This window comes from Protopterus annectens, chromosome 8.part0 (assembly GCF_019279795.1).
Source record: "Protopterus annectens isolate FY-2018-M chromosome 8.part0, PAN1.0, whole genome shotgun sequence".
Classification (NCBI taxonomy): domain Eukaryota; kingdom Metazoa; phylum Chordata; order Ceratodontiformes; family Protopteridae; genus Protopterus; species Protopterus annectens.
The window spans coordinates 1,656,157,836-1,656,229,924 of record NC_056741.1 but is presented as its reverse complement, the minus strand read 5'-3'; positions in this window follow the sequence as shown (position 1 = coordinate 1,656,229,924).

Genomic DNA, 72,089 nt, shown 5'->3' with positions numbered 1-72,089 from the left:
ATGGATCCCAATAGCTGCAGGACCATCCTGGCTGGAGCTTTGGACCTGGGAAGTAAGGCTCAAACTTGAGTCTGTATGGTTTGTATTCTGTCTGTAGGTAGATAGACCCGCATTCGGTTTGAGTCTATCTCTACCCCTATGAATCTTATTCATTGAGATGGCAGCAACACAGACTTTGGCCAATTGAAGGTGATTCCAAGGGAACTGCCCAGTGATATAGTGGCTTGAAGGCTCTGCAGTAGTAGATGCTTGGAGGAGGCAGTTAGGAGCCAGTCGTCTAGATACGGAAACACCTGGAATCCTAGACTTCTCAGGTGAGCAGTCACGACTGCCAAACACTTGGTGAACACCCTGGGGGCTGTGGTGAGACCAAAGGGCAGCGCAGAACTGAAAATGACTGCCTCCTAGGCTGAAGCGCAGATGTCTCCTGGACGCTTGATGTACCATGATATGGTAATAAGCATCCTTGAGATCTATGGAGCACATCCAAACACCCTTCTCCAGCAATGGGAGAATGGTTTGTAGGGTGACCATTCAGAACTTGGACTTTCTGACTGAACGGTTTAGGATGCTGAGGTCCAAAATGGGCCTCAAGTCTCCGGTCTTTTTTGGCACCAAAAAGAATCTTGAGTAAGTCCCTAATCCGATCTGGTCTGCGGGGACCGGTTGGATGACTCCTTTTTGCAGCAGCTTTGAAACTTCTGAGGCTGCAGTATCCCGCTGACTGGGTGGCGGGTCCGGGATTTTTTTGGACTGAGGGGGGGGATGAGAGAATGGGATGGAGTAACCTCCGGCGATAATTCGAAGCACCCATCGGTCCTGAGTGATACCTTCCCAGGCTTTTAGGTGCTTCGAGAAACGACCCCCGACTGGCTCCGGAGCTGCACAGCCGGGCAATCCCTCAAGGACTGTGAAAGGTTGAAGAGCCACGAAAGGACTCGCGGTCTCCAGTGTTGCGAGGGCCTCTGCCGCCTCTGGGACGGTGCCTTCCGGAAGAATTTCCCCCTCCCCTGCCTCTGGAAGGGGAATCCTCCTGCTGAGAGGGGTAAGGCTTCTGAGATCTACGGAACCACATTTTCCCTCCTCATTTAGCCTTGGGATAAGGCCGAAAGGGAGTGGAAAATCGTGCCCCTACGGCAGTCAGAGTCTTACCCTCCTGTTCACAGTGGGTCAGTGTGTCCTTCACCTTGGGTCCAAACAGGGAGGACTCATCAAAGGGGGCGTCGGCAAAGGAAGACTTAAAGGCCTCTGCGAAATGACACAGGCGGAGCCAGGCTTGTCTCCGTAGAGCAATGCCTGTACCCGCCGCTCTACTCGCCCCTTCGGCTGCATAAGAAATGAGCCTCATGGACGAGTTTGAGATGGACGACATTGTAGCCAGCTGAGAGCCAACCATCTGGGCCAGCTCCTCAGGCAGGTTACCCAAGAGGGTATCGGATAGTTCTTTAATCAGATCCCTCTGAAATCTGGTAAAGTGCATAAGGTAGTTCAAGGACCTCAATGTAAAGGCCGCTGAACTCAGGGTGCGTTTCCCGTACCGATCCATGCTCCTAGACTCCTTATTAGGAGGATGGACGGACGTTGAAGCCTCTGCTACATCTTGCTGGGTAGCAGATGCCAACACCAAAGCATCTACAGCCACACCTTTAGTCAGGAACTCTTTTTCAGGGGGTGCCAAGAGAAACTTATTTGGACGAGCAGGCACCGGTTCCACATAGTCTGGGTGTTCCCACGCCCTTCGACAGATCAAATCCAAGAGCTCATCGAAGGGCGGAGACACCCAGGAGGCGGAGGGCTGAGCCCCGAAGGCCTTCAGGAACACCGACTCATCAGCAGAGGGAGGTTTGGACTGCCAGCCGCCTCGTTGTTTCAGGGCTTCCAGGATGTCTGCAAAGGAGACATCATCCAAGGACGACTTGGGGGACCCCTCTGCATCATCGAGATCAGTGTCTGATGTAAGAGACTCATCAGGGGAGTCAACGTGCTTCCTCTTGCACGATCTCTTCCTGGGGGGTTCTTCCAAAGAGGCTTCAGAAGGACCTCCAGGAGGGGGAGAAACCCCAGTGGGGGTAACCTCAGGCCTCGGGGCTCTGCTGTCTAAGGACAGGGCGACTGCCAAAGACCCAGTCTCGGTATGCAGGGACGGAGCTGGGGAAACCGTGGAGGTAGCCAAGGAAGATTTGGCTAACGCACTCTTCATAGCCCTGAAGGCGGGACCACCAGAATCCTGGGAGGGTCCCACCTCCGTGGCCATGACAGTGGACGGCACTCCCGCCGCCGACGCACCAAGAGGGAGACTTGGGACTGAAAACATCAATCCCGAAGCCTCCCCCCCAGGGCCGACGGAAGAAGTCCGTGTACTGAACTCCGAACCAAGAGCCGGAGTTGGAGCAAGGGTCGGGCCCGACCCTAAAACCTCCACCGGTTCCACCAGCACCGGCTCCAACAGTGCCGAAGCTGTTGGAGGAGGAACCATAGTAGGGAAGTGGACCATCGGCTCCGAAGCCGAATGGGCTGGAGCCAAAACTAGCTTTTGGAACACCGGAGACTGGAAGAGTCTTAGGAGCACCCTGTCGATGTCCGAATCAGACATCTTGGATGATCTAGAGGGTACCGATCGGGCCCGAACCGATTTCTCCATCGGCTCCAAAGGACTCGGGGACCGGCTCCGAATGGACTCTATCACTATCGGCTCTGAGGGAGATCTCAAGGCAATTTCCTTCGGTGCCGATAAGGACTTCGGCTCCGAGGGGGAAGAGTCTGAGCCGGTAACCCTTATCGGCTCCAATATCAGTGGAGCCGATGAAGGTGACCCGCCTCTCGATGCCCCAGTCCTCGGCTCAAACCATAGGGGTCGAGGCTGGAGGCATCGAGGCAGACCATTCCGCCCTCGGCTCCGAAGTCCGTGGAGCTGATGGAGAAGTCTGCTTAGATTTTTTAGCAGTCGGTTCCGACTGACTGGTCGGAGCCGACGCTTTCTTCTTTTTTGAAGGAGAAGGAGAGGAAGATAAAGCCTCCTCGAAGGATGGCTTAATTAACCCCTTCAGGATTAATTTGTTTTTCCTCTCCTGGAGGACTCTTGATGAAAAGGCGTGACACACGCTACAAGATTCTTGTAGGTGCTTGGCGCCTAAGCAATAGACGCACGAGGAGTGGTCGTCCGTTATGGACATTTTATAACCACATCTCGTGCACTTTTTAAACCCGGAGGGTTTATGCTCTTTGGACATACCTGTATAAAGAGAAATACAAGAACTAGTCGTTCAATAACAGTAATATAAAAAGTTTTTTTTACAATACAGTGACGAAAAAAAACACACAGCAAGACAGAGAGAGTCAAGACCCTCTAACTTAAACAGGCACTTGACCCACGAAGAAACAGTAAAAGTAAAGCAACAGGGGAAGGCCCCTCTAACTAAACGGGAAACCTTCCCTGACAGGAAAAAACACGAATTTCTCTACAAAACTAACCAATACACACTCGTATGACAACAACAGCTGTTAAAACAGCTTTTGGATTTAAAGCAAGCAAATTTCTGACAGGAAAAAGCCTAAATAAATAGTACTTAGCCCAGCCAAGTTGAGACCACGTCTAAGCTTTGTAAGTGCCAAACGAGATCTGGGGGATTAGTGGTGGTGCATCCTGGGATAAAGATAGCTCAGCCAATAAGAGGCCTCGCTCTATAGCATAACCGTGCCGAGTCGGAGCCGAGGGATCGGCTCCGAGCCATCAGTACAGAATGTAGGCGAGATAGGATCACATAACATCAGACATTAACAAATGTTACAATAAGAAGTTCCTGCTGTATAACAAGTACTAGGCTTATGAGCATCTGAGCTTGCCATAATCAAGGTAGTTAGTGGAGTGGAAATAAAGGTAGTGGTTGAATGGGGTGGGTGACATTAGAGTGGGAGTTGCAAGGGCATAGCCAGCATGTTTTTAGGTGCGCTTTTAGTAAAGTTTTGAAGTGGGCGCATGATGGTATGGAGGTAATTGTGGGTGGGAGGGAGTTCCATAATTTGACTGTGGTGCAAGAGAATAGTGCTTCACCAGCAGAGTTATTGGCTTTAGTGATCTGCAAGTGATTTTTGTTGCTGGATCTTAGTGGTCTGGTGGTGCGATAGGGTTGGAGTAGATTCTGGAGGGATGGGACATTTAGTGGATGGTTAACTAGTTTGTGGGTGAGTGAGAGTTGATACCATTGAAGGAGGTGAGGGAGTTCAAGCCAGCCCAGTTCAGCAAGTGAGAGACAGTGGTGACTATGGTAGGATGCTCCTGTGGCGAATATGGCGATTTTGTTGTACTAGGTCTCTAGCTTGTTTAGATCACATTGCCTTAGGTTGGTATATATTGGAGAGGCATAAAGTAGGGTGGAGATAAGGTTGGAATTTGCTATTGAAATCTTTGCTGCTTTGGTGAAAAGTTGCTTATTTCTGTATAATGCTCCTAGTTTTTTGTGGACTTTTTTATGGTCATGGATATGTGAATGTCATATTTTAGTTTATTGTCTATTTCCACTCTTAGCAATTTGGTGTGTTCAGTTGTGTATTTAGTGGTGTTGTCTTTTGCTGTGATGTTAAAGTGTGCGTTGTTTTGAGTATGTTTGGTGGGTTGGAAGATGAGTAGTTTAGTTTTGTTTGGGGTGAGTATTAATTGGGCATTGGATAACCAAGTTTCAACAGAGGAAAAGGCTTCCTGTGTGACTTTTTGCAGTTTGGGTAGGGACTGGGCTGAGCGGATGATGGTTGAGTCATCTGCGTATTGTATGAGTATGCCATGTTTGGTGGCAGAGGCTAGATTATTGGTGAAAACAGAGAAGAATAGGGGTCCAAGGATGGATCTTTGGGGAACCCCTATGGAGACAGGTAGTTGGGGAGATATGTCATTCTACCATAGAACGGATTGTTGGAGGTCAGACAGGTAACTCTGAAACCAGTTGGTGACTGATTGTGAGATGGATAGGTTATTGAGGACATAGATAAGTTGTTTGTGTGGGACCATGTCAAATGCTTTAGATATGTCCAGGAAAGTAGCAGAGGAGAGATAGCCATTGTTTTTATGCTGAAGGATAGTGTTAGTAAAGGAGAGTAAGGCAGTGGTGGTACTATGGTTTGGTCGGAAACCATGCTGAGTATTGGAAAGGGGGTTGTTAGTAAGGAGGTAGTCTGAGACCTGCGAATGTATGCATCTCTCTAGTATTTTGGAGAGTGGAGAGAGAATAGGTATTGGGCGGTAATTGGTTAGTTCTGTCGAGGGTCCGCCTTTGTGGAGGGGAATTATTTGTGATACTTTCCACAGTGTGGGAACGTAACTTTCTGACAGAGATCGGCTAATCAAGATGGATACTGGGTAGGCCAGAGCATCAGCTGTGATTTGTAGGTATTCACTTGGGAGGTTGGCTGCTGCTAATTTGTTGGGCTTAAGTTTAGTTAAGAGTTTTTTTATGTTGGAGGTAGGTACAGGAGAAAAAGAGAAGGCAGTGGGGAAATTACTAGTTGAAGGTGTGGGTTGGAGGGGAGGGGGTTGTGTTGTTTAGCTAGTGATAGTATGGTTTGTGTGAAGTGTGTGTTGAATAAGGTAGCAATATTTTCTGAGGAGTGAGGGATGTTAGGAGGAGGGGTACTGACTTTACCTGGGTGGAGGATGGAGTTTATGGAGGACCAGAATTGTTTGGGGCTGTGTTGAGAGGAGTCTAGGTCAGACTGGTAGTATTGGAATTTGTCCTGTTTTATTAGCTTTTTAACTCTATTGCGTAGCTCTAGGAATTTCTCTCTAGTTGAGGGGTTTTGGTTTTGCGCCAGTGCTCCCAGGCGTTATCCCTGTTTTTCATTTCTGACTTAGTGGTTTTCTGTAGCCATGGGGAGGGTTGTGCTTTGATTCTGGAAAGTCTTATGGGGGCATGGTAATTAAGGATGCTCAGGAAGGTACTATTAAAAAATTCAACTGCGTCATCAAGACTGAGATACTTTAGAGGATGCCAGTTACATTATTTGAGGGATGAGATGAATGTGAGTGGGTTAAAGTTTAGTTTTTTTACGTATTTGATGGTAGATGACAGGTTTAGCTTGGTATAGGTATTTTTTGAGTAGGAATGTTGGGGAGCGATCACTGAGGCTATCTGATAAGCAGCCTGGTATATATGACTGGGGGCTCTTACTGACTAGTATCCAATCCAGGGTAGTGTGCTTGCTGGAGTTTTTATTTATCCCGGTTGGTGACTGGACTAGTTGGGTGAAGCCATGAAGGTTTACATGATGGGTTGGATGGTTGCCAGAACAGGATTGCCAGTCAATATTGAAATAACCTAAAATGATAGTTTCTTGGGGGAGATGGTGGGTAGACCAGCTGAGGGGGTTTTCTAGTGGAGGGATGTTTTGGCCAGGTGGGAAGCAGCATCCTGTTATGTTGATGATTTTCTTTTGGTTTATTTTGAGGTTGGTATATATTATTTCTTCATTGCCTATTTGTGGAGCTGATGATTTTAAGATCTGGATGTTTAGATGCTGTTTAAATATTATAGTTACATCGCCTCCTTTCTTGTTTAGCCGGTCTACTCTTAGTATGCCATAACCTGTAGGGAGTATTTGCTCACTGGTAATGTGAGGTTTTAGCCAGGTTTCTGTCAGGATGACTATATCTGGGGAGTACAAGTCTATGGTGGCATGGAGTTCATGGACTTTGTTGGATATACTTCTAATATTTAGGCTTAGTAGAAGGAAGTCACTTGGCTTTCTATTGGCTGTAATATGGGAGAAGTTGTTGTTTCTAGTCTGATTATGAGGATTGGGGTTGGAGATGGTAGTGCCAGGGTTGGGGTGGATGTCTCCACTTAGGGCTAGTTTTGATATGCATGAGGTTATTAGTTTTATCAGTTTTTGAATGTGTTTGTTTATAAGGGAAACTTTGTGATTGTGCTATGTGGGTAATAGGTATGGTGGGAGGGTTACTATGTTAAGTTGTAGGGATGCTTTAAGTTTGAGTAATATAGTTGGTAGAATATGTGGGGGTGCATAGGGATGGTTCTTAAGTTGGTGGGAGGGGAGCTGAGTGAGGGTGAGACATGAGTGGTGGTGTGAGTAGTAGTACAGTGGTAGTGGTTGAGTGGGGGAATGATGGAGCTTTGGTAGGATGTAAGATATGCAAGGAGAGTGCATGCAGTGAGCATAGGTAAGGTATGCTTGTACATGTTAGTTGAGGAGGTGTGACAGTAGTGGGAAGATGGAGGAGGTAGTGTTGGGTTAGCGCTGTGGTTTGCTATTAGAATGATGGGAGGGGTTTGTTAGTGTAATAAAGGTGGGACCACTGGGGGCAGGGTGGGGAGCGAAGTGGGTAGAGACCCTGTTAGTTGCTCTTATGAGGGGGCTGGAAACAATCAGGTAACAGAGTTAACTGATAAATGAACATATGATAGTGACAAGGGTGGTTGTAGTTTTAAAAATGGTGCCTGCCACAGGTAATATTTATTAACTTTGGGATTGTCTTAAGGTAATAAACAGGGAAGGGGGAGGGGAGAACAAGGGTGTGAGCAGGCAGTTCTTTGTACTGCTGCTAATGAGCCAAAGCAAAGACAAGTTTGTGTTTAAGAAACAATCACAATTGACCAAGAACTGCTCTGAAACTGTAAGTCATTTCCTAACCATTTCTCAAGTGGAAAAACAGGATAACATTGTATCAGTAGGCTACTGTGGTCTCAGTTTAAATTAACAAACACGCAGTATTGATCAGTTATGGATACTATTTGCTCAGTAGTTATGGATACTATTTACACAGATAACTCAGTAGTGAGAAAACTGGGAATGCAAGTTGACTGTATCCTAAACTTTGACTGCCATTTGTCTACTATGGTAAGGAAGGCCTTCTACGTTGCTCACCTCATTAGCAAAAGTATTGCCTCAAGAGGGAAGAGGTCATAACTCCCCTGTACTCGACTCTCATCAGGCCAATAATTGAGTACAACGCTCCCATTGGTATGTACCTTACCAGGCACCTGCAGCAACTTGAGAGAACTCAGAGATTTTTAAAAAAGAAAATTCCGGTTCTCCAGCTATTCAGTAGCATACAGACTACTTAGAGGAGACTTATGCACTTGGCCTACAGAGAAATCTCATATCCAAACCCAATGACAGTGCAGCAAATCTGCAAGTCAAATGGGATAAGGGTCTGCTCCAGAGAGCTTAACCTGGCCTACAACATAATTAGGACCTGCTGGACAGACAGCTATGTCTCTAAGAGGTTGCCATTCCTCTGGAATAGGCTACCAATTCACATCAAACAGAGCTACTCTATGACCCTGTTTAAGTATAGCCTGGATGACTGGATGGGAAAATTTAAATTCCTTGCCAGGGAGTTCACCTATGACCCTCCTAGATATGGGTAGTCATTGCTAACTAAGATCTTGAGTTTAGGTTAGATCTTTTATATTGGGTTTCTCTAGCATTATATTGAGTACACATGGGTAGGCTTGTAAAGACCTTTGGGTCAGTAGCCTAGTAACCACCTGTGAACCCATCAGGTAACAAGAGTATTCTTGCTCTTCTTAGTCATCTAAACTTTTAGAGATGATAATTTTACTTGTGTGCTGGCATGCTCTCAGACTGCACTGCATTTTGTTTTCAGGATAACTGTTGCCATATCCCTATGAATTTGGTCAGGAGAGGTACTTAGGAGGAAATGCTCAGCAACAGGTGGCCAAGAGTAATTACATGTAGACATTAATTTGCCATTACAGAGTTAAAGTTCTTCCTGGATATACAAACAGAAGGCAAACAAGGTACTCCCAACTCAAAATTGGACAACATATGTATAGTTCAGGCTGGAAGCAATCAGCAAAAAGGGTGAGGTGAAGAATAATTGGACATTTTACACTATATTACTTACACAGTGAGCTCAATTCAAGAGAGTGGCACTGGACACAGCACCAGTACCAGTGTGAGTACAAATTCATTCACAGTATCAATGGACATATGAGAATAATAGATAATAAATACCTTGTAGGCAGCATTACACCTGGCAAGCTATCCCCTGGCTGCACAAAGCCACGGGGAGGCAGTGCAAACCTTATGGAATAAACTCCAAAATATATGTGATCAGTAATGCAACAGATTGTTTTTCATAGCCTGTTGTTTATCAGCCCTATGTGGAGCATTTATATGATTAAAATAAGAATAGTCTAAGGATAAATAGCAGCAACATATGACTGATCAGGAGATGAAGAACTATCGGACCACAGACCATAGAAGTTACTGTAGTACAATGCCTACAACACTACCAAACAACACAGAAGCCCACTCACACAGTGTCATCACAGACTGTCACTTAAGAAGGAACAGTTTTCTGCCATGAGTAGGGTACCATGCTTACCCAGCAAAGGTGACGGCTGTATTGAAGAAAACAGTACAGTGATGAAGCTTGGATCCCAAACATATACCCCACGCTCAGTTAGATTCCATGCTCATTTAGCATAGTGGCAACTTCTCATGTGCAGTGGGCAAGGACATCATGGGAGAGCATCACGAAATTAGGAAGATGAAGTCCAACGCTTATGAAAGATAGCCGAAAAATAAACTCTTCTAATTTGCCTAACATTATCGCTTATTTGCAGACCCTTATTGTGACCTGTAAGACACACATTGCACCTTCCAACAACACCTTTTGTTGACTGGAGCCTCCTGCATGTTTGATTGCCTGGTACCTTGTTGGTGCTCTTCCATGTGAATGGAAACACCTGTCTTATATATAACCTTCTGGAACATGCTGACATTACCTGTGATGTATTGTGGTACCTAAGATATAACATGCAAAATTTGTGTTAAAGGCCTGATTACAATATTTACACTGAGGCCACACGGTTTGCTGAGCTGTACACCCTTCCACACTCCTTACTGTTGCCTACTATTCATGGTGATACTTATATCAAGGGTTCAAATGCCATTTTTTATATGTGCAGTTCTTGCTCTGTATGCCATTCTTCAGCAGAGTGCTGTCCATCAGTAGGGTACATGGTCCGTTTCACCCTGCTTGACCTCTTACAGCTATGCAACCATAACAAAAACTGTAATCTTTTATAGGCACAGAAATACAACATGACTGACACAACAGATTTCTATCCCAAGGAACGCTGTACTTACTGAATAAACTTCATATGCATGTCAAGCAATACTACACATCATCTGTAATAAGTAATATTCTGAATGAATAGCATGGAAATGATAAATCCTGTTTGGGGTATGTAGCATGGTGCTTCTTGACCATGGAGTTTAGCTCATTCAACAGTGCTCAGGCTTAGCTGGCTATGCTTATCAATGGTCTTTTAAACTGCATGAGTAGTACATACCTATGAACTTATCAACCTAATATATAATTACCAAGTATCTCACAAATGTGTATGCTGCATATAGAATATATATGCAGACAAAAACATCAGTTTCTTGATGAATGTATTGCTATAATCCTTCTCATTTGAATGTCATTATATGGTCTTTAGTATATACTACTGACCACATCAGTTTTCATACTACCATGACTGTGCTACAGATACCTCTGAATTGCATAGGCCCTGGTTGTCAACACTCACTGTATAGTTTAGCTTTACACACTGTGCTATGTTTCCTTTCTGAATACACCCCTACTATGTTTTATGTCCTGTAAGAGTACTGAATATATACATAACAATGCACCTGTAAAAGAAACATTTAATCATTTATTTTAGTAAGTAATGAAAACAACAAATAGATGTATGCTCTACTCTCCAAGGTACCATGAATTACACTGTTTGAAATCATTTAATGTATTCCCCTTATTCCTTTATTCAGCTGTTTGTTTATTTCTTTATTTACTTCTTAATTTCAGCTTGATAACCATGTAAGTGGGTGACTGGCAGACCCTTTTCAGTCACAACTTGAGCTCCATGGAGCAAGACACAAACAGAAAACTGGAAATAGAATAAAGAAGTATACTACTTTCTGAAAGAATGTCAAACAGCTTGGCAAAGTGCATAAGTGGAATTCAAGCAAGATGACATTTGAAAAGATATAAGAAATGTAAATGAGGTCAAACTGTAACTACAGCTTTGCAGGCAAGAAGGGCATTATTGCTCACACCTGAAATATTTGTATGTATGTACATATGTAAAATGTATAAATATAAATAAGCTGTTTAATAGTGTGGCTAGGTTAAGTATAGAAGGGTCTTTCCATTTTTATTTATTTATTTTTTAGCTTTATGTGCAAGTAGTGTTCTTTAAACTAATGAGTGTATTATAGATGTCTTGCATTGTCGTGATTCATCAGCAAAATTGTCTCTTTGCAACAAAATATCACACTTGCTTTTACTTGCAATTTACAGTTTCTCTGCATACCTGTTACATTAAATCAAAATGTCTATCTATACATACATATGATAGTTATGAAACAGTGAAATAAATAAAACTATGACTTCACATTGAACCAGAGTGCTTACCTGCTTCTTTATTTTGTAAAAATAAATGAAAACTACAATTTCACATGGAATATGTGTGTCTGCTTACTTATTTATGTATGTATGTATAAAGTTGTACTGGCTAGTTCTAATTTGAAACTAGACGTCATATGGACTATGACTGAGTCATACTAGTACTTGTGGACCAGTGACCTAAGTGTGTGCATAATGTGGTGTATCCTGGCCCCTGTGAAGCAACTGATCATGTCTTTCTCCTTACTCAGCCTGGTGAGAGGGACATCAATGTGTCTCACAATGGAGTCTTCAATGGCTAGAAATGTTGGATTTGGTGGTAGCTTGCCTTATGGGTGTAGAAATAGAGGCTCAATGAGACGTGGCTCTATGTTTTGATGTGGGTGTTTTAAAAGAGTATGTTCAGGATGGCTGATAGGGTTTGTTTTGTGTACTTCATCTAAGAGGTCTTTGGGGTTTAGGTATGTTGCATTTAAGCAGCTCAGAATATGTGACTCTATGTGTTTGCGTTGAATTTTGTGATGGGTGCATTGTATGTACTACTCACAGTCGTATTGACATTAGAAGTGCTTTTATGTGAGGGCTTTGCCTCCATGGAGATTGTGTAAATACATCTTTCATATGCCTCTACGGAGATTGTGTAAATACATCTTTCATATACCATATTGGTTTGAGAATTTACTGGTAGTCAGAAAACGTGAGGCAATTTCTACATTAACTCAGGATTCCCTTGTCCACCAAGCTGGTAATGGAGATAGTGGTAAAGGCCATATCCATGGCTACAGAACCCTTTTTTTATTGATTAGACAGTTGCAGACATATTTGTTTTGTTGAGTGTACTCACTTTTAATTGTAAGCATTTTTTTTTCAAAAGACTGTAGCAAATATTATTTTTGTTATGTAAGAAGCTGGAGCCTGAAAAATGGAGAAAAAAGTGGCCTACTCTCCTGTAATGTGGTAAATAGCCACATATGTGTTAGCACAATCTGCATGCTTTCAACTTTTACCTAGAAAGCATGGACAAAGAAGAAATAATTATGGGAAAACATATTTATTTATTTATATACTTATATATTTATATATTTATTTATTGCTGCATGAACTGTAAAGACATGCAGGTCGGTGTGTGTGGGTGTGCCTTCGGTGAAGGTTGGGCATCAGGCAGGAACTCAGCTCCATAAAAACCACTGCCAGTCATTAGCAGACCGCGGATCTGCTGTGTTGACCCCTAACCGGAAAAAGCCAAAAGATGTTGCTATTGACATTTGTTAACCGGGTTGGTCCAGCTGGGCTTGTGGCCCATTTTCAGTGGAGACCTGAGGAGAAAAGCTCCATTCAAGCAGTTTACAGAAATTAGAACATGTGAGTGTAAAGAATTACAAAAAAATATGGTAAACAGATAGTAAAGACACAAGTAAATTGCATGCACAAAGGTATATACACATCATGTTTTACAGAGTAATATATTACAAATTTACATAAGAATTTTGACCATCCATACATTCATTAGGTTTAGAACGTATCCATGTAATAGAGTACTTAGATGAAAGGGGAGGGATTGTTTAGGTGTCTATGTGGGGTATGGGGAGTTTAGGCTGGGTCTTGACAAGGGCAAGTTTTGGAGTTAAGTAGATGAAGTTTGAGTTCATTTTTAAAGTGTGAAGGGTGGGTGATGGAACATATGTCTTGGGGAGGTTTGTTCCAAGCTTGGGCCATGGAGTGTTATATAGAAGTTTGCCTACAATTTCTTGGGGGCTGGTAGATGTCTAGCAGTTTCTGATTAGAGGTACGTAGAGTCTGAGTTGGAGTATAAATAGAGACAAAGGAAGAACGAGCAAGACAGGATGAAGGTTTGTAAAGAATGCAACGTAACATTTGGAATTGTGATAGTAGTAGCTGTTGGGGGAGTTCAAGCCACTGGTGGGAGTTTAGGGCAAGGCAGTGATGTGCATTAGATGGAGAGTTTGTGATAAATCTAGCTATCTTCTGTTAAGTTTGTTGAAGTTTATTCAAGGTTGTGGTCTGAATGTTGGTAAGAAGTGGGGCAGCATGTAGAAGGGAAGGGAGGAGGAGTGCCTGTGCAAGGGAGTTGCGATACATTAAACCTAGTTTCTGGTGTGTCGTTTTTATACATTGGAGTATGTGCAGGTTGAATTTGAGTTCATCATCAATGATAACTCCAAGAAGTTTTGTGTTGGTTTTGGGTTGGATTATTGTATTGTTACAGGAAGTAATAGCAAAGGTGGATTTGTGTTGAGTGAGAGAATGAGGGATAAAGAATAAAAGTTTGGTCTTCTTAGGGTTAAGGATAAGTAGATTATCAGACAGCCATTGTTCATGGATAGAAAGGCATGCTGGGTTAGGGTATGAAGTTCAGAGATATTGTTAGAGATGGAGATGAGAGTTGAGTTGTCTGCGTATTGAATGAGGGGGGATTGTTTACAAGATGTATAGAGGTCATTGGTAAAGACATTAAACAGCAGGGGACCCAAGATGGAACCTTGTGGTACTCCAGTTTGAACAGATATAAACAGAGAAAAGGATGACTGCCATTTAACAGATTGCTGCCTCTCGGATAGGTAACTGGAGAACCAGGTAAGGGAGGTGGTGATTAGCAAGTTTGGATAGCAGTAGGGGGTGGGAGACTATATCAAAAGCCTTGGAAAGGTCTAGGAAGAGACAAGAAATTAGTTTATTGTTATCTTGGGCCTCAGCAATCGTATGTGTGAAAGATAGGAGGGCAGTAGTTGTGCTGTGGTTAGGACTGATACCGTGCTGAGTGGGAGTGAGAAGGTTATGCTGGAGGAGGTAGTTAAGCTGTGAGTGAATGCATTTTTTCAAGAATCTTAGAGGGGGGGGCTAGGATGGTGATGGGTCAGTAGTTAGATGGGTCAGTTGAGTTTCTCCTTTATGTAGGTGAATAGTGAAGAAAGATTTGCATAGGGTGGGGACGGTGGATTGGTGAATTGATCTATATATTAGAATAGATAGAGGATAGGCAATGGATTCAGCAGCAGGTTTGAGGAAGGTAGGATGTAGATTAGCAGTGGAGGGAGAGCAAGTTTTGAACTTTAGAAGAAGAGATCTGATGTAGGAAGTAGGAACAGGGTGAAAGGAGAATAGATGTTTGTCTGGGGGGTTGGCAGGGGTAGGCAAAGAAGTTGTACTACAGCTGGAAGGCATGAATGTTTGGATGGTGTCAGCAAAGTGTTGAGGAGAGTAGCGGTTTCCTGAGGTGATGTGTTTGGGTAAGGTCTGGGGTTAGAGGGCAGCCTGGAGAAAGAATTCTGTTAAGAGTAGACCAAAGCTTCTGAGGGTTCCATATTAGGTACTCTTACTGGTGCTATTAACTCAAAATAATTTCTAAATTTAGGAGGGATGGAACAAAAGATTGAGAACAAATTAGATGTGATCCTCCAAATTCAAGAGAGCTTAGAGGTGCTTGTGTGCATGTGTATTGGACATTTATGGTTTAGGCCAGAAAACTGATTATTTTTTTGTTTTGTTACATTAAATACATATATATATGCATACATACATACATACATACATACACATGGAAATAATATGTATATGCATATATACATACATACACATGGAAATAAATGAAATATTTAGTAGCGAGGCTTCAATAACGAGATGGGGACAGGTTACAAATGGTATTCCGTATCTTTACAGAAACCCAGCTGTGTATCCCCCTCCCCCAACTGGCTGTGCTTTTTGTGTTATAACTAGTAGTGATGGTAGATAAAGGCTAAAATGATGTGCTAATAGGTTATGCTTGTGTTGTACAGGGACCAATTTGCACACATTTAAAGATCATCACTTGTGGTTGTCCTTTTGTCACATTTAATGAGATTGATTGCTAAAGGCTCAGGCTTATACTTAAGAAAAATTTGGGTATGAATATGTGATTAAGTGATTTAGACCTAAACTGGCTGAAAATATATTATGAACTACAGCTGCCAAATTAATACATTTTTATTATTTATTTATTTTTATTTTATGTTAATCAGGCAGTACATAACATTCACAGACTCCTATTAGTAGTTTTCCTTGCTGGGAGATTTAACAAGGTCAGATAAATTAAACTTTGATTAAGGTGTATCTTTTCTTAAGAGAAGCTCATTGATAATTGGTTTTCTACCTTTTCCTACATTCCACTATAACAGGTTTTGGTTATAATTTGTTCTCCTGGTTGGCAGCATGTTTTTATTTTACAACTTTTTGAAGAAAACAATTTCATGCATTTTCAACCCTGATAGGATTATAAGAATTTACAAAGAACATTTTCAAGCCTAGCCAGTCATGCCTCCATTTTCACAATTATCATTGCCCTAGAACTAGAATGAATTTGATATATAGGATAATTGGAGGTTACTAGGCTATTGACCCATGTTACTGCAGTGGAGGTGCTGCGGTAGCGTTGTCGCCTCACAGTTAGACGTTGCCCGTTCGATTCTCAGAGCGTCTTCTGTGTGGCGACATGCGTGAATGGGCGTTCCTTCGTTGAAGGTTGTGCGTTAGGCCTGGCAAGGCAGCACGTAAAAATCTACTGCCGATCATTAGCGGACCGGAGTTCTGCTGTGGCGACCCCTAACTGTGAAAAGCCGAAAAGACACAAAAGACACAAATATATATATATATATATATATATATATATATATATATATATATATATTTTTTTTTTTTTTAACATGGTTTTATATGTTTATATTTTATATATTTTATATGTAAATTCTAATTGATTAATTGTTAATTAATTATACACTGGATTTTGTATAAAAAGGAGTGGTTCATTTTGTCTTGTTCTCTGATGAAGCCAAAAGTGCTTACCTGGATTTTCAATAAACCTGAATTGTGTTTTAGAGCTGCAGGCTTTCTGTTTATTAATTTCAAACCTAGCCATTTCATCCCAATGTAATAACAGAGATACTCTAGTTAATACCCAGGGATTGTATTTAGTAATGACTGCCCATGTCCAGGAGGGTTGTGGGCACTATCCCCAGTAAAAATTTATGGTGCCCTGTCCACTCATCCAGGCTTCTTTTGAACAGTGTCATAGAGGTATCATCGAAGTGCTTTGGCTGACATGAATTGGCATTCTATTCCAAAGATGCGGCAGTTGCTGGGAGATGAATCTGTCCCTCCAGCACACCCTATTAGGACATATTTATGTCCCTGGAAGAGGTAGCTCTATTCCCATTTGATTTACGGATGTGCAGCAAGTACATTAGGTTTAGGTCGGAGGTTTCTCTGTATGTCAAGTATAAGTCTCCACTAAGAAAGATATACAATACATAGTATAGTGATAGGGACTTTAGTCAGTGTGAGTAAGGCAAATGCTGGAGTCCCTTGATCTTCTTTGTTAGAAACCTCTGAGGTCTCTCCAATTGCTGCTATAGTTGTAACAGAATAATCTAAACTGGATACTCCTATTTTTCACCAAACTTGAGTTACAAAATTACTTATTCAAAGAAAATATGGCTAAATAAGAAGTATACCAACTACTAGTGCCTAGGCTTTTCAGAAATCTAGTGATAAAATAAGCACATAATCATGCACTAGTGGAACACATGAGGAGATAAATTTAGTGTTGTGTGTGTGTCACCATGTACACTTATGTGATGAGAGTCCCAATTGTCTTCTGTAGTGGTAGCGTTATGGGAACAGCTTTTTTTGTTTAAGATGCATGTTACAGTTAGGGGCAGGGTTATCATCTGACCATAGATGTAAATTCACTCCAACAAATAAATGCACATGGCGGAGGTATAGATTTATAACACAGTGCTTACTCACCTCTCTAGAACAAACTAAGTCTCCAAGTTAAACAGTGTGACACACTGTCTGCTTTTAAAAAGGATAACTGCTTGGATATTCATAAATGAATCCCTAGTATGAATGGCCAGGCTCTTCTTTAAAAGGGGGGAAAGGCTTAAGGCTGGGTACTGGTGAAGTAGAAATGTCCTTGCAGCTCAATTAATTTGAAACTCCTATGAGCTTATGACATATGACTAAGCCTCATCCTTGTGTGGAAGCAGAGTTAGTGGGCATAACATGCATAGGCTGGCATTCATGGTAACTCGTGGGTAACCTGCATGGGTTGCAGTAAGTGGGAGTGTAGAAGGATTATGTGCTGTCTTGTCTGCACTGAAGGCTGAGATCATTTGTAATGTGTCAAGAAGACTTGGACAAAAGGTATATGCATAATATTTTTACCAACAGTATGTGCACTGGTGAGTGCATTTCAAGATCACATAACCTGTTTACATGACTACAACAAAAAAGTATATCAGTCAAAATACTTTAGTGTACTTTTTGCTTTTGTGTTTCAGGCCATATTGAGATGCCATTTTCTGTAAGCTTAACACATCTCATACATTTAGAGGTTTTGCTTCTTGCAGGGGAAGCACATTATTGAAATAAATGTATTTCCTCTCATGCCAACCTCTGCTTCTCAACTCTCCTCTTGGACAGCTGATATTTATGATTCCCCAAATTGTGAGTGAAATTAAATTTTCACATCTGTTCCTAGTGTGTTACATGCCTATAAATATGGCACTTACAACTGTATATGTAGCTTTATTATCATTTTCTGCAGATGTCTATCTCCACTGAAAATGCAGTTTCTTAAAATTTGTCAGATTAACTAAAACTATGACTAAATATATAAAAAAATAGTTACATACTTCTCAGTTTGTGGTAAGAGAAGCCTACGTCACTTGGTTTGCGTGTTAAATTGATGCATTCATCCTTGGATTTCTGTTAATTGTTTTTGATCTTGGACATACTGGATTAAACAATGGGTGCCAGCAGAGGTGAAAATGGTCATATCCAACTTGATGAGGTGGAAAAGTGCATTGGTTTCTGGCTTGGTACTGACTTTCATTCATTGAATGAGGTTTAAATGCTGACCTGATTAAAATGTCTTATGCATTCCAGTGTATGCATTTATCTGAATGTGTTACCAAGTGTAATCTATGCATGCATTAATTACAAAGTAGTAAAGTCCGATATTGTCTAGGTGCATCATGTGGACAGACAAGGCTTGGTTTAATTGTTTAGGGGTGGGTATGCTGTTTTATGAAACAATATGTCACTTTCTACAGAATTCCACTCAGTTGTGGAACTCACAGTCATAAGGGAAGGTTGGACTAGAGGTTAGTGCAGCCTTTTTTTAATTACTACCTTTTTTTAACAATTTCACTTTTTGTGGTTGGTGACAGCGGGGTTATAAATGACTGTTATGATTTGCTATAGGTAACAAATTTTAGAGTAAGTTTTAGAGATAATGGGTATATTTTGCTGTTTAAGCTGTTCTGTAGAATCTGTGCAAGTCATCTGGAGAAGCAGTTAACTTTGTAGGAGACGGCTGCTGGAAGAATTAATGGGAATTGTTTAGACTACACACTTGGACATTACAGGTATGTGAACATTTTTATGTTTGGGAGATTCTGATTTAAACTATGTTATTGATAGCATCTCTTGTGTTTGGTTTCATTACTGGAGAAATGTAAGTAGGCAGTATGTATTTTATGTACTTCTTATTTCCATATAACATTTTTTTTATAGTGTAAAGCTTTATATTATAGGCTTAATTTTTTACAGGTTGCTATTTTTCCTGTACTTTGAGTGTGCAATAATTGCAGTTGGTGTTAATGGAGGAGTATTATTTACATTGTTAACTGGCTATTTTTTTTCACTGATTGCTTGGGAGCCTTGTTTTCTAGGAGGCTTACCATTTTTCAGCTTTGCTCTGCACAATTTTAACTCAACTCAGTGGATGTGGGTTGAAGGTTGTAGCTTATTAGTTAGGTAGTGTTTTATACAATATTTATTGTGTTTTCCTTTTGTGGGTAGTGACAATAAGTTTAGAATTAGTTTGGTTGAGGGGCTGTGAAACTGGCATTGTCACTTCACCTCTTGGTGCTGTATGTGGCAGTGCTTATTGCCATTTTGTTGCTCAGATACTGGGTAGGTTTTCCTGCTGGCTCAATTGAAACAACAGTCTGCTTCACACAAGGACATGGCTCCAGTTAAGACATTCTGGTACATGCTTACAAGCCTACTGAAGGACGCTACAGGTTAGTTGTATGTTCTTATGTATGAGATTATGTAAATTATCTTTCATTATTTATGTAAACTTTTGAATTTGGAGTATATGTTGTAGGAAGAAACAAGTATGAATGATGCATTCAGTGTATTGTTGTGCCATGTTTTGGGCATAACTAGTAGACTCATAGGTTTATACTAGACTAATGACCACCTAAGTCTTTACAAGTCCAAAATTGGTAATCTCCAAGTGTAGTACCTTGCAGTTAGTTCTGCACAGCTTTGGGCGTGGTGTGGGCATGGCTTAACTGATTGGCAGGGGGGAATCGAGTTTGAGTGACAGGCATGCTACTTTCTGCACTGGAGTGACAGGAATGCTAATTTCCACATTCTGTATACTCTAAAACACCACAGTCATGCTTATTTCAACTGTAGTGTTCTGTTTAGAATGTCCAATATTTTAGATAAAATAAAACGTTCCATTAATTATCCAGAAAACTAGGGTACCTTATCTGAAAAGAAAAATTCCTATGGGTTACGTGTCTTTTGATCGACAATTCAGTTTGTGGAACAAAGAAAAAGCCGGAACAACTGGAAAATCAACTGACTTAACATGGCATTTTATTCCTGAGAGATCCTGAAATACAACACACACACAAACACACATACGTGTTTTTATATAGGTTCATAGGTTCATACTAGGCTATCTACCCTAGGGCATTTATAAGCCTAGCCAGAGTGTGTTTGGCTTTCGCCACCCATTTTAAATTAATTTTGCTGTGCCCTTTTTCGAGGTTAGTATATAGCGCCTCTGTCTAACGGTGACACAGAAGTGATACCCGCGGTAAACCTACGATCTCCCATCCACTCATCAAGATTCCTCTGTCTTGAAGAGAGTCAATGAGGGACTCTGCCTAACCTGGACTGGGATTTTATTCCAGAGTGAAGAGAGCCTCTGGGTTATGAATCTGTCCCTCCAGCATGTCCTATTTATTTCAGTGCTGCGGTTCAATTCTCTCGAGCGCGTAGCTTGATGGGATTTGGATTTTCTGAGGTGCAGCATGTCCATTAATTCCGGGTTGGACATGGCTTTATACGTCAGGCACAGATCGCCTCTGAGCAGGCGGTATGCCACTGAGTAGAGCTGGAGTTTCTTTAACCGGGCAGCATATGGCATCTGTTTGAGCCCTTTGATCCTCTTGGTGAGGTACTTTTGGGGTATTTCCAGTTGCTGCAGGTGTCTGGTAAGGTACATCCCAAAAGGGGCATTGTACTCAATTATGGGCCTGATGAGGGATGAGTAAAGAGACACAATGACCTCCCCTGATCTAGATGTGAATCCCTTCATGATTAGGTGGGCTATATAAAATGTTTTTCTAACCACTTTGGCCACGTGGTTGTCAAATGAGAGATTGCTGTCAACTTGGGTCCACAGGTCCCTAATTACTTCTTCTGTACTTAATGGATTACCACCTATGTGGTAATTTGTGGACACTTTGTTTTTGCCAAAGGGGATGACTATACACTTTTTGGTGTTTAGCTTGAGGCCATGGCTCTGGCACCAGTTGTCTGTTTCTATGAGGCCCTTTTGGAGGATGCTTGTGTCGGCTGGAGAGTCGATTATGGCGCTCAGTTTGCAGTCATCTGCGAACTTGGTCAGCCACAGTTCTTCCATGTTGGCCTGTACCTCCGAGAAATATATACCGAACAAGAGAGGTCCCAGGACTGAGCCTTGTGGGACACCACTTGTAACTGGTTTGGAGTCTGACATGGCTCCAGCAATTCTAACCATGTGGGTTCTGTCCTTGAGCCAGTTTGCAACCCATCTAGTGACATAGGGGTTTATATTTAAGCTGGTGAGATTATCTATAATGCCCGAGTGGGGTATTGTATCGAAGGCTTTTGCGAGGTCCAGGTAGGCTGTGTGAATCACCTTCTCCTCGTCAATGGCCTGTGACTGTTTCAAAGAAATCGACCAGGTTTAAGAGGCAGGATCTGCCCTTAACAAAGCCGAACTGGGTAGGATCCAGTGTCTGTAGGTCCCCAATATCTTTATTTATGAGGTCCATGATGATCCTTTCCATAGCTTTGCAGACCAAGCTAGTCAGGCTTATGGGGCGATAGTTTCCAGGATCCGTTGAGGCACCACCTTTGTGGAGAGGGACCACTGTTGCTGTACGCCACTCTTTGGGTACATATCCTGTAGTAAGGCTGAGATTGAACAGTAGTTTTATGTTTGGGTTTAGCTCTTGAAGTTCATGTAGGACGCAGCTCGGGACACCATCTGGTCCCATTGATGCTGTGTTTTTTGCTTTGGAGAGGGCGGTTCTTACCTGAGCATCTGAGATGTCAGGGGGGCAGCACTCTGCTGGGATAGATATTTGCCCTTTTGCTGAGGAGGGGGGGAGAAGTTTGCGCTGAACCTGTCAGCTAGGATGTTGGCAATGTCTGTGGGTTTGGTGTATTTTTTGTCATTTTGGACTAATTCTGAGCATATCTGCGAATTCCCACCCTGGTTCCTAACATAACTAAAGAAAGCCTTGTGGTTATCCTTAGTGTCCTGTGCAATTTTTCTCTCGAAGCTGGCCTTAGATGATTTTATGAGTGCCTGTAGTTTTTTGCTAATACTGATCAGAGATGCCTTCCCTTTTTGGGATTTTGCACTATCATGTAGTAGCTTCCTCCTTCTATTGTATAGTTTGTTTATGGCTGGGGTCCACCAGACAGGACGTCTGCCTTTGGAGGATTAGCTCTTGGTTTTATTTAGGATTGCATGATCCATGCATTCCTGAAGGTGTTCATAGAATGCGTTTATAAAGGATTCTGCAGTCTGGGCCATATTTTCCACAGGCCCGGGGGCTTTGAAGGATTCCACCTCGGTTTTGAGGAGTGTGAAATTTGCTTTAGAGAAGTTTTTCACTGTGGTTTTCTGGGCAGGGGGTGGGGTCGGAATGTAAATATCCAGTGAGATTAGTTTATAGTCTGATCTTACCAGTGAGGGATACACTTCTGGTGTGGAGCATAGAGTCCCCATGTTGGTGATGATCAGGTCCAGTATGTTTTCCCCTCTTGTGGGAGTGGTAACAAGTTGTTCCATAGCATTTGAGTTTATAAATTCTAGGAACCTTTGGGCTAGGGTGATGGAGCTAGAGTAATGCTCCCAGTCTATGTTTGGGTAGTTGAAGTCGCCCAATATAATGCTGTTTGGAGAGACCTTCATATTTTCCAGTGTTCTCAGGAAGGCCGAGTGGGGTTCCTGGGTTTGGGAGGGTGGTCTGTAGCAGGCTATAAACTGGAAGGCAGTTTTACCCACTGTTAGTTGAACATGGATAGTCTCTGATGCTTCGTGCTGTGCCACCAACCTGGAGGTGTGGGTATCTTTGACGAATATTGATACTCCCCCTCATTTTGTGGTTCAGTCCAAGTTTTGGGTCCGAAAAGCATGGTATGAGGTATAACCTGGTAGTGCTGGGTTGCTCTCGGGAGCCTTGAACCAGGTTTCTGTTACTGCACAGATATCGATGTTCTCCATGCTAAGGAGAGTTTCGAGTGTGTGCATCTTGAGGTTTAGACTTCTGGCGTTGAGTAGCATTACTCTTAGTTTCTTATCCCTTGTGATGCCTATGGAGGTGGGTTTGTCTTTTGAGCCTTGCCTAAAAAAGGCACTATGGGGGTAGCAAGAGCCTTTGCCAATATCCGAAAGCCCACGGGTGACAGGTGCAAACCGTCCCTAGCGAAGTATCATGGCTTGTCGAGCATGTCATCCCCGGCTGACAGGCATTGGATCCCCTTTGAATGACACCAATACTTAAGCCAATTGTTGAAATTGATCATCCTGTCTTCATATTGTGGCATCATTCTTGGTGAGGGTAAGATGCTACTCAAGGTCAGAGTCATACCGGCCTGGGCTATATGCTCAGAGAGCTCCTCTATGTCTCTTTTCATGTAGTCCAGGGAGGTATGTCTCAGGTCATTCACACCAGCATGGACAATGACTGAGTCATATTTGTTCTTGCCTTGGAGTGACCTGAGTGCTTTTGTTATGTGGCGGATCCTAGCGCTGACAGGCAGCTCACCGTGACCTTCTCCTTGTTCAGCCTGGTGAGCAGGACGTCAGTGTGCCTGACGATAGAGTCACCTATTACAAGTGTATCAGGTGTGTTGTTTAGCCTTAAGGGCTGTGACTGTTCGGCACATTGGTTTTGTGAGCTATGTGTTGCATGTGTTTTGTTTTGGGGTAGCAGTTGCTTGGGTGTCTGCTTTGGAGGTCTCTGCTGCTTAGGCAGATTTTTATTTAGAGCCTCCGAGTACGTTTTTGTGTGTTTATGTGTTTGGTTTGCTGTCGTGGTAGGTCTATGTGAGACTGGAATTGTAGTGAGTGTGGTTTCCTTCTCCTCCTGACTGGTTACACCAGTACTGAGTTGAGAGAGCTTAGCTTCCAGTTTGGCTATATGGTTGCATCTCTCACATGTGTTGGAATTTGTTGGGAGGAGGAGAGGGTTGTCTGTGTACATGAGGCAGTTGTAACATTGCCTCAAGATTCCCAGATTCACCAGCTGGACCGGAGAGGAGATTGACAACTGACCTTTGGACATGCTAGAATAGTATTGGGAATTCCTTTATAATTGAAAAAAGGGTCAATGGGGAACAAGGTACTCAAGGGGAGTTTGTGAGGATGTAGTGCTTTTAATTTTTTAGTGCTGACTTACATAATTGCTTTAGTGAGCAAGTGCCAAGTAACTTAAATGCAATGTGTTACAGGTAGCTTAAATGCAAAAACGACAAACAGTAACTTTCTTTCAAGTGAAACAAGGAAATAAGTACAGTAATCAATGCAGATATCACTAGGGATCCACAGAAGCGCTGAAAAGCCGCGTTTTAGGTGGAATTAGCATTTCAGGGAAATAACAAGCAAACAAACAACAAGCATACAAACAAAGCTAGATTCAGCAGGCCTGGATCTAGTCTATGCTACAGCAAACAAAGTGCACCAATTTCAGTAAGAAACAGTTCAAATATGCAGGCACTATAAGCCTTTAACCAGAAATTCCCAGCTCAGAAGGGCAGAGTCCAGCCTCTCCCTCCCACAAGAGTGCAGACCATGAACCTTCTTAATGTAAAATAACTGGCCTGTAGCCCAAGTGCTTAAACCAGAACTAGTTCACTTTTAGAATAACAGACATCAATCAGCAGTTCCCAACTTAGAAGAATGTAAGCTACCTGTCCTGCCACCACAGTGCAGGCCACAAACCTTCCTAATATAAAACAACTGGTCTGAAGCCCAAGTGCTTAATCCAAAAGACTTAGAATGATAGCTACACTTTAATCAAGTTACTACCAAGCAGTAGTAAATACAATTGAATACTTTAAAGAATGCCTGGATTCGTGCTAAAGTTATACAAACAAAGCTAGATTCAGCAGGCCTGGATCTAGTCTATGCTACATCAAACAAGGTGTACCAGTTTCAGTAAGAAGCAGTTCAAATATGCGAGCACTATAAGCCTTTAACCAGAAATTCCGAGCTCAGAAGGGCAGAGTCTAGCCTCTCCTCCCACAAGAGTGCAGACCACGAACCCTCTTAATGTAAAATAACTGGCCTGAAACCCAAGTGCTTAAACCAGAATTAATACACTTTTAGAATAACAGACACTGAGCCCTCAATCAGCAGTTCCCAACTTAGAAGGATGTAAGCTACCTGTTCTGCCACTACAGTGCAGACCACAAACCTTCTTAATGTAAAACAACTGGTCTGAAGGCCAAGTGCTTAAACTAAAAGGCTTAGAACGAGTTACACCAAGCAGTAATAAATACAACTGAGTACTTTTAAGATAACGCAAAAGCAAAATAAAGTAGGAAGAAACACAAATACAGTAAAAGCAGATACATTTTTTTTTTTTTGAGTGAGCAAATGAGATGGGCCCAGGAGTTACAGGACAGAAGCAAGTGCAAATGCAGGCCTTCAAATCAGAAAGTTGAGAGAGATGGAAGACCGCCCAAACGGCCATTAGCTACAAATTCTGGGCCAGAACCACTCCTTATGTGGTAGACAGGTTACCTAATGCTTACCACTCCCACTGATAAGCTAGAAGGCTTCCCTCCAACACAGAAAGGCTTGGGGGCTCAGAAGCTTACAAACAGTCCTGGATACAGCAAATCTCTATCTGGAACACTAATTACAGGAAAGGTAGGAAACAGGCTTACAATTTTTTTTTCAGAAAAGTAGCAAAAACAGTAGTAGAAACAATTCACATGCAGTGCAAGCTGGCACACTTGAGTATGTAGCAATATTAGTCCACACACAGTTTGAAAAATGTAATTAAATTAAAAAGGACTAAAAGCAAGTGCAGAAAGGGTTTATTAGGTAGAATGCGGTAAAGAGATGGGACTGGGGGAGTGTCCTAGATCAAATCTACAGTGGGGGCACTGCAAAAGCCACCAAATTTAAACTACAACCAAGAACAGGAAGGGGGTGGGGAAGACAGTTTCAACAGAGATGTGAGGAATCACAGTGCAAATTATAAAACCAAAAAATATATACTGATCTCTGTATATTTGCAGAACAGTAAGACAACAGATATCTAAGCAACAATTTAGCTCTATAATACAGAATAATACAGAAAAATATACTCAGCTCTATACATTTGCAGATAGTCCTGTAAGTCTGTCTCTCAGCACACAGGTTCCAATATATATATATATATATATATATATATATATATATATATATATATATTTATATATATATATATATATATATATATATATATATATATATATATATATATATATATATATATATATTACTTACTTTAAAATCCCTTGCAGTAAGACAAATTTAAAATGTTTAAACAGTAAAGCTATGAAGTACAGTGTTGAGCACAGTGTATAATCAATTGCATCTCAGTGAAACTCAATCTAAGTACAACCAAACCCTTTAATAAAGACAGGCTTTAACAGTGAATGCATTTGATTGGGTTTCCTAATTCCCTATTTATTGAAAAGAGAGGGAGAGAGCTCTGAATGTGTCAAAATAAACGTTTTATGCTTAATTTGTTTATAATGAGTTTCCATGTTCCATGGTATGATTTGACTCATCCTTGTGATTATTAAATTCTGTGAATATTATATGCTGCGAATATTATATTCTGTGAAAAAGTAGTTTTTCTGACTGTTATGGCAGGAGCCAAATGATTATTCATGCGGGTGCGGGGTCTGTTTATTCTGTGATAAAGTCGTTTTTCTGACTGCTATGGCAGGAGCCGAATGATTATTCATGCGGGTGCGGGGTCTGTGCAGCTGGAGGCATGTTTGGGGCGGGATTTGCGAGGTACTACACTTGGAGATTACCGTCATTATTACACTGAGCAAAAAGAAATAAATAGGTATAAGCTCTCCTTTTCCATAAATAACATGCATAGTAATTCCTCTTGAAGTCTATTAATGATCAGAGAGTTTTGATGAAGTTTAAGTGAAGGTGGATTCATTTCAATAAGCAATGATATTCTCAGCTGATGACTTTATCATGACTTCTAAGTATAGGAAAACCAGAAAAACATCTATAGCCTTTTTGGAGATGTGTTATGATTTTATTTGGTAATAAGCAGCATATTCCTGTTATCATCTGGTAGCCAATATCCCCTGTTTACTATCGATAGTTTTTTTTTACTTGTATCTGTAGCAAACAGATGCTACACTTTAGACCACTTTTTTTGTTTACTTGCCACAATGTAACAAGTAGATGCAACAGCTTAGACCACACGTAAAGCGCAACAACTTTCAGGTTTGAAAAGCCGATATTGCATTAATGAAAGATCGTAATCACATGATCGCATTTTCCCTGTCCACACACCCTAGCTGCACTACTGACACAGGCAGGGGGAACATTTATAAAATGTACATATCTGCATGTAGTCTCACCGGGCAAATTGACAGTGTCATGCCCCTCAGCTGTTCACTCTTTTTTTTTTTTTTTTTTTTAATTTGTAACTGTAGCAAACTGCTTGCTAGAATGTAACAAGCAGATGCAACAGTTTAGACCACACATAAAGCACAACAGCTTTCAGGTTTAACAGTAAATGCAATACCGGCTTTTAAAAGCTGATATTGCATTAATGAAAGATCGTAATCACATGATCGCATTTTCCCTATCCACACACCCTAGCTGCACTAGTGACACAGGCAGGAGGAACATTTATAAAATGTATGGGAAAAAAAAACATATCTGGTGACCAGGAGCATGTAGCCTCACCGGGTACGCACTGAGATCGGCTCATGCAAATTGACAGTGTCATGCCTCCCAGCTGTTCAGATTTTCGTTTCACATTTTGACTTTGTTCCTCAGAAAATTTGTGGTTTTCTGATATTTTTTTCTGGGGCATCAATAAGTATCAACTTTTTGCTAAATGACAGGCATTTGAATTTCAGAGTACATATTCTTCAGAAAATGCATGGTAACACCAGGCTTTTTTATTCTAGGAACTTTCTTTTTGCTATAAATGATTATTTTTGTCCTTGTTTAAAAAACAAGGAAGAAACAAGTACTGTGTGAAGCAGGGAACACTAGTACTGATTGCCTTATTCCAGAGGGAAGTAAAACACTACTGGAATACAGGTTTATGCACCTTTTAAAAAAACTGAATACCATGGGTGGGATTGTTAGAACATCATTGTTGACGTCACAAACAGGGAGGTGATTAGTAAAGTGGGTGGCAATGTTTTCAGCTTTGGTCCAAGGCAGAAATGCAGTTTTAGTCATGAGATAGTGTCCATAGTAAAGAACACTGTAAATTCCCCCAAAATTCAAAAAAAATAAAAAATTGTATTTGTAGTGTATGAAACCATATCATAACAACTTTGTTATGAAACTTTGAAAGCTGTTACAATCAAATCTCATGCAGAAGTATATATAACAGCCTCCACAAAACAGCACTGACAGCAATTTCATAGGCTTTAAAAGCTGTAATGTATTTTAAAGTACTACATAATTAGCAAAGGTGTGGCACAGTGAAGCGTACAATAGCTTTTAAAACTGTCAGCCCTCTGTATGTGTTACAGCTTTCAAGGTTATAAACATTACTAAGAAGAATCAAATAAGGAATACATGTAGGGGATTCTGTGAGAAACTTTAAGTGAGGTGAGCTGCAGGTGGGATGAAGTTTGAGTAGAAGAAAGCATTGGGATTAAGAAAGGAGGATTGAGAGGGACAATGCATAAAGAAGTTAGTGTGAGTGAGGTCATGGCACCAACTAGAAACATGAAAAAAGGTAAAGCAGCTGGTCTAGATAGCTTCACAACTCTAGATAGCTTCCATGATACATGTCTTAATAAAATAGTAGAGTAAGAAATGCCACAATTAATGTAGGAAGCAGAAATGGTGCTGTCATTAAAAGGGAAAGGACATGAAAACCAAACAAACTACAGGTCAACTTTTATCTGAAACAGTGATGCTAAAATATTTACATCTAGACTAGATTTCCTGTTTTTGAAAGGAGTGAAAGGCAGGTCATCTACAGACCACTGGATACTGATGCTGAATTTTTATTAGATGATGTGAGAGGGATATTGTATAAGAAGCAGGGATAGTATTTGTGGATATACAAAAGGATTCTGATTCTTTGAATTGGGATTTTATGTTGGAACATTTAAAGCAGGTGCAGGGGGATGGGAGGACTACGTAGAGCATGAGAACTATGTACAAGAAGCTACATGTACAAAATAGGGTAAATGGGGGTTGTCAGGTAGAAAAACTGTAGGAACCAGACAGGATATTCATTCTTGGTATGAAAAAACTGGCTCAAAGAATAAGTATGTTGATAGAAAGCTGGGGGGGGGCAGTATTTGCCAGTGATTGCATGTTCTTTTAAGAAAATGTAGAAAAGATGTTTTCTCAGGTATTGAGGACTTTTGAGCCTAGAAGAGAATTAGCATGAGTATATCATCCTAAGAAATAACTGCTGATAAGGATCAGAGAGGGGAGACAAAACCTGGTAAATTTACTGTGATAAAGTGGAGGAGAAAGGTGTTTGGTGGTAAAGTTATATCCAATGGTAGGAGTGATAAGGAAGGAGAACTGGGAGGAGTTAAAGGAGATATGACAGTTAGGTGATTAGTCTGAGTGGGTGACTGCAGTGGTACAGGTGATGGTGGTTTATCTGCTAGAGTACGTAACAGGTTTTGGTGATTTACTTGTTACAATATGTAACAGATGATGGTGATTTATCCATTAGAGTTATGTGCAAATTAAATCAATGCAGTATGATTTGCAGAGATACTAAGGGTTGAGGCAGATCTCTATGGAAATGCAAGAAAACAGGATAGGCAAGGAAAAAATAAGGGCACAGAATGTGGTAGGAGGGTGGGCTATACCTGAGGTTAATGGATATGGAGTGGCAGTGAATGTAGCACAAAGCATGAGGGTACAGAGAATGAAGGGTGAGGTAGAAGATTTGGGAGGAAAATAATGGGAGAAGAGGGAAATACATTTAGTTAAATAGGAAAGGCAATGGAAGAGGGAGTGAAGAACATCACAGACAGGATAACACTGACAGAACCACAGAACCCTCGGATTAGGAATGTGATGAATGAACATCAGCAGGCATTCAGGAAGGTGTTAGTGGTCTGGGAAGGAAAAGGTTTGAGATGCATGGACTACATGCAAGAAGAGGGAAAGAAAGGGTGGTATAGGTCCTTTGAGAAGATAAAGAGGATTTTGGGGATGAGGGATGGGAATTGCTTGGCATATGGGGTGAAATAAACAGAGCAGAAGCAAAAAAGAAAAATTATAAATGTAATGAGTCCTTTGTGAATCAGCCCACTACCCTGGTCAACAAGATAAAAGCATATAATCATACATGCATACATTAATAAATAAACACAAAAGTGAGGAAAATGTGAACAGTCAGGGATATGACTGGGTCGGCAAAGAGAAAGGAGGTATATGATGCATTTACAGAGACTTGGAAGGAGTTGAGGAGGTAGTTTGCTTTACTACACTAAGGGAGAGTTGGATAAAGGAAAACAGGGTATAAGGTTTGGGAAACTAATGAGAAGTGGGCCGAGACATGGAAAATGTGGAAGCCATGTGCCACTCATCCAGGCAGGGGAAGGGTTTGATCCCAAGCAGGCTCTCTGGTGGGCTGCTACTACCATCATGTTATATGACCTCCCGGGGGCTGTGATGAAAGCAAAGGGGAGGCTTCAGAACTAGTAGTGACTGGCTGCTACCCAGAACCATTAGTAATTCATGCCCTACTTTGTCATGTGTATGTGCAAATCGGTATCTTGAAGGTACAAACAGCACATCTAGTGTCCTCATGACAGGCAAAGAATTACTGTTTGCACCAAAACTAATCAATATTTTCATTTTACTATGTAGCTGCTTAGGCTGTCATGGTTCAGAATGGGCCTTTTTGACACCAAATAGAATCCTAAGAAGTAACCTTTACCTTTTCAGTCTTGTGAAACCTCTTGAATGGTCGTTGACCTCCTGCCTTGCTGCCTTTCTTTGACAGGTACAACATCCAGCAGGACTTGAATGCTGGGAGCCTGCTTATGAAGGGGGATTTTGTAATCTCTGGATATTACGCCCCTTACCCAACTGTCCCAAATGGTCATAGACCACTGGTAATAGTGAAGGGGCAACCACACCTTGACTGCCTCTAGAGATGAGCAGTAAGAGAACACTTCATGAACATTGTGTCTACCCAAGAGGTAATCATAACCTCTTGAAAAGAGGCAGAAAGCCCTTCCTCTGTGCTGACAGCTATTTAACCATGTATTCGTTTCCTTCTTCCATCCCCCAATATTGTCTCTGCTATGGCCTTGCCAAAACCACATTTCCTGTTAACTTCTCTTTTTCTTATAGAATATCACTGGGCAGCTGAAATATGATGCCCATAGCTGTGAAAGCATGTCCTGCTCCTCCAAGCTTTTATGGTATTTGCTTAAGGTATCATAAAACCGGACAGTTCCTTAAAATGGTGAGCCTATTAAATTATACCATCTGTTAGCCTGAGACAAGCATGTTAATGCACTGTAATACCTACTGTCATGTTCCTGGGTGAACCCACAGCCATGAAGTAAACAACATGGACCATATGGTTCATCAGGTTTGTGGATGTTGAGGCCTCAACCCTGTGCTTATCTTTCTGTGCTCACCTGGTAACTCCTTCACCACACAGAGCATTTCATCAGAGACCTCCATATTGAAATAGATTATATTTGTTATGCAGCTGAATGTCCTCAGGTAAAGGATAGAGGATGCAAACACTCACTTCTCGGGCAAGTCCATCATCCTGAACTCATTATCCAGTGGCTGGGCAATGGGGCTCTGGTGTATCAAAGCCTTCTGAAGAACTTCTGCAAAAATAATGGAGGTTGAGCTCAGAGGTCTAACTGTTACAGACAACACGATCCCTGAACATTATATTATCTATATAATTATTATTATATTATTATATTATATTATATTATATTATATTATATTATATTATATTATATTATATTATTATGAATATTATCTGACTTCATGGGTACTGAAACTGATGTGTCTGACTTACCCTAAGTTGCCGTGGCAGTTTTCTTCAAGATGTCCATGGGTAGTGAGACCACCCAGAATGACTTGCGAGTGTACTTGTATGCCAACTGTGGCTTTCTTTGGGAGAAGAGATAAAATCAATAGACCATTCTTCTTTTTCCTTTAGAAGATGGAGAGCTCCTCCAAGCATGCTGATGGGGGCTTCAGGTCTGTGCATGTCCAAAGGTAGAAATAGTTGTTTACCTACAGTTGCTCTTCTGCTCTTCATTAAGCATCATGCTATTGTATTGCTTGCACCCTCACATTTGGCTGTTTATTTATCTATTCTTTCTTTCTTTCTTTCTTTATGTATGTATGTATTTTTGTCAGGATTTGCTTACTTTTTCCCCTTGTTAATGATTGTTTTTGTTACTGTTACTGGAAGTTGGGCTGCCGCTGGTTAGATGTGACTCCTTGAAGAAGTGCTACTGCCATTCTTTGTTGTGTGTTTGGAGAAGGGGGAGATTATGCTGCTTTGCAAGACTCATTCCTTATGCAGACTGCTTTGAGGGAAATGGAAGAGAATATCAGTTCCAACTGCTTGGAGGAGTTTTCAAAGACTTTGCTACTTTGTGAGACACTGCTGCCTTGTGAGGATTGTTCTCTGAAGAATTGTTGTGTCCATTTATTTGGTAGGGGTCATACTGCAATCTGGTTCTGCTGTGAAGCAGAACTTTTTCTAGCCTTTTTCAGAGACTGGTTTATTGGCTCTTGCTGCTGCAGAGAACTTGACCCATAGATTTTCTTGCAATTGCAGTGGCTATGCTGCTGCTGCTGCTGATGGTTACACTGTAACAGTACTCTTTATCCTAGAAACATGAGTGCAAACGTTTGGGGGACTTCTAGAGTTAAGAATGCATGATAAATCCTGTCATTATAGCATTTTTGTTTTCTGCTGGTCTGTGCTGGGATTTGCTGTATGTCAGAATGGGAAGAATGACTATCTGGATGATATTCAGTTTCACATTTTTGGATTGCTTGCTTGTATTTGGATTACTTGCTTTATATTAATGATGCTATATATTAATTAGCCAGCCCAAGGGACAGACACAGGCTGTTGGTAGAGCTGGCCAGATAGACAGGATGACATGGCCAATGCCAGCTCTTCTATTCTGAGGAAGGTTTGAAGAGCCTGCTACCTGTTTAACATCTTGCAGGTCCTTTTGAAGTAATCCAGGAGGTGGCAAAGATGTCCTGATGTCAGCTGATATGACCAGCCTCCTTGCTTACTACTCCCTTTCTAGCCCCATACTTCCCAGACCTGCTAATGAGCTACCACTGAAGCTGACTGCCTGATAAGTCAGGGAGAGACACCACTTGGGAAAAAGTTACACCCAGAGACTTAGAGGAAGCATTTGAGGGATCCAGGTGTGGGAGAGACGTTAGGCATGCACATAAAAAAATATTCATTTTTTTTTGCTACATTTATTTTTAATTATTAGTTTTGTTATTGGTTCAGAGTGCTTGCATGTTGAATAGCACTTAATTTTGTGTTGAATATTTTATTCTTAACAGATTCCGTCATTTGTAATATGCTTCTATTTCACTTTACTTTGTAAAAGAGCCCAGAATTTAAACCATCTAAAAAAGTTGAAGTTGAAGTTTAAGTCAAGGTAACCCATAAGAATCCAAATCCTCCGTGTCATTCAAATCAAATACTGGTGACTCCAGAGGGAGTCAAAAAGTTTTGATTTATAAAAAGCTTTATGGCTTCTCTCGAGGGTGGGCTCAGAAAGCTTCATTTATGAGGAAGAACATTTGGTGGCTTTCTGTGGCCAGGATAGGCTGCTGAAGGGATTTAAGGATATCTGCGGTGGAATATATATCTAATAATTGTGTCCACTAAGCAGTTAAAAACCTGGTTGTGTCTGCAACAGCATATGCATCAGTAAGATTTGTTCCAGTGAAGTGGGCATATTATATTAATGGGTCAGCATTGATTGCAATGATGTAATCTCTAACAAGGCATCCAATGTCAGATTTTGAGACCACTGAGAATGTGGTAACAGAAACTGGGACTCTGTAAGTCATGGTCAGCACAAAGGAATTCACTTGGAGCACTGACACATGCCATGTCAGAAAGATAGCACTGGAATCAGACCCTGCAGGTATTGAACAGGTGGCAATATCAGCACCAGCCCAGCTGAATCTGAATATTGAGACTGAGAGGGCATTAGTATTAGGTTAATGTGGCAAATAATGGGTGAACACTGTTGCAAGAGGGGCAAGCTTTGGTGAAGGTAGTCTCAGCATCAGTATTATTGTGATGCACAACAGGAGCTGCAGGGGTGACTGCAGAGGACAAAAGGAGTTTGGGATTCTGAAAAATTCACCTGGTACCCTTTGCTGAGTGGATGGGAGATGAGGACCATGTAACCTAGCACTCTTCTAAAGGGTTTGAGCCATTTTTTTGTAGTCTATTTCTGAAAAAATTATAGCTAGGGTGAGGTCATCCTGGTGGGCTGCTGTAGTTCCTTGTGCTTAATGGATGGCTCCACCAAAGAGATCATGTTGATGTATTCCTAAGGTGGTGGTGGTGTAAAATATTATCAGTGACCAGACTGACAGACACCGTACTACTGTATTCGTTAATATTTATTTGTATTAGTACAAATTCTTGGAAAACAGTTAATACTGTCAGAGTTATTTCAATTCTAGTATAACATGGCTAGACACAAAGTAAATACTGATGCACACTCAGTCCAAAAAACGTCACTAAAGAGTGAAAATTATTGTCCAGTTTATATACTCTTTGAAATGTCAAACAATGTTATTTTTAATGTCCTTGTGACTTGTTCTTCTGGTTTCTGTCTGTGTCATGAAAAAGTCCATGGTTATTTCTAGCCTGGACAGTTTCTGTTGAAATGACAAATATGTCCTTCTTTGGTTATTTTCTTCCTTACTGTATCTGAAGACTTCACAAAAAGTCTCTCCATGTCATATTTGCATCACTTGAAGTGTCTCTATTTTATTTCATTTATTTCTGTATCTGAAAGCTCAAAGAAAGTCAACTTCCTTTTTTCTATAACAGGATGCCATTTACAGTAAGCCCACAGCTATATGTTATTAATATCTAATCTGAACATTTACAAGAAATTAACTGTTCTTGCAAAGCAAGCCATATTTTCTTTTACTGCACACATATAATTTTGGGGAAAGCATTTTAATTTAAACAATCTCTATCAGGTGGTGTTGGGAGGTCTGAGAACTCCAGTTTATGTACGAACACTGGTGCTCGGTGTACATTGAGTGCAACAGAGACAGCTGGTATCTGTGTCAGTAATGATCTCAGCTGCTGCTTTGTTTATGGGTTGGTATGGATGTAGTGGTTGACAATGTGGCTGACGTAGAACGTTTTTTTTCAATATAAATTCATAAGTTTTAGAAAACCACTGTTTTAAGCCATACAGCCATAGAAGTACACTGATTACTTAAAACTAGGATATAAATTTTCACTGCCTATTCAACTATCTAATTTGCCTTGAAATGTTATTACATTTTCAGACTGTCATATTTATGAGGCATTTTTTTCCCATACTATAAATTCATAGGTTTGTACTAGGCTTTTGACCACCAGAGTCTTTATAAACCTAGTAGTGCAAATCAGCCCAGTTTTGTCCTCAAGTATATTGAACTCCTGTGTGGTAGGGGAATGTTAGTAAGGAGGTAGCTAAGGGTTATGTGGGGATTACATTAGTTTGGGATGAGATAACTTCCTTTCAGCCTATGTCCATCAGAGACATGGTGGTCAGACCAGGGGATGAGGTTACAATTTCCTATCCAATTTTCACGATTTCACTTGAAAAGGGTCAAGGATGAACTCCGCTTCACGTAGATGGGGAGTCTGTTCCATAGAGTGCTGATCCTTTGAGACACATATTTATCTTTCCAGCATATTTTATTTATGTCACATACAAAGTTCAGGTCCTTGGATCTAGTGTTTCTGGTTCTGTGTGTTTTGCAGATGTGCAAGAGGTCCATCAGTGCTGGGTCTGAGGATGCCTTATATGTCAGTCAAAGATCATCTCTCAGCAACCTGTAGGAGAATGAGTAAAGAGGGCCTTAAGGCAATCTGTGTAGGACAGGGTGTTTATACCATGGATTCTCCTGGTGAGAAACCTTTGAAGATGTTCCAACTGTTGCATTTGCCTGGTTATGTACATGTCAGATCGGGAATTGTATTCAGTGATGGGTCTGATAAGATCTGAGTAGAGTGGTACTATAACTTTCTTGGACCCAAATGCCATACCCTTGCTTATGAGATGGGCAGCATAAGATGATTTTCTTACTATCTTGGCTGCATGTTGGTCAATAGCCAAATTACTGTCAACATTCCCCAACCCTTAACTACTGGGTCAACTCTTAGGGGTGTTTTATCAATGGATAGCTCCCACATCCCTCTTAGATATGGGCAGTCATTGCTAAATATAATCTTGGGTTTGACAAAATTTACTCTTGTAATTCTTGGGGTATAAACAGCTAGTCTTGGTTTGACCCTCGGGATGATAAACTAGTAACCTCTTATGAACCTATGAACCTATGAGTAATTAGCTTCAGTGGACTACTTCCCAAAGGGCAATATAATGCATTTCTTCATGTTGAGTTTTAATCAGTGGCTCTGACATCAGTCATCTGTTTCTCTCAGACCCTCTTGTAAGATGTTTTTGTCATGGGGAATAACTTAATTATGAGGTATTTAACCAGTCATTTCCCAGAAAATGATATGCTGGCAAGTGGAAAGTCCATCAACAGAGTTGGGGAATTCCTTTGTAATAGGCTCACCTAACAAGGCCTTACGCATAAATTGAGCTATTAAGTTTTCCCATTCGCTTTTTCTTGTGGTTCTGTTAAAGCCTCTACACAATAAGCATTTGAAATAACTGTGCACTATGTAAATGTAACAAACACAGCAGTTGAATCCAATTACTGGGCACAATCTGTGCAGGACTGAGGTGGGAGCTGAGAAGTATGATGAAAGTGTAGGAAGGAGCAACCAGCGTGAAGTGGTCCAAATACTTACAGTACAGAATCTTACCTGATACTAAAGATGGGTGATGATGGACCACTTCTTATGAGAACTCAAGAAACCTAGAGAGATACTAGGATACTTTGAAGCACTGAGGGAGGGGTTTTGCTAACCTGAAAGTTTTGCTGCATTTTACTTTGTTGGAATAAAGTTTACTTTGGGGTGTTTCTATAGTCCGAGGTTTTTGTTTTTTTTGTAACTCAAGAAACTTAAACTCCTCCACTTTGACAGCTGCACCAGCCATGACCTCTGATTTGGAAGTGCCAATTTTCATCACAACTGGTTCACACCCATCACTGAACTACATTACAGTTATCTGAGGTTAAAAGGCCATCTGCAAACCACAAAACTGCAACTTTTACTTGCAATCATGAACAGGAGAAAACAGAAGGCCTACTCTGGGAAGAGTCTCACATACACATTGAATGCATTCAGTTTAATGCCAAGAAACTGGGCAGAAGTCTTGTTCCTCAAGAACAGGAACAGAATGCATACCACAGTGGTCCTTGAACCCATACTGTCATAGTATGTCCCACAAGGCACTGAACAATACACTGACATATGTCTTGTCCTCAAACACATGGAGACAGTGCTGATAAGTAATCACAGCCCCCCTCCAATATCTGTTTTATTGCCAAAGGACATAATATGAGTTGCTCTTGAGCTAGTGGATCAGCTACAGGACAATGTTTCCATATCAGTATATGGAGATAGGTTTTCCCATGGGTATTGAAGAGCATGTTCTCTCTATAAATAAACACGTATCCTGATCCCCTTAAGAAAGTGGAGACCAATACTCCAGTATACCAGTCCAGGGGTACTGGCCCCACCTTACATGTAACATTAATTAAAAATGCACACAAATGTTCAGTGCATGCAGTATTTTCAGTTTGTGTCATCAACAGTGTGGCCTTGCCAACAAGAGAACTGTAATCATTACAATGACCATATCTGCATGAATTTCAAGAGGGTTCAAGAGTTCCTCAAAGTGTCTGTTCTACCTCCAAACAATGCCCAATCAAATTAAATATGTCTTCACCCTAGCTGGTAAGAGTCTAGGCAATGCCACACCTCCCCATCTTGAATTGATGAATAGTTTCCAGATCACATTTGAGACCATATGAAAATCATATTAAATATATTCACCAAACTCAACCCACACCAGAGCCTTCAGGTTAGTGACTGTTAAGCCTGCTGTCTTCCTGGCCTATCAGTACTTTTTATGTATTTGTTGAGCAGGTAAGCCCCCTAGAAAAACTGTCTACTTTCAAGGGTGACCAGAGCACTGTCTGGTTAAGTGACTTGTTCAGACTGACATGGTAGTCTAGAAAGAAAGAATTAAACCTCGGACCCTGAGAACAGGAAGTAGCTTATTAACAGCTCAGAGCTTTAGTGTTCAATGTTAAATGCCAGACCACCTGTCAGATGTACACAGCATTGCAATAGAAGCCTCTTTCTTTAGTCTGATGACTTACCCTAGTGTGTGTCTACCAGAAAGTACTAAGATTATCATCATAACAAGCACTGACTTCTTTCTGACTACATCTCCTTTCCACCACCTCAAGTCACTGAGGTCTTGAACAGTGCTATTCAGTCCCAACATCCCTAACCTTCCCTGATATGTATTTGGGTATCCAAGGTCTTTCCAGCCATTGCCCTGCCTGCATGATCCAAATCATTTCCAAGTGGTGATCAGTCAGTTCATCACATGTTTTGGCCTGATAATCCAGAATTTATACTAGGTCTGATGACATGACTACAAACTTTCTTTCAAGCTATACTTTGTACCTAGTACAGTCATGAGTATCCTTGTATTTAAAGGCAGTACTTATTATAGAAAATCCATGAATAACACAGAAGAACACAAAATAAATCATCACTCTAGTTGAGGCCAGGTTAGCAGTTCCTCAAACTTTTCCTCTGCAATTATCTCCATCATCCCCCATAAGTTCTACAATAAGTCAATGGTGCCCTATCAAACATCTATGGTCTCCAAAACCATTGAGTGTATCAAATACTTGTTTAAGTGCATGTGCATAAACAACACAGTGTATTTTCCTTTCTGCTTATCATAAGCACAATAAGGTGATTCTCTGTTCTGATAGAAACTGCAACACTGTAAAGTACAGAGCCAGGTCTTGTGAAAATCACCTCAACCAGCTAGGACCTCTTCCAGGGTCAGCTTCAGTGAAGAAGAGAGATTCCCTCCTTCCAAGCCCATTAAGTCTAATTTTAGAACCAACTGTGTCATCTAAATTTAGATTGGATTTTGCAGCATTCTGTACTGCCTCGGTCTTCTTTAGCAGTAAAGTGACTTTTCATTTTCCAAAATTATTTTCTGTTTCTAGGGCCCAGTATGCCATATTTTATCTTATTTTGCCAGCCACTTGAATAGCTTTGCACCTGATACCATGCCATTCACCTTATAGGTTATAAGCCACCAAAGTGGTTCCATGTAGATTTTTGGGTGGATGAGCCACATCAGGCTATGGTGGTCACCTAGTTTCCACATGCTCACTACCAACCACCATTCAAAGGTCTGGATCCATGGTGGAGGTTCCACTATCCCTGTTCTAAGCACAGTTACCTAAATCCTTAACTCATTCACTCCAGTGGAGCTCAGGAAGTTTGTACTTTAACTTCCAATGGACGCAGCCTAAGCCTTTTGACAGAATCAAATTATGTCCTCACATTTCAAACAAATGTTCACATCTCTGGAACCACAGGGGGTTATGAAAGAAGTATAAATGGCAAAATCTTTAGCACAAACTATTTTTATAGTGGCAGTATTTTTAGGGTCTAGATCTTAAACTGAATTTTATAAGTCACACTAAATGCAGGAACTATTGCATTTGTAATATTTTGTAAACAATTTACAATATCTCAGCAACCACTCAAGTTACACACATGCTGTCAATAACATTTTATTCATCTTCCTGAGAACTTTTCATATGAGGTTGAGGAGTCTGTCTGTGTTACTTGGTTGTTGAAATATTTAGGAAAATGTGAAAATTATATCTATATAAATTAATATAATAAAATCAACAGTTAATATCTATTTACCTGTACTAGACAGAGGTCAAATATTAATGCAGTTCACTTTGTCACTGTGTAAGCTTTAAGATGAAATCTTTTAAAACCTTCTACGTAGCATGGTTTTGGAAGTATTGATGCAAATATGAGCAAGCAATATTTGACACCTAGAGGGGTCAGTAGGAGTTAACTGTAGATGCACCTGGAGGTGTCACTTGGATGCAATGAGGGGCCACATTTTGGATTACTGTTTGTCAGGCCCTTTCTGTCAGACCATTTTCCTTAGGGTGACACTTCTAAGAGCATAAAGCTGTAGGCTATGTATCTCTGAGACTAACAGTGTACATAAACAACTCCTGCATAACAAGATCATAATCCCAGGAGTGTTTCAGAGAGTCATAAATATCTAGTAGAAAAATAAAGTACTTCACAGAGGCAAAGTGTTTGACAGAAAAGAAAGCAACAGTTATAAACTTGTATACTAGAAGCAATTTTATTCAAAAGCTAAAAAGGTTGGAACTAAAGCTTCCCATCAGACAGATAAGACCACTTAAGTGTAGACTTCTAAGATGTCTGCATGTCGAGTAACAGCTAAATTCTAACTCTCCCAGTGTGAAAACTGAAACTCAGCAGAGAAGGCCAGTAGACTTTTTTATTTCTGGGTAAATTTCAGTTACTGGCTAGTAAGTGCACTGCCTAGATGCCAGGAAAAAGGAAATACAGAGGACCTGAAATAAAATCAGCTACAAAAGGTAAGGAAAAACACTGACTGGGAAAAGTTCTGCAGCTGTTCAGCTAAAAGCAGTGCAAGCTTCAGACATGACTTCCAGCAACCTAGAGGAAAGTATAAGACAATTGCATGCAAACCTAGTTAAAATAAAAGAAACACTGATAGAGTATATCAAGTCAAACAACAAAAGGTTGAAAAAATTGAAGAAGCTTTAAAAAGATATTCAGATAAATAAGGTAATAAAACTGCAAAAATCAGAGGCTGAAATTAAGAAAATGCTGTCTGAATATGAGACTGCCCAAGAAGAAATGTTTCAAAAAAATAATAGAATTACAGAACAGAACCAGTAGTGAAAACTTGAGGTTTTCAGCTGTACCAGAGAAGCTGGAAGGAATAGACTGTAATAATTTTATGAAAGCACAAATAAGCAAGTGGACTGGTATTCCACAGCAGGAGTTGTTAGTTGAAAGGGCACATTGTGTATATGCTCCAAACCTGGCTTTGAGAAAGCAACCTAGACCTTTAATATTAAAGATGCAATCCTACCAGCAAAAGGAATTGATTCTGACAAAACTATGGTAGAAGGACAAAGTACTAAAAGTGGAAGACAGCAGTGTGTTTGTGGAGAATGTTTACTCACTATACACTAGGCAGAAGAGGAGCAAATTTATTCCACTATTCAAGGAATGTTGAGAAGCAGGCATGAGATTTAAACTGCTGTACCCAGCTATCTTCAAAATATTCTTCCCTGGGAGCACAAAATCATTTTTTTTTGATGAAGTACATGCTAAGGAGGGAATACAAAAATTTGTCCAACAAAAAGTGAGCTGTAAAACAGAAGGAGATTCTGTTTCTTATTCTTCTGGTAAAAAAGACTACAGAGAGACTACACAAGTGAAACATTTTCCAGTGTTTCATTGGAAATGCTGAAGAGAAGGAAGGGAGCACAAGACTTGACTAGAAGAATCAATAGTACATTGGAAATGAAGAAGAGACAGGATTTGGGAGATGGACATGAACATAAATAAAGCCAGTAACATGGAAATTGACAAATATGGGATTACAAATCAGTACTTACATTTGTGAAATATGACAGAACAAGACAATTTGGAAATATTGGACTTTTTTTGGACTTGTGGGGGACTCTAAAGTATTCACCCTACTTCATGTCATTAATGTTCGGAAAATACTTAGGAGAAGGCAAGAGGAGGGAGAAAGTTAACTGTAAGTAAAGCAAAAAATATTTCTTAAAAGTACTATTTTTATAGTGCATGATTTTCTTTGCATGCTATAAATTAAAGTTTTTTCAGTTATTTTTAAATTTAATGGGGATACTATTGTAAACAGGTGCTCCTGTTTTTCTTTCTTCCTCCTTTTCTCTTTCTTCTTGTTCAGTTTTAAGAAATGTAAGCACTGCAGTGTAAAACAAAAAGAAGAAGAGAAATCTCATTAAAGTAGTATGGCAAAAGAAAACAGTGTGCTTTTTCAGATCCCCTTCAGTTGATCAACCTTCTGAAATGCCAAACGTTGCATTACCTAGACCATATGACCAATATTCCGGAAGGTCAAACAGTGTGAATGGAGATCGCGTACATAGCGGAATGGGAAATTTGTCATTTTCCTCAATGTAGTGAGATGTCAGAGTTTGGTATAGTTAATTAGCAGGGGATGTGGGGGTGCAGGTGGGCTTGCCCCCCCCCCTGCAAAAAAAAACAACAAATAATTTGTTTTTATTTTTTTTTATTTTAGTTTTGACCTTCTGAAATGTCAGCCGTATGGTCTCAGCCATATGACATTAGGCATTTCAGAAGGTTGATCAACTGAAGAGGAGCCACTTTTTCTCACTTTTGTCTCATTCTTGCATGGGGGGGTGACTGGATGTGGCCCTTGGCTTGCTCTAGTAACAAGCTTTACTAGAAAGTGAGTAAATGAGAAAGAATATTGAATATTCTAAGTTTTTTTTTTTACCAAATAAATGTATACTTAGTAGCAGTTCTGTATCTCATTCTCATGTCTTCATGGAGACAATCTGATAAAGAGAAATTGGCAAAAGTCTGAAAAATAGCAAATGGCTACAATCCAGTAAGAGAAAATGAATAGAAAAAAAGAGAAATTGGTTAAGAGATAATGTTTTCTGAAACTATTTGTGTTTTTTACCAGCTAGGAGAAATATAAAGATAAGACAAAACCAAACAGCACTTAATACAAGCACAGGCTGCACCATGTCTCTTAGCATGGATAAACTTTCTTTTAGGTTAACTCAAGTCTATGAGTGTGCCTGTCAGTCTGGGACATTTGTTTCTATTAGGAGGGTAAAACTTCAATATTTGAAGATGTACACAGTTTTGTGTGTTAGTATTAAGTTAATAGGTTTAGGGGGTATTGAGGGGTGTTACTTTTTGAGGGCTTTCAATAAATCAAAAGGTTTTGTAAGATGTGACACAGGCTCAAATGGATATGACAAGAAACAAATATATAAAAGTTCAACCTGCCAAAGTGTATGCATGTAGCATAAAAGCTAGAACTAGACATTTAACAAAAAAGTTGTTAAACATAAAAGGTGGGAATAATAACTTTTTAATCACAATGCTGCTTTCTGTAATGTCTTTAAATGTCAATTGTCTCACAGATAAATACAAAAAGAGAATTTTGAATTATTTTAAAAAATGTAGAGTGCAAATAGTTATGCTACAGGAGACACACTTGGAAAGAAGTGAACATGTGAATTCGATGAAGGAATGTTTTTAGAATGGTTATTCAGTTGAATACCACGGACAAAGGAAAACAGGAGTACTTATATTAATTGCAAGAGGAGTTCCAATAGTGATAAAAGACAGTAAAAAAGATAATAATTGTAGATTTGTAGTACCAAGGGGGCTACTGACAAGGGAGGTGGATTACACTGGCATGTATTTATATTCCACCTAAAACTGCTATAATGCAGCTCAAGAAAATTCTGGGAGAAATAATCAACTTTCAGCAAGAAATATTACTTATAAGTGGGGAATGGAATTTAATTTCCGGCAGTGAAGATGTGTCTGGGGGTCTCAGAAGGCAAAGTATATCAAAGGAGAGTAGACTTTGAAGAAATGTATGAAACTATTTGGCATGGAAGATGTGAATTCAGCACCAGGATTTCAGAGTGAATTTACATATTATTCTCCAAAATAAAAAACTGGGCTAGGCTAGACAGAATTTACATTTCTCAGGAACATGTGCATTTAATTGAATGGCTTGATACACACCCAATAACTATTTCAGGTCATGTGCCAATAATGACTAAAAAAACACAGTGTAATTAAATAAAAATGAGACACTGGCACTTTCCCACTTATCGGTTGAAAAGAGAAGAATTTAAGGAACGGGTAGTGGAAATTATTCAGGAGCTATTAGAGAAGATATAATTGTTTTTTATATATAGCTAGGGATAAAATTAAAGTAGAATTTAAATATATGGTGGAAATAAAAGAAAGGGCTATATGGTTAAGAAGTAACAAAAATATTTAGAGGGACTGACAAATGTTAAAGTATTGTAGAATACGGGGAGTCTCACAGAACAAGAAGAGGAGCAACTGCAGAGTGCTAAACAGAAAATAAGAAATTACCTCAATAATATGCATGAGTTTAGGAGGATTGCCATTAAGCAACTGTTTTTAATAATAACTCTAGATGACAAAAACTTTTACCTCAATAACCCAGGCAACAGAAAGTAGAAAGGGCTGTTGTCAAGCTTAGGGAGCATATAACATGGAAGGTAACAAGAGATCCTGTAGAGGTATTATAAATATTTTGGAAAATCTATGAAAGTCTCTATAAAACAGAAAAATATGGAAATCATGAAATGGTACAAATAGAAATGTTTATGGAAGAATTAAATATGCCAAGGTTAGAGGTAGATGAGGCTCAATTGCTAACAGGATAGGAAAGGAGGAGATGAGATAAAACTGTGATGTATAACCAATAAACATGAAAGTCCCCTGGAATAGATGGTATTGCTGTGGAAGTTTGGAAGCTAGGAGGAAAAACTGTTAATGATCTGGAAGGTTTTGTTTAACAGTATTTTAAGAGGAGGAGAAGTACCAACACCATGGAAGAAAGCAGTGGTAGCTGTAATGCATAAAGAGGGTAAAGATTCATCAGATCCAGCTTCATAAAGGCCCATTTCAATGCTAAACCATGATTATAAAGTGGTTATGTCAATAAGGGCTAAAGGAATGGCAAAAGGGATGCCAAAATTGATAGATATGGATTAATGTGGTTTTGTGGGTGGGAGGTAAACATTTGACAACATCAATAGAACATTGATGATCCAGAGGGAAAGAAAAGGTAAGAAAATACCACTGTTGTTGGTAGTTCTTGATGCAGAAAAAGAGGAAATACCACTGTTGTTGGTAGGTCTTGATGTAGAAAAAGCATTTGACAGAGTAAGCTGGGACTTTATGAGCAGGGCAATGCAAGCTTTTGCATTCCCTCATAAAATTATAAGGTTGATTAGGAGGATATATGAGGAATCAGGTGTGAAAATTAAAGTCGGTGGAGGCCTCCTTGATAATTTCTGCTTGAACAGAGGAACTTGGCAGCAGTATCCTCTTTTTCCTTTGTTATTTGCATTATATTTAGAACTATTGGCAAAGAAAATAACGGGCTCAGAAATTCAAGGATATAATTGGTATGGTAGTCAAGAAAACCTGGCTCTATTTGCAGATGATATTATTTTAAACTGGACAAATCCAGATAAGGACATGACAGTGTTGCAGAATATTCTGAGACAGTTTCACGTCTTTTAGGATGACAAAATTAATAAAGCTAAAACAAAGGCAATAACGTTAAATTATGTACCCACACAAATGGTTCAGCAATATCCATATTTATGGGAACATAACAAAAGCCTTGGCCTCCAACCACATGAAGTGTAGCCTTCCTGGGATGGTGGAAAATTAGAAGTTATGTACCTACCATAACGTTCCATGTTAGTTGTCCTCTCTCGCCTTCTTTCTTGCTGGAATCCTCGGCACTTGCTTAGCTTGAGAACTCCTTTTACCAGCTCGAGGCAACCCTATATCCCATGATGCAAGGCAGGACTACCTCAGATCTCGTTTGGTAGCTACTGCTAAACTAATATATTTAGAAACCCAAGTTCATTATTAAAAAGAGTCCTCTAATGAAGGCTCAGAGGAAACAACCTGATAGGAACTCTTCAAGATCTGTCCAGGCCAGGGGAAGGAGGGACACAAGAAAGAAGGTGAGAGAAGGCAACTAACATGGAGTATGGTAGGTACATAACTTCTAAATGTTAAGTTGTCAATCTCGCCTTCATTCTTGCTGGATGGGACCGCCCCTAGCACCTGTATCCCGGTGGCTCAATGGAACAGACTCTTGAGAACTGTGGAACCAAAACTGGCCCTGTCTCTGGAGGCCAAATCTAACTTGTAATGAGAGACAAAGGTATGAGGAGTGGCCCAAGTAGCTGCTGCACAAATGGTATCAATGGGTAGTCTATCCTGAAAGGCTGTAGAAGTGGATAGACTCATGGTTGAATGTGCTTTCGGTTTAGAAGGTAGTTGCTTGCCTCTGAGTGAGTACACATAAGAAATGGCGGAAGACAACCATCTGGATAAGGTCACTTTAGACACTGGGAGACCTTTCCTGTTTTCTGCATAGGAGACAAATAATTGGTCCGATTTCTGAATTGTTTCGTTCTATGCAAATAGTACCTGAGCTGACGATGGACATCCAAAAAATGAAGTTTTTGTTCAGCTCTGTCAGAATAGTTTGGGAAAAAAACTGGTAGATCTATGGATTGATTAATATTGGTTTGAGACACAACTTTGGGGAGAAAGGACGGGTTCGTTCTTAAGGATACCCTGTCCTTGTGAAAAACCAAATAAGGGGAATGGATGCAGAGAGCTTGAATCTCGGAAACCCTTCTTGCTGAAGTGACAGCCAGTAAAAATATAGTTTTCCAGGTCAATAATTTCAAAGAACATGAAGCAGACGGTTCGAAGGGAGGTAACATCAAGGATGCCAACATTAAATTTAGATCCCATTGTGGAGGAGGATGTTTTATTGGCGGCTTCAGAAGAAAAACTCCTCTCAGAAAGGCTTTGCATAGTCTATGTGACATAATGTTATGATCCTGCAAGCCAACATGATACTTGGAAATAGCCGCCAGTTGAACTTTTACTGTAGATGAAGAAGATCCTGACTGAAAAACTTCAGCCAGGAAATCTAAAACAGAATGTACAGGAGCAGTAAAGGGATCAATATTCCTGGAATTTGCCCAAATGGAAAAACGTCGCCACTTGCTAGCATAAACGGTTCTGGTGGACGACTTTAAAGAAGCCTCTAAGATGTCTCTGACCGAATCAGAGATCATAGGAAGCCTGGCTAGGGAAGGAAGTGGAGCAACCAAGCAGTGAGGTTGAGAGAATGAATGGCCCAGTGCTGTTGACCTGACTGGTGGATCAAGAGATCCGGAACTGGGTCCAGATGCCAGGGCTGCACCAGGAGGTGACGATGCAGAGACGGAAACCAAATTTGTCGAGGCCAGTAAGGGGCAATGAGAATCAACTTGGCCCTCAAAACGGTGGCTTTCTGAATGACTTGTGGAATCAAGGGAAAGGGAGGAAAAGCGTACAGAAGTCCCCGGGGCCAATGCTGGGTTAGAGAGTCTCTCAGGGGTTGGCCTGGTAGGGGAAAGAGGGTGAAAAAATCGGGGCACTTGTTGTTTTGGGGTGTAGCAAAAAGATCGCAACAAGGTGTGCCCCACTTCAGAAAAATCTGGTCCACTACAGATTGATTGAGAGACCACTCGTGAGGCATGAGAATGGATCTGCTCAGCCTGTCCGCCAAGAGGTTGGACCTGCCGGGGATGTGCGTTGCTATCAGAAACCGATGAGAGGAGATTGCCCATTGCCAAGGTCTGAGAGCTTCTCGACACAACGGATAGGACCTGGTCCCGCCCTGCTTGTTGATGTACCAGACCACGGACATGTTGTCCGTTTGTACTGCAATAGTCCCTACGGGAAGAAAGTCGTTGAGGGCTTGCAACGTTAAAAGCACCGCTCTCATCTCCAGGACATTTATGTGCAGATGGTATTCTATGGGTTGCCACGTCCCGTGGACCATCCTGCCCTGATAATGCCCCCCCCACCCGATCAGAGAGGCATCCGTAGTAACTGTGGCAACCAGAGGAGGGGGTACAAAAGGTCAGCCCTGATGAAGAAGAGGGGAAGATATCCACCAATTCAGATGAGTCCTGCACGATTGTGTGACTAAGATTTCGTGCCTCATCGGAAGACTGTGGAACGACCACTGAGTGAATAACATCCACTGCAGAAGACGCATGTGGAAGCGAGCCAGTGGTAGAAGAACAATGGCCGCAGCCATAAGACCTAGAACCTTTAGTATCAGCCTGGCTTTGACTTTGCTGCTCTGCAATAAAATCCGAACGTATTTTTGGATGTCCAGAATTCTTTGATCTGTTAGTCTGGCTAACATTTTGACGGTGTTTAATTCTGCGCCTATAAAGGTGATAGATTGGCAAGGCCGCAGAGAAGATTTTTCGAAATTCACTGAAATTCCCAAACTCCTGCATAGCTGCAGAGTGTAGTCTCTGGTCTGAAGAAGCTGACACCTGGTGGTGGCAGAGAGGAGCCAGTCATCAAAATAAGGAAACACCTGGAATCCTTGACGTCTCAGATGAGCTGTGACCACTGCCATACATTTGGTAAACACTCTGGGGGCTGAAGTGAGGCCAAAGGGCAGGGCTCTGAATTGGTAATGACTGGTCCCTATCCGAAAGCGGAGAAACCTTCTGGAGCGCCTGTGAATCTTTATGTGATAGTACACGTCCTGAAGGTCTATAGAGCACATCCAGTTGTCCTTGCCCAGAAAGGGCAGAATGGACTGAAGCGTGACCATCCGGAATCTTGCCTTCTTGACAAATCTGTTTAGACTGCTCAGGTCTAATATTGGTCTCCAATCTCCCGTCCTTTTGGGGACCAAAAAGAATCTCGAGTAGACGCCGGATCCTACTTGGTCTGCCGGAACAGTCTGGACGGCTCTTTTTTCTAGGAGCTTTGAAACCTCCTGTTCTGCCAAATCCCTTTGACTGGGTGAGATGTCTGGAAGGGATTGTTGAGGTACGGGATACCTTTTGAAGGTGATTTTGTAACCCTCGGATATGATCGACTGTACCCACATATCTTGTGAAAGGGAATGCCAGGCTACTGGGTACAGCGAAATCCTTCCCCCGACTGCCTCCAAGGGTGGACAGTCGGGCAACACCTCAGGGGTGCTGAAAGGGCTTCTCAGGAAGAGACTCCCTGTTGCCCTGGTTCTGAGGACCCCCCCTGCCTCTAGGGCGGCGTATTATTGTTACCCCTCTGCCTCTGGGGGTAAACTGACCACGTGTGTCCGTGTAGCTCCTTGGGCTTTATGAACCACATCTTCGCACACTTCTGACCCTTGGGATATGGTCTAGAAGGGGTGGAAAAATGAACTCCAACGGCAGAAAGAGTTTTACCATTCTGCTCACACCTGGTCAAGGTATCCTTCACCTGAGGTCCGAACAAAGCCGAACCATCAAAGGGGTATTGGTGAAGGACGCCTTAAAGGGTCCGCAAAATTACAAAGCCGCATCCAGGCTTGACGCCTAAGAGCCACTCCTGTGCCTGCGGTTCTGCTCGCTCCATCGGCCGCATAGGATATGAGCCGCATGGAGGAGTTGGATAAGGAATTCAGGATTGCTAGCTGTGAGGCAATCTTTCTTGAGCCCCAGCAGCAGAAGGATCCTGGACCACTTCACCTAGTTCCTTGAGAATATCTCTTTGAAGCCTGGTGAAGTGACAAAGGTAGTTCAGCGAACGATAGCAAAGGTCGCTGAAGAAAACATCCGCTTTCCATACCTATCCATGGTCCTAGAATCCTTGTTAGGAGGATGGACAGGTACTGAAGGATCCGCAGTTCTTTCTTAGTGGCCGCCACCACCATAGCATCCACAGAGACGCCTTGGAAAGAAACTGTTTGTCCGAGGGGCCGTAATAAACTTGGATGGTCTCCTGGGGACAGGTTCCACAGAATCTGGAGCTGCCCACGCCTTCGAGCCACTACCTGCATAAGTGGGTCAAAAGGCGGAGACACCCAGGAGGTGGAGGGTCGGGATCCAAAGCCTCCAGGTATACCGACTCATCCTCGGAGGGGTCAATGGAGGCCAATTCCCCTCTGTTTGAGGAGCTCAAGGATGTCTGAAAAGAAGACATCCTCAGAGGGGATCGGGGAACCCTCCGACTCATCTAAGTCGGTATCAGATGGAGTAGACTCAGGGAGTCTGTGTGTTTCCTCTTACACGCCCTCTTCCGAGGGGTTCCCCTGCAGGATCAGGAGAAACTTCGAAGAGGAAGATATTCCCAATGGGAAACCTGGGGCGATGGATCCCTGGGCCTGAGAGCAAGAGGCTGGCAAGAGGTGTCTACAGGCACCAAAGAGGGAGGAGCTAGAGGGATGGACCGTTGACCTGGCTCAGGAGCCAGGACACTCCTCATCACCTCAAAGGCTCCCCTCCCGGAGACCGAATATTCCTGTTCGAGGAAATAGGAATTCCCGGCTCCACTGAGAGGGAAGGCTCCGAGGCCGATGTCGCTGCCGAGCTTACCAAAGCCGAAGCCCCGAGAGGGAGAGCGGGATCGGACAAGGGTCCGATGCCACTAGCCCCCTCGGAGCCGACTAGGGAAACTGACGACCGGATCCCTCCAAGGAAGGTCTCAAGGAGGAGATCGGAGCCAAAGATGACGGAGCCGAAAAGGATGTATCGGTTCCGCCAAACAGTCGCTGTCCCGAAGCTCCGGCTCCGAACTCTGGTGGGAGTTGGAGGAGGAAGTTCAAGGGTGAAGCAATAGCCAAAGTCTGCTGAGACGGGCTATGGAGCATTTGGGCCAGTGCCTGCGACTTTAACAGCCTGCTTACCACCCTCTCTAAATCGTGGTCAGACAGCCTGGAAGATCTCGAAGATCGGCTCCAATGACTCGCCTCCGACAAAAGAGGAGACCCCGGAGCCGAGTGGATAGATTCCAATGACGGGACCGAGATCTCTTCTTGGAGGAAGTCATCGGAGCCGACGTCCTGGGTTCCAGATGGAGCCGAGGCTTCTCGGCTCCGATACTGGACTGTGTCGGCTCCAGCCGAGCCGACAAGGCAACAGCAGATTGGGTGTCGGAACCGATCGAACCGACCCTAGCTGAGAAGGAGAAAGATCGGCTCGGTCGGAGCCACCGGGAGGCTTGGAAGCTGTAGCCTGACCCTTGGATGGCTTGGAAGGCTTACTGGACCCAGGTTTAGTGGGTGAACCTTCCGCTTTAGCAAGCCATGGAGGATTAACATTCCTCCTTTCCTGCAGGACTCGCTGGCTAAAAGAGTGACACAAAGCACAGGAGTCCTGCAGGTGTAAAGGCCCCAGGCAGTAAACACAAGAAGTGTGACCGTCTGTCAGAGACATTTTCTGACAGCACGAGTCACACTTCTTGAAGCCTGAGACCTTTACCTCTTTAGACATAGTCTAAGGAGAAAGAGTAATAAAATACTCACACACACACACACCAAAACAGTTACACAAATTAATCCCACAAACACAGACACACCGGTAGGGATTAAAAAGGGAGGCCTAGGCCTAACTGAAAAATTTTAAAACTTTTTATAAAGTAAAAATTTTTTACTATAAGGGGAATAGGGTGATTGTATGGACACTACACACTAAAAAATAGGAAAAGGGGAAGCTAAACCCTGACTAAAACTGTTTGAAAAACTCAAACTTACCTCAGCTGGCAAAAAAGGAGACCTCTTCGCAAAGCGGCAAACAAGATCTGAGGTAGTCCCGCCTTGCATCATGGGATATAGGGTTGCCTTGAGCTGGTAAAAGGAGTTCTCAAGCTAAGCAAGTGCCGAGTCGGAGCCGAGGATCGGCTCCGAACCCATCCAGCAAGAATGAAGGCGAGATTGACAACTTAACATTAAAAGAATAATGCTCAATAGTCCTCTTGGTGTTTGGAGGTGAATGTGTTCTACCGGGTGGGGGGGGGGGGGTGACACACTAAAGTTTTGGTTCAGAAACCCTGTCTCAGCTGTTGTTCAGTTATCCTTCTGAAAAAATGCTATTGGTCTCTTTGACTTTTAGTTGCAGTCTTACTGTTTTTCCTTATAGGATTAAAGCAAGGATCTGTCCTTAAAAGGACTTTGTTGGTTTGCTCTGTAGCCTGTTTGACTATTGATGATAGTCCTAATAAGGCCTGTTATCCTTCATACTAACAGCAGGGTTTAGTCCCTTTAACTGATTTGCTTTGGAGCCTGCTGTCTATAGCCCTTAAAAGGGCTTTTAACTGGTTTGCTTGGAGCTTGCTGTGAACAGCCTTTACAAGGACTGTTAATATGATGGTATGTTCTCCAAAGCTTTTATCCGCCAGTGGATGGGTAAATACTGAGGCCATCTTATATGGTGAACTCGGTCCTTACTAATGTGTCTCCCATAGGTGAGACTTAAGCTGTGAAGAAACCAAGTTAAAAGTTAAAAGTTGAATAGTTAAACAGTTAAGTTGTTATAGTTAACCATCCAAAACAGTTTTTGAAGGAAAAAGACACTGGAGACAACGATACTTTTCCATGACTCTTCATTTAGCCTCATTTCTGCATGGTACATACATACATACATGTATTTTCCAGGGTTCCAAAGGAAAATGCTTGAGAGACAGAATAAAGTACAAGAGTTGACTAGAAAAATCAAGAGCACTTTGGACTTGAACTAGAGTCTGGTGATGGGAGATGATCAGGAAGAAGACCAGTAATATTAAGTTAATATAATGGGATCTTGGCATGTTGGGGTGGGGGTGGGTCTACAAGTGTACTAATTATATTATACATAGAATTAAGATAATTTCCCTTGTTTTTGCAAAGGTGAGCCATGGGCATTTTGTTAACAAAATAGGCTTAAAAAATAAGACAAAATGAGACATGAAAAAAGTCAGGTTTCTTGAATCTGCAAAAGTTATTAGCTTTTTTTAAATTAGCAAATGCAGTCTGCAGCTGAATACATTTGCTGGGAGAAATCTATGCTATGCATTGAGTTCTAAATGAAATGAACAAAGATTCATTCAAGTATCTGAAAGTTGTTAGATTTTATTTTTAAATTACTGCTGACTACTTTTATTTGGAGGCAAACCCAGCCACTGGGGATGCACAATCCAGTGCATTTCTTTGTGCTAGTCCCAAGCTGTCTGCAGGCACGATAAATTAATCTTGAGAGTTCTGAGCACTCTTTGCTGAGACAAATGCAAACTTTAAAGGTACAGTGGCAAGCAGTTCAGTGAAAAATAAAGTCTGAAACTGGAATAACTGAATAAGAAATAGCAGCCTCCTCAGTAGCCTTAATATTTTAATGCATTTAATAGAAGAGTGTACAGTTTAGGGATAAAAGTTAACCTTTTCTGAAAGAATGCATGCTGTTTTTCACATATGGGTGAGGACTAAAGATTAAAAAAGTACAGACATCAGTCAGTATAAGTGTGAATACAGACTGTAAAATGCACTTTAGCATGGGTAGCTCATTTTGGATTAAGCAATGCCTGTGGGTGCATCCATCAATTTGGGGTAATTCTCCTATCTGGAGGGTTAAACTTGTTTTGTTGAAAATGTGCATGGTTTTGTGTGTTTGTTCTAAGTTAATGGGGGAATGGGGGGGGTTCAGAAATGGTATTTAGTTTTTTAAGGGTTTCCATTAAAGAAAAAGTCTTGAAAAATGTGATATTGGTTTAAATGGATATGAGAAGAAACTGTATAGAAGACCAATCTGCCAAACAGTATGCCAGTGTAAATCAAAAGTTGGAAATACACATTCAAAAGAACTATCATGTGTAATATCTAAGAGTAATAGTTTTCTATTGCAATGGTACTCTGCTTATATTATCATTGAATGCCAATGGCCTTATAGGTATAGACAAAATGGAAATGTACAGTGCAAGTAGTAGTGTTGCAGGAAAGACATTTCGATAAAAATGCATGTGAATTTGACAAATAATGGATTTCAGGATTGATATTCAGCAGAATATCAAGGACAAAGGAAAGGACAGCAATAACATTGACTGCCAGAGGGGCTCCAAAAGTGATAAAAGAGGAAAAAAGACAATAATATTAAATCTCTGGTAGCAAGGGGCTATTGGCAAGGAAGAAGGATTATGCTGGTATGTATTTAAATTCCATCAAAAACTGCTATTATAAAGCTTAAGAATATTTGGGGAGAAATAATCAGAAAGGAAATATGACAAAAGAGGGTATATTTCTGAAGAGAATTATGGTAATATTTGGTATGGAAGATGTGAATTCAGTAGTAGGAACTCAGAAAGAATATATATATCATTCACCAAAGTACAATAACTGAGCTAAACTGGATAGAAATTATGTTTCACAGGAGCATGTGCATTTATTTCAGATCATGGAACAATGAAAACTAATATAAAAATATAGGGTAATAAAGTAAAAATGAGAAACTGGTGCTTTCCTAATTATCTGTTAAAAAGAGGGGGATTTAAGGGATGGGTAGTGGAAAAAGTTATTAAGAATGGCACAAATTTCTTTAAAATAGATAGCTAGTTAATGAGAAAATGAAATAGAGTTTAAAAATAGGGCAAAAATAAAGGAGAAAGAGTAAAAGATATGGTTAAGAAGTAATTGAAATGACTTAGAGGAGCAAAAGCAAAAAGCAAACATACATGGACGTCAGTGATATAATCCAAACTTTACTTTAGTACTTTTGCCTAGATTATTAACAAGTACTTCATAAAAATGTATAAACACATACCACAGCCACTAAATAACATAGCAAAATCACATGACCACAGCTTGCATTCTTAAAGAGACAATGTTTGACATTTAATAATATACATATAAAAATCCATCTAAAAATGTTGAAACAAATAAATGGATAGACAGGCAAATTAAGTGAAAAAAATATATTTCCTCAACCTCTTATGTTTTAGAAAACATGTAATATTAATGAATTGGTCCAGGAAATTTGCCTGCCTAAAGGTATGATTGTCTGTTGGTTTCCTTCATCTCCAACCAACTCTTGAAATCACCTCCCTTAATATACAGAAATTCTTGATCAAGAACAAAAAAAAAATACAATCTTTACAATTGATAGTATGTTTGAATAATGCATTGTTCATGTTTTTCTTTTTTATGTCACACATGCTCTTTAATCTGTTCTAGTTGTCATCCCCAAATAAAAAGCAGGGCATGATGAACAAATAGGAACATAAATAATTGCATGGGACTTACAATTAAAATGGTATTTATTTACAATTTTTTTATCCATGTGTTCCAAAATGATAAATGGTCCTTCATAAGTGAATCTACAGACATTACAGATGCCGCATTTATATTCCCCACATTTCTTTCCATATAGGATACCCTAATTAAAATACTATAATTTTGCAAAGTATACTTCAAGTTACCAGAATTTTTGTAAGCAATCTTCTGTTTAGGACCTATAATGCTGGTAATTTCATTATTTCCCAAGAAAACTTTCCAGTTATCTACCAAGATCTCATTAATAGCACCATAATAAACTATTATCTCTAAACAAAATTTATTATCTGCCTGATGCAGACCCTCTTCAAACAATTGTTTTAAAATAGGTGGGAACCTAGCAATTACATTTACATGTAATGTCCCTTGCCGTGTCCTCCAGAATTTCTCCTTTATATTCCCTGTTGAGGAATATGTTAATAAAATTTGATTTTTTATTTGTCCTGAGAGATTAGCCTGGACACCTGAATCATTTTTCCCTTGGGAATATTATTTTTCATATACGGGGTGGCTACTATTATAGTGTAAATAACCATCAACTAATGTATTTTTCTATAAACATTTTCAAAACATTTCTGATTATGATTTAAAGAAATAGTAGCTTCTAAAAAATGTACTGTTTGTCCAACATCTCCAGGGTAAATTTGAGAAATAGAACAAAACTTGTCCAGCACCCAAGGAGAGTTACAAAATAAATTTGATTTATTATATTGAATCACATATTAGCATACTGGTTTTGGCAAAGACAAAAAAGCCTTCATCAGTGCATATCTTCACATCAGTTCTTCACACATTTATATAGTTATGAAATATGACCTTGTTACATGCTGATTGGCGCATCCCCAAATTAGTTAATTGTATTAACTTAATTAATTTAGGCCAGGTTTAAACAATGGTCCCAGCCTCACAATCCAGCCTGATTCCTTATAGTTCAATATGGAGTGCCAACCAACTTTATTCATTCTGTGTCCCTGAATGCTGTCAATAATAGTAAAACTAAATTTGGCAGTGGCATGGGTCAGTGCGTGTTTATATAATGTGTTATTACTTCCTTTTGTCCTAATGTCACTTAGATGTTCACTTATCCTAAATTTGAGTGGCCGAGATGTTTTCCCTACATAGAAGGCAGAGCAGAAGCAAGTGGCCAAATAGACCACCCAGTCACTGCTGCAGCTACCAAAGCATCTAATATCAAAAACATGCAGGGTATTGTTGCTAGTGAATTCCTTTGTTTTATTAATATGATTGCAAAAGCTACAGTGGCCACAAGGATGACAACCCAAGAGCCTATCCCCAGACAAGGTGGTTTGTGATGTCTGCTTAGGAAGGGAATGTTTATAGTGGGTAAAAAAAGAATCGATCGTGCAACCCCATCTATAGGAGAAGAGACACCTAGATGGTAATATTTCGGCTAGTTTTTCCTTAGCCAGCAGGATATCCCAATGATTCTGGATAATATTGCAAAAAGTGGACGTATTATTTCCAAATGTAGTGACTAAGTGAATGTTGGATGTGTCAAAGCATTCCTTGTCTTTGTCCGGATACTTGTAGTTGAGAAGTTTGTCCCTATCTTGTTCTGTGGCAAAATAACTGGTCTTTTTGATACAATGGGGGTCATAGCCCCTGTTTCGAAATCTCTGAGTGAGATCCTGGTGATTATGTTTATAAGCTACATCAGAGGAGCATATACTTTTAATCCATAGGAATTGGGATTTGGAGATGTTCTGAATGATGTGGCGGGGGTGATAGCTAGAAGTATGCAATAAGATGTTAAACTGCGGGAATTTCCTGAATACTTCTGTATGTAGTGTATGGTCAGACTGGCGTGTGACATGCACATCCAGGAATGTAATTTTGTTGGCATCATGATTGAGTGTAAAATGTATACCTCATTTGTTCTCATTCAAGTATTCAACGAACTCCTCCGCATAACTAGCATCCCCCCTCCACACCATCCAGCAATCATCCAAATAACATCTCCAGATGTCCATGTTATCCAAAAACAAATTGTGATTTGTGTCATATATCAACTGCTCCTCTATGTAGCCCATAAAAAGATTGCATAAATAGGGGCAAAGGAGGCACCCATAGCTGTACCTCTTAGCTGCCAGTAGCAATCCCCATGAAAATAAAAAATGTTCTTGGTCAAGACATGCTCCACTAAACAGACTAAAAGGGTGTTAAAGCCTGGTGGATATATGGCTGCTTTATCTAACCAAAATTAAACTGCCTCCAATCCGGCCCAATGTGGAATGCTGGTATACAGTGCTGTAACATCCAACGTACATAAGACCCAACTCGGTTCCAGTTGTGTGTCATTAACTATGTTTAAGAATTGTGTTGTATCTTTGATTCTGGATATGATTAGTGGGAGAAGGGGTGTAGATATTGCATGAGAAAAGCTGATAGGGGTTCTGTCAAAGAGCCCCGACCCGAAACAATGGGTCTCCCAGGTTGTTTTGTGGGTTTTTTATGTATTTTCGGAAGTAAATATAAGTACTGTGAATTAGGGTCCTGTACTGTTAATTCACCCTTGGTTCTCAAATCAGTAATCCCTTTGCCCACTGTCAGATCCAAAAATGCATCTATTTCTTTTTTGAACTTAAGGGTGGGGTCCAAGGGCATTCGCATATAGAACATATTGTTTGATAACTGAGTTAAAGCTTCCATCTCATACATTTGCCAGTCCATAATTATCCCCACTCCCCCTTTATCAGCCAGAAGAATAACAAGTTCTGAATTGTTACTAAGTTCATATAAGGCCTTACATTCATTTTGGGTCAGATTTGATTGTCTGATGGTACCTAAATGCATATTGAAATGTAGATCTTTAAGAATACATTCCTTGAAGACTGATACATGTCTGTCCATGGGTGGTACAAAATTGGATTTCTTAAATCGAAATCCAGCAGATCTTTGAGATTGATTAGAATCAGAAAAAAAAATATTTTCAGGTTAAGATTTCTACAAAAAGCCTCAGTATCTTTAAAATAATGTGTTCAGTCACAGAAAAAGATGGAACAAAGTTAAGTCCTTTATTGAGCACTTTTACTTGGGTATAGACAGTGAAGTGGAAGAAGTATTGTGTACATTGTTGACATACATTATGTCATGATTCTTTTCAACAATTGCTGTATGTCTGTTACCTCTCCGATGTTTCCTACCCCCCCCAATTTTTTTTGTGCCTAAAGGGTCAATGCTGGACCTTCTTTTTGCTACTGGAGACTCTTCAAGGGAAGTGGGATCAAGATCAGTGGCAGAAGATGAATCATCTCCTGATATAAACCAATGATTGAGTGTCCTATTCTTAAGTATGGATCTCGGTCTTTTCTTCTTGTTAGAAACCCTTTGAGTCCCTTCCTGAAATCTTACATTTTTGTTTGGGCCAAATGGTCTACCTCTGTCATAGTCCTGGATGTCTCCATGAAATTTATAATTTTTTTTCTTAACCAATTGTTGCTCCAGAACGGAGAGTTCTTTAGCTAGAGCTTGTAAATGTGTGTTAAAAAAGGCTTCCCCTTCATATATTCTCACTTCTTCACAATTTTTGGTTACTTCTACTATGTTGGAATCAATGGTTCTTTTATAGTCTGTAATAAGAGTATCTACAAGTAACATAGATGCTTTATGTTGGGCCATAGCCCATTTCTGGGATAATTGTTCATCTAACTGACCTACCAGGGGTAAAATGCGTACCCGCAGTCCCTTTGGTGTGATGTCCTTCATCTTATATGCCTTGAATAATCTCAAATGCCAAATGTTAGATCTAAGTGTTTTCATCCCCTTTGTAAGTATCAGAAATTTCCTACTACATATAGACTCTGGGGTGTCCTTATCTAACATGCCATCTGTTGTGCTCAATTATGTAAGTCCAAAAACAGATAGGTTATCCTGGTCAGCCGAGAGACCCTCTAACAGTTTGGTCAGATCCATATTGATGGAATTGAATGGTTGGAAAATCTCAAAAAGTTAAAAAGAGTCTATTCTGATTGTAATGGTGCACAGCTGAACAAGATATATTTATTTAACAGCCAAATGCTGCTTGGAGAACTGAAAATGTGGTGACAGCAATTCCTATCAATTTAATCACCTAAAATATGTTGCTGAGTCCAACTAGACCATTCACAATGGGGCAAAGAACCAATTGCAGCCTATGAATTATCAAATAATGATAATGACTCAGTAACCAAAAAAATTATATGCCCATTGTCAGAATCTTGACTGGTGCTAGAACCAGATGCATGTATACAAAACAAGATGACCAAAAAAGGTCTGAGAACTAGGAGTCAAAAAGAGGAGATATGTGGGAGTGACATCCTTGGTTAGAGTTCATAGTGATCTGGAGTACTATACACTGGTCAACCTTCATTTCTACCAGCTGAGAAAATTGAAAATCGCACAATCAATTCTTTTTTTTTACCCACTATAAACATTCCCATCCTAAGCAGACATCACAAACCACCTTGTCTGGGGATAAGCTCTTGGGTTGTCATCCTTGTGGCCACTGTAGCTTTTGCACTCATATTAATAAAACAAAGGAATTTACTAGCAACAATACCCCGCATGTTTTTGATATTAGATGCTTTGGTAACTGCAGCAGTGACTGGGTGGTCTATTTGGCCACTTGTTTCAGCTCTGCCTTCTATGTAGGGCAAACATCACGGCCACTCAAATTTAGGATCAGTGAACATCTAAGTAACATTAGGACAAAAAGAAGTAATAACGCATTATATAAACACACACTGACCCATGCCACTGCCAAATTTAGTTTTGCTATTATTGACAGCATTCAGGGACACAGAATGAATAAAGCTGGTTGGCACTCCATATTGAACTATAAGGAATCAGGCTGGATTGTGAGGCTGGGACCATTGTTTAAACCTGGCCTAAATGAATTAAGTTAATACAATTAACTAATTTGGGGATGCACCAATCAGCATGTAACAAGGTCATATTTCTTGACTATATAAATGTGTGAAGAACTGATATGAAGATATGCACTGATGAAGGCTTTTTGTCTTTGCCGAAACCAGTATGCTAATATGTGATTCAATATAATAAATCAAATTTATTTTGTAACTCTCCTTGGGTGCTGGACAAGTTTTGTTCTGTTCCTGGTTATGGTTTGGTCCGTGCACCCTGTCTCCCTGTGTGACATTTTGGACTACTTCGGTAAATTTGAGAAATCCCATGGTGTTTAACTGTTCAATGAATACTATGCAGTCATCATATGATCAATCCCAAATAAAATTATGTCACTGAAAGTCTCTTATAAAAAAATAGCATAGTCATACAATGGAACTGGGTTCATTATAATACATTCCCACCATCTGAGAACTAAATTGGCGAAAGCAGGTACCACTGCTCCCCCATGGTTACACCCTCACCTATTTGTTATACTTGTAGTTAAACAGAAATTATTGTACAGTACAACTGCATAAGGAGACATAAACTTTAACATCTTGAGTTCCATTATTAGTGTATTTTATCAAAAATTCGTTGAGATACTCAACGCCATCCTCCTGTTTAATACATGTCAATAAAGTATTAACATCAACAGTGAGGACAACAGTTTCTCTCCTTGGAATGTAAGGTCCTTTAACTTGCTGAGAAAATCCCAGATACCTTTCAGGTGGGAGAGTTGTCCTTGGACTAAAGGGTTAAATACATAGTCTAGACATAAAGAAATACCTTCAGTGACACTCTCAGCAGCAGACAAAATAGGTCTAAAGGTGAAAAAGGCATATTCTTGTGGATCTTGGGAATGCCAAATTGCCCCATTCTTAGGGGTTAAGAATAAAGTGCATTAAACAACCTTTTATCAAAATAATTGTCCAATAGTAGGTCTTCTAATAAATTATGAATAATATTATGTTTATGATTAATGTCATATAAAGATACAGCTTTACATTCTTATTCATTGCTAAGCATATTTTCAGTGTGTTGCTCATACTTTTCTGTGGACATAAAAACCACACCCACCCTTTTCAGCTTTCATAAATCTTAACTGTGATTTACTTCTAAAAAATGTCAATACTGCCCTTTATTCTTTCAGTAAATTAAAATATCTTTGTCCAGGTGGGTGATTAAGAATTAAAATAATGTCATTTTCACATAAATTAAAATAAACCTCTATAGTACAGTTTAAAAAGCAATGGTGTCCTTAAAATTTCATTCCTGATTGCAACATCACTTAAAAAACTCAAGTTTAATTTCCTAGCAAAAAGTCTCCGATATAAAAGCATTTTTGTAGCACAGCTCTATTGCTAGGAATACAAGTCCATACGACAAAGGTTTATATTGCTCATTAGTAAATATTTCTTCAGTGAGATTAAAACTTGATGACTCACCTTGGCTACTAGATGTCTTGTGTAGGTTGTTGGATGAACAGAATGATTCTGGCCTTATCCACAGCTTCTCGCTCAATCTTCCCCTTCCCTATCCCCAAAATTCTGATTGTCAGATTCTATGAGGGCTTGATTCCAGTGTGTTGTTGAATCCACTGAATTGGTTTATGGATTCTGATCTGTAGGCTTTTCCCTGTTGCCCTGTTCCATTTAGATTAATCTTGAGGATATTCTCAAGCTCTGAGTGGCTTGAAGCCCCCCCCCCCCATAAAATCTCTTCCATTTGGTATACCAGTGGAGTCAATATCAAGAGAAACCACATTACCAAAATAAGTACTGGTGTTAGTATTAGTATTGGCATTGTTATTAGTATTGGTATTGCTATTTGCATTAGCATTAGCATTTGTATTAATATTAGTAATAGTATTCGCAGTGGTATTAATTTTAATATTGTTAGTATTAGTATTACTATTTGTATTAGTATTAATTTTAGTAATAGTATTAATATTGGTATTACTTTTAACATTAGTATTAGAGTTGCATTGGGCAAGCCTTTCCTGTGTGCTAGTTGATCTCTGACAATCTTTTCTTGTTTTCTAAAGATAATTGTTTTAGCTATCCTTTCTAAAGAGATGAAAATACCCTCATAGTCTGTTTTCTAGAGAAAGAGAAACTAACAGCCCAGTAATACACTCATTTAAGTCACTAATTTCATCATTAAATGTATAAATGAGCTTCTAATTATTGACCATCAGCAACCAATTTAAGCCTACAGTCATTAACATTTTCTTTTAGCTCCATTATTTAGAGAGGCTAATGAAGGTTAAACTATTACAGAATAAGGGAACAGTAATTTTTTTCTAAACTCATGCATATTATCCAGATACTCCCTTATTTTCTCTTTAATACTCTGCAGTTGCACGTCTTCTTGTTCTGTGAGAGTCCCCTTATTATGCAATAATTTAACCTCTGTCAGACCGTCCAAACAATTCTAATATATATTACTTCTTAATCATATCTTTTTCTTTTATTCCTGCCTTATTTTTAAATTCTGATTTAATTTTATCCCAGTCACTAGCTATACCTTCTGAAGACATTTCTATCTTCCCTAATAATTCTTTGAATAATTTCCACTACAAATTCCTTAAATTCCTCTCTTTTTTAACAGGTAGGTGGGTAAGCACCAGTGTCTCATCTTTACTTTGTTACCCTGCATTTTTATCTTTGTTGCTACTGGAGCATGATCTGAAATAGTTATTGGATATTTGTCGGAAGCTTTCAGGCAGGCTCCCTTTTTGATATTTTATACAACAGACTAAGAGAAACAGGCATGATGATTCTGCAGTTAAGCCACAGTATGTGGATGATGACTGAATATGCAGCAGTGACACTGATAGGCCGTCAGGACTGAAGTGAAGCCACATTTGCAGAGACCAGACCAAGGACCCACAGTGCCTGCCTATTTTAGAGGCAGTTCAGAAAAGTCCTAACAATAATGGTAATGAGGTCCATAATAAGTAATGGTTTCTGGACTTGAGCAGCTGTATAAACTTTCTTAAACATCATTGTTGCCATGAAGTAAAACAGCTGATGAGAAACACAGCAGCAATAGTAGATGATATGGGGCTAACTCAAAAGTCAAAGCCCTAGTGGGAAGTGGAGGTTATGAGACTGGATGGAGAGATGAGTAGACAAGAAAGAAGATGTTATACTTAAGCAGATCCTTAAACAGACTGTATGGTCTGAAATCTTACAGCAATTCTTTTGTTGCAAAAGACGTAAGACCTACTGCCATCTAATCTTAGACCCCAAAATCTGTTTCAAATGTGTCAGTGCCAATGGCACTTTATAACTCAATTACTGATCAGTCCTAGCAAAACCCCTCAGTACTGGAACAATGCTAGTGTGCAGAGTAATGGAACTCATGTATCATAGCTGCACATATATTTGTTGACACTGGACATCGTCAGGTCCAAATAAAGTAAAAGTTCTAAACCACAAAGAAAGCAACTCTAAGAACTTATCCTAACTCAAATTAGCAGAAACATTTCAGAAAAATGCAGGAAAGGAAATTATACAATGACCCCCCCATTAATATTCCAAAACATGCATGCTGATTGGTCAGCGTACACGTTGTAAATCAGACTTATACTAATGGAAAAAGGTCCGGTCGCCCGGACTTTTTCCATTAGTATAAGTCTTTTTTTTTTTTTACAGCAATGGAGAATGCAAGATCTTCGTTGCTTTTGAGAAACTGTCTCGCTATGTTAAAGGAGTTTAACATAGCGAGACAGCTTTAAAAAAGTAACGGAGATCTTCCTTTCTCCATTGCTTTTTTTAAAGCTGTCTTGCTATGTTAAATGGGTTTAACATAGTGAGACAGCTTTAAAAAAAGCAACGGAGACTCTCCGTTGATTTTTTTTAAAGCTGTCTCGCTATGTTAAACTCCTTTAACATAGCAAGACACTTTGGAAAAAGCAACAGAGATATTGCTTTCTCCATTGCTTCCACCCACAGCTCTGATGCACTGCATAATCATACGCATGTGCAGTACATCAGAACTGCCGCAGAATACCAGGCAGCTGCGGAAGGGCAGTAAGGAGGCATTATACAATGCCATTATTTAAGAAAAGTAATTTTTTTTCTTAAATAATGTCAATGTATAATAGCAATAACCCACTTCTGGATGTGGGTAATGCTGGATTTACCCACAGTTGTCTTTGTTTGGCCATTCGGGCTTTGCCCTCGTGACCAAACCACAGCAACCGTGGGTAAATCCAGCATTACCCACACCCAGGCGTGGGTTATTGCTTAATTAAACCAAAAGTAGACAAAAAAAGGGCAGCAACAGTGCCAAGAAGCAAATGAATGAATATAAATAACAAGACAAGATGAAAAGGAAAGAAAACTTAAAAATCCACAACTGTAGTAGGAAGCATAGAGAATTCCTGGAATAGCCACATGTTGATCGAGACTTATTACATGAATGGAAAGGTAAATTTAAATAAAAATATTAGTTAATACTGGTAGCTCAAAATAGACTATGTACGTTTTGGTTTACAAAATCTATAGAACAGGTTGGACATAGAGGTGTGTAGTTTTCTGCAGTACAGAGCTTGACACTGTTGTACTACTGCTGTTGGCTGGGATATAATTATGTCTAAGAGTCTGTTACTGAAAGACACAATCATTTGGCAACACCATTGCATTGGAGATTGTGCAAACACTAAAACATATAGGTAGCTTAGAAACGTTGGAATCATGAACCACAAAGAATTACTGAAAATGAAGATGTTCTGATTATATGGCTCACTCAATACCATAGGTTCATAGGTTCATAGGTAGGTACTAGGCTATCGGCCCAAGGGCCTACATAAGCCTAGCCAACAAGGTTCCCTGGCTTATGCCACCCAAGAAAGTTATTTTCCTGTGCCACTTTCGAGCAGAGACACAGAAGTGATCCCCGGGGTGTATTTCCCATCCACTCATCAAGATTTTTCTTGAAGAGTGCTAATGAAGAACTTTGCTTGACATAGATGGGTAGCCTGTTCCAGAGTATGGGAAGTCTCTGGGACAGGAATCTATCCCTCCAGCATGTCCTGTTTATTGTGGTGAGAAGGTTTAGGTCCCTAGAACGTGTAGCTCGGTGGAATTGGGATTTCTTTAGGTGTAGCATGTCCAACAGCTCTGGGTTTGACATAGCTTTATACGTTTGGCAGAGATCACCTCGGAGTAGGCGATATGCTATGGAGTAAAGCTGGAGATTTTTGAGGCGGTCAGTGTAGGGTATTTGTTTGAGGCCAGTAATCCTCTTTGTGAGGTACTTCTGTGGCCTTTTCAGCTGCTGCAGATGTCTTGTGAGGTACATTCTAAAAGGGGCATTGTACTCTATAATGGGTCTAATGAGTGTCGAGTAGAGGGGGACAATGACCTCTTTTTTCCTGGATGAGAACCCTTTTATGATGAGGTGTGCCACGTAGAAGGATTTACTGACTACTGTGATGATGTGACTATCAAAGGAGAGACTACTGTCCACCTGGGTCCCAAGGTCTCTTATCACACATTCAGTGTTAAGTAGATTGCTGCCTATGTGGTAGTTCATGGGTACAGAGTTTTTACCAAAGGGGATGACACTGCACTTTTTGGCATTGAGCTTGAGGCCATGGCTCTGACACTAGGCATCTGTCTCAGCGAGGCCCTTCTGTAGGATATCCACATCATTTGGGACAACAGTTAAGAAAGTAGAAACAAGATATCCAGTTATTCAGATAAAGAAAAAAAGGACAAAAGTGGCAGATGACTGCAAGCTGGGCGCTGTCATCAGTTCCCCTAGTGATGTAGACATCCTCCAACTGAATGCCAAAAAATGCATCATCATCCCCTTTGGGGAGAGTGACATCCCCACAAATTATTACATTAATAACAAGTTCCTAAGCATGCAATCAGTTGTGAGGGACTTGGGCAGCCAAGTTGTTAGCAAACTGACTTTTGACCACCATATTGCCTCCGTTGTACGGAAAGCTTTGTACATGGCCCACCTCATTAGTAAGGGTATCTCATCCAGGGACAAGGAGGTCATAACGTCCCTGTATTCTTCCCTTATAAGACCCATTATTGAGTACAATGTCCCTTTTGGCATGTACCTCACAAAGCACATGAAGCAGCTGGAGAGACCACAGAGGTTTCTCACCAGGAGAATCCAGGGCTTCAAACATCTACCCTACACAGATAGGTTAAAAGCCCTGTCCTTCTACTCAGTCTCATACAGACTCCTTAAAGGTGACATCTGTCTGGCATACAAAGCAATCTCAGACCCTGCATTGATGAGACTGCTGCATATCTGCAAGTCTAGCTCCACTTGAGTAATCCGGACATGCAACATTAACCTGGGTCTGTGACATCAATAGGACTTGTTGGCCAGACAGATTTGTGTCCCAGAGACTCCCTCATCTGTGTAATAGACTCTCTTTCCACGTCAATCAGAGTACCTCATTAACCCTTTTTAATGGTAACCTGGATAACTGGATGGGGAACAGAAAATACAACCCTGGGATTCCACCTGTGTCCCTGCTGGACAGGGGCATCAAGTGCTGAATTGTTGGAACATGGGCTAAATTCTTGGCTAGGCTTGTAAGGTCCTCGGGGCCAATAGGCTAGTAACTTCCTATAATCCTATGATCCTATTAATCACAAGAAAAGCTCAACCTAGTGAGACACAAGTCTTAAAACACCAGGCTATATAACAAGAAACCACCTCAATATGGAATAAAGACACCCAGACAGTTCCAATAGTAGTAGAAGCAGCAGGGCTAATAAAAAAGAATTTTCAAGAATGTTTAACTATGTTACTGGCATGTATAACTCCATATGAACTACAAAAGGAGACAATTCTGGGCACATTGCGGATGCTGAGAAGAGCACTTTTGGCTAACATCAAAGACTGAAGCAAAATCAGTATCACTTTCATGAACTTTAATTGTACCCTGACTCAGGCATTTCTATTCCTGTCACTGTACTAGGCACTCATCTGGAGAAATTATATATTTATTTACATTTGTTAACTGGGTTGGTCCAGCTGGGCTTGTGGCCCATTTTCAGTGGAGACCCGCAAAGAAAAGCTCAAAAAAAATTTACAGAGAATTAGAAAAAGGAGCCCTGTTTGCAAAGTGTGTTTATTCTTTGATAATTGTATAATCCCACTGTACTATGCCAATTTGTCAAACATTGTATTACCATAACTCTATTCTATACTGCTGCTACTGGCATGAGTTAAGTCTGAAAAATATTTGGTAGCAGAAGCTACGGATGAATTAGCTAATGTAAAAATAATGAAATAAAATGTATATGTCTTTGTATGTATGGTTATTTATTTAACATTTATTAATCAGGTACATGTGCTGACCCTTAGACCCTTTATAACCTGGGCCAGAAGGACAAGGGCAAAAAAAAAAAGGTTCTATACTTAGCATAACAATGGCTCCTTATTGTGATCATTATTGTCCCTCTCCATCTATCTCAACTGTTGGGTTACCCACCTTTGTGGTAGATTTGAGTTGCCAACTTTTTCCACCAGAACCTTCTTCAATGAGCAGGCTGCTTCCATCTCCCTTTATGCAGCGCTCAGGCTCCTTCCATCTCCTCTTCTGCAGTGCTCAGTCTCCTTCCGTCTCCCTCTATGCAGTACTGAGGCTCCTTCCATCTCCCTTTATGCAGAACGTGGACTCCTTCCACCTCCCTTTATACAGAGACTGGGCTCCTTATATCTCCTTTTTTCAGAATTCAGGCTCCTTCCATCCCCCTTTATGTAGTGCTCAGGCTCCTTCCATCTTCCATTATGCAGTGCACAACCTCCTTCCATCTCTCTCTCTGCAAAGTGCTCAGGCTGCTTCTATCTCCCTCTATGCAGTACTCAGGCTGCTTCCATCTCCCTTTATGCAATGCTCCAGCTCCTTCCATCTCACTTTATGCAGAGCTCAGGCTCCTTCAATCTTCCTTTATGCAGAGCTTGGGCTACTTCCATCTCCCTTTAAGCAGAACTCAGGCTCCTTCCATCTACCTTTATGCAGTACTCAGGCTCCTTTAATCTTCCTTTATGCAGAGCTTGGGCTACTTCTATCTCCCTTTATGCAGTGCTCAGGCTCCTTCCATCTGCTTTTATGCAGTACTCAAGCTCCTTCCATTTCCCTTATGCAGTGTTCAGGCTCTTTCCATCTCTCTTTAAGCAGAAATCTGTCTCCTTCCATCTCCCCTTATGCACAGCTCAGTCTCTTTCCATCTCCCCTTATGCAAAGCTCAGTCTCCTTCCATCTCCCTTTTTGAAGTGCTCAGTCTCCTTCCCTCTCCCTTTATGCAGTACTGAGGCTCCTTCCATCTTCCTTTATGCAGTACTGATGCTCCTTCCATTTCCCTTTATGCAGTACTGAGGCTGCTTCCATCTCCCTTTATGCAGTACTGAGGCTCCTTCCATCTCCCTTTATGCAGTGTTGAGGCTCCCTCCATCTCCCTTTATGCAGTGCTCAGGCTCCTTCCATCTCCCTCTATGCAGTGCTCAGGCTACTTCCATTTCCCTTTATCCAGTACTAAGGCTCCTTCTATCTACCTTTCTGCAGTGCTCAGGCTCCTTCCATCTCCCTTTAAGCAATACTGAGGCTTATTCCATCTTCCCTTATGCAGAGATCAGGCTCCTTCTATCTCCCTTTAGGCAGAGCTTGAGCTCTTTCCATCTGCTTTTATACAGAGCTCGGGCATTTTCCATCTGCCCTTATGCAGTGCTCAGGCTCCTGCCATCTGCCTCTATGCACTACTGAGGCTCCTTCCATCTCCCTTTATGCAGTGCTCAGGCTCCTTCCATCTCCTTTTATGCAGGGCTCGGGCTTCTTCCATCTCCCTTTATGCAGAGCTCGGGCTCCTTCCATCACCCTTTATGAAGTGCTCAAGCTCTGTCCATCTCCCTTTTTTGCAGTGGTCAAGCTCCTTCCATCTCCCTTTATGCAGTATTGAGGCTCCTTCCATCTCTCTTTATGCAGTACTGAGTCTCCTTCAATCTCCCTTTATCCAGTACTAAGGCTCCTTCTATCTCATTTTCTGCAGTGCTCAGGCTCCTTCCATCTCCCTTTAAGCAGTACTGAGGCTTATTCCATCTTCCCTTATGCAGAGATCAGGCTCCTTCTATCTCTCTTTAGGCAGCGCTTGAGCTCCTTCCATCTGCTTTTATAGAGAGCTTGGGCATTTTCTATCTGCCTTTATGCAGTGCTCAGGCTCCTGCCATCTGCCTCTATGCAGTACTGAGGCTCCTTCCATCTCCCTTTATGCAGTGCTCAGGCTCCTTCCATCTCCTTTTATGCAGGGCTCGGGCTTCTTCCATCTCCCTTTATGCAGAGCTCGGGCTTCTTCTATCTCCCTTTATGCTGAGCTTGGGCTCCTTCCATCACCCTTTATGAAGTGCTCAAGTTCTGTCCATCCTCCTTTTTTGCGGTGGTCAAGCTCCTTCCATCTCCCTTTATGCAGTATTGAGGCTCCTTCCATATCCCTTTATGGAGTACTGAGTCTCCTTCCATAACCCTTTATGAAGTGCTCAAGCTCTGTCCATCTCCCTTTTTTGCAGTGGTCAAGCTCCTTCCATCTCCCTTTATGTAGTATTGAGGCTCCTTCCATATCTCTTTATGCAGTACTGAGTCTCCTTCAATCTCCCTTTATCCAGTACTAAGGCTCCTTCTATCTCATTTTCTGCAGTGCTCAGGCTCCTTCCTTCTCCCTTTAAGCAGTACTGAGGCTTATTCCATCATCCCTTATGCAGAGATCAGGCTCCTTCTATCTCTCTTTAGGCAGCTCTTGAGCTCCTTCCATCTGCTTTTATAGAGAGCATGGGCATTTTCTATCTGCCTTTATGCAGTTCTCAGGCTCCTGCCATCTGCCTCTATGCAGTACTGAGGCTCCTTCCATCTCCCTTTATGCAGTGCTCAGGCTCCTTCCATCTCCTTTTATGCAGGGCTCGGGCTTCTTCCATCTCCCTTTATGCAGAGCTCGGGCTCTTTCCATCACCCTTTATGAAGTGCTCAAGTTCTGTCCATCTCCCTTTTTTGCTGTGGTCAAGCTCCTTCCATCTCCCTTTATGCAGTATTGAGGCCCCTTCCATATCCCTTTATGGAGTACTGAGTCTCCTTCCATCTCCCTTTATGCAGTGCTCAGGCTCCTTCCATCTCCTTTTATGCAGGGCTCGGGCTTCTTCCATCTCCCTTTATGCAGAGCTTGGGCTCCTTACATCACCCTTTATGAAGTGCTCAAGCTCTGTCCATCTCCCTTTTTTGCAGTGGTCAAGCTCCTTCCATCTCTCCTTATGGAGTACTGAGTCTCCTTCCATCTCCCTTTATGGAGTGCTCAGGCTCCTTCCTTCTTCCTTTATGCAGTGCTTAGGCTCTTTCCATCTCCCTTTATGCTATGCTCAGTCTCATTCCATTTCCCTTTATTGCAGTGCTCAGGCACCTTCCATCTCTCTTATGCAGTGCTCAGACCCATCCCATCTCCCTTTATGCAGTGCTCAGGCACCTTCCTTCTCCCTTTATGCAGTGCTCAAGCTCCTTCAGTTCTCCCTTTATGCAGTACCCATGCTCTTTCCATCTGCCTTTATGCAGTGCTCAGGCTGTTTCCATCTCCCTTTATGCAGTACTCATGCTCTTTCCATCTCCCTTTATGCAATGCTCAGGCACCTTCCAACTCCTTGCATGCAGTGCTCAGGCTACTTCCATCTTTCTTTATGCAGTGATCTTGCTCCTTCCATCTCCCTCTATGCAGTGAACAGGGTCCTTCCATCTCCTTTTATGGCTTCTTCCACCTGCCTTTATGCAGTGCTCAGGCTCCTTTAATCTCACTTTGTGTCATACTCAAGCTCCTTCCATATCTCTTTAAGCAGTGTTCAGGCTCCTTCCATCTCCTTTATGCAATGCTCAGGCCCCTTCCATCTCCCTTTATGCAGCACGGAGGCTCCTTCCATATCCCTTTATGCAGTATTGAGGCTCCTTATAGCTTCCTTTATGCAGTATTGAGGCTCCTTCCATATTCTTTTATGCAGTGCTCAGGCTCCTTTCATCTCCCTTTGTGTAGTACTCAAGCTCCTTCCATATCCCTTTATGCAGTGCTCTGGCTCCTTCCATCTCCTTTTATGCAGTGCTCAGGCTCTTTCCATCTCCCTTTATGTGGTGCTCAGGCTCCTTCCATTTCCTTTTATGCATTGCTAGGGCTCCTTCCATCTCCCTTTATGTAGTGCCCAGGTTCTATCCATCTCCCTTTATATAGTGCTCAGGCTCCTTCCATCTCCTTTTATGCAGAGCTCAGTCTCTTTCCATCTCTCTTTATGCAGTGTTCAGGCTCCTTCCATCTCCTTTTATGCAGTAGTCAGGCCCCTTCCATCTCTCTTTATGCAGTACTCAGGTTCTCTCAATCTCCCTTCATGCAGTGCTCAGGCTCTTTCCATCTTCCTTTATGCAGTGCTCCGGCTCCTTCCATCTCCCCTTATGCAGTGCACATCTACTATCCATCAGAGTAAGTTTGCCCATGACAGATATGAAAGTGCCGAAGAGGCATGGAGAAACACTTAATGTTTAAGTTTAGCATGTCTACTTAGGAAAGATGGTGACAAATATGGAAGAGGGACTGAGAGGAACAACAAGGATCCATCATTATGGTAAGTACACAACTTTTGTATCCTATATTGTTCTCTCCATCTCTCTTGACTGTTGGGACAGAATGCCTAGCTACTTTCTTACTGGGAGGCATCTATTCCTAAGGGTAGTACAATCAAAGAGTGCTCTGTACCATAATATACAAGATCAAGCTTGAAATGTTTGATGAATGTATGCATTGTTGACCATGTTGCTGGAGCACAAATGTCATCTATAGAAGAATTTTTGAAAATGGCATGGAAGTTGAGACTGACCTTGTGGAGTGTGATTTTTGCATCCATTTGTTTGCTATGCAAAGAATAAATCAATATGACACAATCTGAAAGCCTTCTGAAGAGTGTCACTCTA